This window comes from Haemaphysalis longicornis, unplaced genomic scaffold, assembly GCF_048455015.1.
Source record: "Haemaphysalis longicornis isolate Haplotype H1 unplaced genomic scaffold, Haemaphysalis longicornis Haplotype H1 scaffold_2, whole genome shotgun sequence".
Lineage (NCBI taxonomy): Eukaryota > Metazoa > Arthropoda > Arachnida > Ixodida > Ixodidae > Haemaphysalis > Haemaphysalis longicornis.
In genome coordinates this window covers 37,491,285-37,563,373 of record NW_027526295.1, presented here as the reverse complement: position 1 = coordinate 37,563,373, position 72,089 = coordinate 37,491,285, and the positions used below count along the sequence as shown (strand labels likewise).

The following is a 72,089-nucleotide window of genomic DNA, read 5'->3' as shown; positions in this document are numbered from 1 at the left end:
TTTCGTGTGACGTCGAGAGGAGCCGAGCTCGCAATTGGCTGCGCTATCTGCACGGCTCCCCGGCCTTCAGACAGAGTCAGTCGGCCCAGCGTTTCGTCCGCCGGACGCCGACGGGTCGTCGCAATTCGTTCGCTCAGTTGAAACGAAGCCAGGACACGTTTGTGAATGGAAGAATGCGCCTTTCTTTACTTCGTTAGTTTGTACTCTGTATCCAGCTCCAAGTTAAGGTCGCTTCACTCAAGCGCTGCACAAGCGCACATGCGACGCTTCGCTGACTGGTACGCCAGTAGAAAAATATAAGGCCTCTTGAAGGCGGGAGAAGAGTCAGCGAAGTCAATATAGGTACTAAGGAAATAAAATCCACTGATATTTTTACCGTACAGCGTACATGGGGTGCGGGAAGCACTTTTTTGCGCTGGGCGAACAAGCACAGCGGTCAGCAGCACGACTCCGCATCTGCGAACGCTTCTCCGTCTACGAAATGCAATTGCTAGTCGTGAGCTAGTGTGGAAACTCGGGGGACGCTTACTGCACGAGCACAATACAACAAATAGTCTCCTAAGCTGCTTGAAATGCCAAAACTAAATAAAAATGTAAACTTGTTGTACAATATATACCTTATATTACCAAGGTTCGCGTAGCCCCTCTCGTGGCCGAGTTGTCTAAGGCAGTAGGTATGTCGCCGCCGAGTGTTTTGCAAGTCACGAGTTCGAGTCCCCGCGGGTACGTGCTTTTTTTTTTGTAAGTTAACTTTTTTGTTTTCTGCCGATGTTTTCTACATTGAGTTCACCTTTGTTTGGGCGGCAACGTTCATGGCTCCACGAACTAGTTCACAGAACGCGCGCAGGCTGGCACTGGCGCGCTAGCGAGTTCTCGTTGGCATGCCGTCCATAAGCACCGACTGCTTGCGGGCAGTGGGCACAGGCCAGAATGCACAGACCCTTGGCCTGGTGCGAACACGCATTTTACGGTACAGGCATGAGTGAGGCAAGCTCCAAATAGGGGGGGGGAAAGCGCATGACATTTGTGCGTCTGCGGGTACGCGGAGGGCGTCCATGCACTGCGTATGCCTCGGCTAGTGAATGCTACGATTCCAAGCCGTCCTGGGAGGCTTATCTTTATGCATTTTTACAGCTGACAACATGGCAGAAGCGCGGTACGATGATTACTGAGTTATTGAGAATGCCCATCCAACAACGCCACAGGTTGTCTTTTACAGAACCGAAAGCGAAACCGCAACTTGTTTGGTTGCTCACCTTGGGCATCGTCCAATCACGGTCCCGCTCCTCCCAACGTCACAGCTTTAGTTGGTGCGGCCGCCGCAAACCGCGCATGGTAGTTTTTCTTCTTTGGCGCTTTGTAAAATAATTATCGATTTGTCAACCGGATAAACGATGAAAAGTGGGCTAATTTGAGCCAGTCTACGCAGTGCAAGCAAAAACGGGAGCTTGACAAATTCACTTCAGTGTCCCTTTAAGGTTGTCGGTTGCAGGACAGGCTTTATATGGTCCCAGGCCATCGGTGACGTTCCTCCGGTTTGACTACACTACGGGGTGGCGCTCTTCACTTGAATGTCAGGCAGCGTATCCAGCAAAAAGGCAGTTCTTCCGTTCCTTGCTTGGACGTAACTCGTAATCAGCGGCAATATCTGCAAAATAACCCAGACATATTGAGGCGACATGGTCGCTCCAGCACTGCCGCTCCCACAGAGAGTTGTCGGCTGCAGGACAGGCTTTATTATGTCCCAGGCCATCGATGACGTTCCTCCGGTTGGACGACACCATGGGGTGGCACTTTTCATTTCAATATCAGGGGGCGTATCCTGCAAAAGGGCAGTTCTTCCGTTCCTTGCTGTGACGTAACTCGTAATCAGCTGCAATATCTATAATATATACAAGGCATATTTAGGCGAGACAGTCGCTCCAGCGCCGCCACTCTGACTGAAGGTTGAAGTTTGCAACACAGGCTTTATATGGTCCCAGGTCGTCGGGGACGTTCCTCCGGTTGAACGAAACCTCGGGGTGGCGCTCTTCACTTGAATATCACGCTTCGTATCCAGCAAAAAGGCAGTTCTTCTGTAGCTTGGTGTGACGTAACTGGTAATCAGCGGCAATATCTGTAAAATAACCCAGACATAATCAAGCGACATCGTCGCTCCAGCGCTGCTGCTCCCACTAAAGGTTGTCGGTTGTAGGACAGGCTTTATATGGTCCCAGGCTGTCGGTGACATCCTTTCGGTTGGACGACACCCCTTGTATGCGTTGTTCAATTGAATGTCAGGTGGCGTATCTAGCAAAAAGGCGGTTCTTCCGTTGCTTGCTGTAACATTACTGGTAATCAGCGGCAATATCGGTAAAATAACCCCTCCATATTTAGGGGACACGGTCGCCGCTGCGCTGCCGCTCCCACAGAAGATTGTCGGTTGCAGGACAGGCTTTTTATGGTCCCAGGCCGTCGGAGACGTATTCCGGTTGGACGACACCACTGGGTGGCGCTCTTCACTTGAATGTCAGGCTGCTAATCCAGCAAAAAGGCAGCTCTTCTGATGCCTGCTGTGACATAACTCGTAATCAGTGGCAATATCTGTAGAATAACCAAGGCATATTTAGGCGACATCGTCGCTCCAGCTCTGCCGCTCCCACGAAAGGTTGTCGGTAGTAGGACAGGATTTATATGGTCCCAGGCCGTCGGCGACATCCCTCCGGTTGGACGACACCACTTGGTGACAGTTTTCACTTGAATGTCAGGCGGCTAATCCAGAAAATAGGCAGCTGTTCCGTTGCTTGCTGTGACCTAACTCGTAATCAGCGACAATATATCTAAAATAACCCAGGCATAGTTATGCGACTCGGTCACTCCAACGCTGCTCAAGCGCTTGATGTGCGGTGGTAGATGGAAAGAATGAACCGGACTAAGTGTAAACTATTTGTTAGGGTGATGAAACCGGGGCCCCAACCAGAAGACGCGTATTCAGATTAGATATAACGTAAGTGAAATACAATTCTTTTTTGAGTGAAGGCTGTGCAAGGTTCAAGTTTTTTTTAGGTATTCAAGCATACGGTTCGATTGTGAAACTATGTACTCGATATGCCGTTTTTACGAAAGATTATTAGATGTATCTATACCAAGGTATTTCTATGAATCTGCGCAGTCAAGGGAATGTTAAGAAAATAGATTGGACAGGACGATCTCAGTATTGACGGTTTTGATGTAGTCGCCCTCACAAACACGGGAGCCGAATACTTATTAAGCGCCAAAAACTACAGGGACATAGAATGAGACAGGGACACGCGTAGCGCGTGTCCCTGTCTCATTCTATGTCCCTGTAGTTTTTGGCGCTTAAGAAGTAGTTATGGAACACCAACTAGCCCGAACGCAAGCCCTTCTTCGAATACTTAGTATTGAGCAGACCATTTGCGTCTAAGCTCAAGAACGTTATGACCAGATGGGACGCTCCACACTTACGCACAGCAGGAGGCCACCTCGTGACGCCAAGGAGAATGTGCACATCGCGCGTCACAAAACGACGGCTTAACGTACCCATTGGCGTTCGTCATTTTGCCTAAGTGCGCCTGCGACGTAATTATCGGAATGCACTTTATGACGGACGACGGTGCAATAACGTATCTACAGGCCAAGTCTATAACATTTTCCTTCGATCAATGCATGACACCTGAACCGAACCCCAAAAACCGTGCTTCTGTAGGATCGCTGACGATCATGTCACCCTGCCACCCCGCTCAAGCTGATGATCACCGTCTACTGTGAAGAGGCGGTTCCTGATGTCGACGCTATCGTAGAGAGTGACCAAAGGTTGTTTCTCGGACGCGGTGTGTTTCTGGCAAGAGGCATTGCGTGCTATAGACACCGCCAATCCCACGTTTTGGCCACTAATTTCACCGACGAGTACCAGCACTTAGACAAGTAGACAAGGGCGCTGCAATTGCGTTCTTCGAAGACACGCAAGGAGCAAGTGACGCGATCGCAGTTGCCGAATTCATACGCGCACCCTAAGACACCTTCAAGCTTCCGGATGAATTCGACGTGAATCCGGCGTTACCGCAAGAAGAACGGAACAAATTATTGAATTTCCTGATTCCCTACAGGGACTGTTTTTCGTCGACCTCAAAACAACGTTACACACAACTAGCGAAGCTCCGAATAATAGCCGATGAGGGTGCCCGACCTATCCGACAGTCACCGTTCCGCGCCTCTTCACACCTGCGGGAATTCATTGGGACTCAAATTGACGACATGGTCAGCGACGACAATATAGAGCCATCGAAAACCACTGGGCTGCGCCGGCGGTACTGGTGAAGAAAAAAGACGGCTCATAAAGGTTTTGGTTGACTATCAGAGACTGCACAAAATCGCTAAAAAGGATGTCTACCCCCTACCTCAAATCGACGATGCCCTCCATCACCTCTGCCATGCGAAGTACTTCTCACCGATGGATGTGAAGACCGGATGCCGGCACATTGAGGTGGAGGAGAGACACCGAGATAAGACCGCATTTATAACCCCGGACAGCGAACACGAGTTGGAGGTGCTGTGCACGGCACCAGCAACGTTTCAAAGAGTCATGGACACTATGCTACCTTGCCGGAAGTGGCACACATGCCTCGTATACCTCGACGGCGATGTGGTATTCGCCCGGAAATTTCACGAACACCTTGCAAGGTCGGAGTATGTACTTGAGGCCATTCGAACGTCGCGGTTAACGCTGAAGCCTAAAAAGTGCCGCTTCGCGCGCGTACGAGGAACTGAAGTTTTTGGGACACGCCGTCAACGCCAAGGGAGTCTTACCTGACCCAGCAAAAACTTCAGCCATTTCGAACTTCCCAAAGGCGAAAGACAAGTAGGGCGTGCAAAGATCTTTCGAACTGTGCGCATACTACGGGCGCTTCGTCGCAAACATCGCGCGCATCGCAGAGCACTCACACGTTTGACAAAAAATGGCTGTGAAAACGACCAAGAAAAAGCATTCTGCGCGCTGCAATAACGCCTGCAAAGCCCACCCGTGCTCGCTCATTTTGACGATGACGCGAATGCCAGTAATATAGGCTTGTGTGCCGTCCTCGTCCAAGAACAAAGCGGTCGCGAAAGAGTAATCGCCTCAGCCAGCCGTGGTCTGTCTACGGAGGGGAAAAACTACTCAGCGTCTGAAAAAGAGTGCCTAGCGTAATTGTGATTTCAAATTCTCGCCCATACGTTTATAGTATACCATTCAAGGTTTTGACCATCACCATGCGCTCTGTTGACTAGCCAATTTGAAGAACCCTTCAGGCCGTCTTGGGCCAATTGTCTATAAATCAGGAATGAAACACTCCGAAGCCAACTGCCTGTAACCCGCTCCCGTCGACCTACCAGCACAGGGGTGTGATTAAGACAGCGCGTAAGAGTGACCTAGCCTCCCAGCAGCGCGCCGACCCCAACTTAAGCGTCATGATCGACTAACTCGAAGTATACAACGTTTCCGTACCTAGGACCTTCAAACGCGCCCTACCAGCATTCCGACTAAAAACTCCGTTCTCGTGAAGAATTTCAGCCACAGAACGAGAATGAATTATCGTCTTGTCATCCCCGCAGACCTTCGCGACGAAATTTCGGAAGCGTGCAACGACGGCTTGAGTTCCGGACATCTCAGAATCGCCCGCTGAATTGGAGAAATTCGGTCGAAGTACTACTGGCCCCTCCTTACATCCGACGTCACCCACTAAGTGTGAAGCTGCCGCGACTGCCAGCGACGCAAGACGCCACCGACGAGACCCACCGGTCTTCTGCAACCGATCGCCGTCAAATCGAAACCCTTCTAACAACAGGATTTGGTTTGATTTGATTGTGGGGTTTAATGCGCCAACGCAACGCAGGTGATGAGGCGCGCCGTAGTGGAGGGCTCCGGATTAATTTTGACCACCTGGGGATCTTTACCATGCGCCGAAGTCTCGTACACACGGGCGTTTTTGCTTTTTGCCTCCATCAGAAAAGCGACCGCCATGGCCGGGAATCGAACCCGCGACCTTGTGTTCTAACAGAATGGAATGGACCTTCTAGGTCCGCTCCCTACATCCCGATCCAAAAAAGTGGCTTGTCGTAGCGACACACTACCTGACGCGCTATGCAGAGACCGCCACTCTTCCGAGAGGACTGCACAAGAAGTCGCAAAGTGCTTCATAAGCCAGGTTGTGCTGCGACCTAGAGCCCCGGAAGTCCTAACTACGGACCGCGGAACGGCCTTTACTGCGGAGCTGATGCAAGGAATGTTACGCTACAGCAACACGGATCACCGCAGAATGACGGCACACCACCCACAAAATAATAGAATAACCGAACGTCTGAACAAGACAATCGCAGATATGCTGTCAATATACGTCGACGTTGAACATAAGACTGGCGACGAAGTGCTCCCGTATGTCACGTTTGCGTACAACACGACAATCGAGGAAACTACGCCGATGACGCCGTTCGAGCTTGTCTACGTAACACGGCAGACTGCGATGCTTGACGCCATGCTTCCGCATGTAGAAGACGACAACCTGAACCCCGACGTCCAAGGATACCTTCAGCTTGCGCAGGCGGCCCGCCAGCTCGCTCGAGTTCGTACAACGGATCAGCAACTGGCTGATGCCGGGCGCTACAACCTCATATGCCGAGACGCCAAGTACCACCCAGGGGATCGTGTTTGAGTTTGGACTCCCATCCGAGGACGCGGACTGAGTGAGAAGCTTCTGCGACGGTATTTTTGACCCTACCAGAGTCTATGACGTCTCGGCCAACTTACCTACGAGGTGATCCCCCCTGATGATTCCGGAACATCCCGACGACGCACGCGGCCTGATGTCGTCCACGTGGTTTGCTTGAAACCTTACTATGCAAGATGACGTACTCTTTTTGTTTTTTGTTCGCATTGTCTTTTGTTTTAGCATCGGTTCGATGCACTATTAGAGGGGGGCTAATGCCGTAAACCGTGTATGGGTTTGCTTATATATTGTTTGTTTGTACTACCCGGCCACGCCCGGCTCTATTATCTGTGTCCCAAGTGTTATATGTGTCTTCCATTCTTTATTTTTATGCTGCACAGGCTCTCTCATTCGGATAAGGAGACTGTTTTGTCCTAAAGTCACTAGCCCAGAATAATCTTCTCATCTACAATGTTCAGGATTTAAATCGACGGTTCTAGAAACTCTCGCTCTGAAAGATAAAAGCCTCCAGAGCAGACGCCGCGGAATTCGAATCGTCGACGCTCGCCTTCGCAACGTCACGTTGTTGACTGCTGCTCACGGCCTGTATTCTTTCAGTTGTTGGAGGAGCACAAGTTCGCTTCAATATACTCGTTTTCCTTGAAGACAACTGCGTCGTCTTTGGCCACGTGACAGCATTGATGCCAGATAAAATTAATTGTGCAAGGCGTCACGTTTAAAAGAAAGGTAATAATTTGCTTTAGGATTACGGTCCAACTTTGGAATATGTACTGGTGCGCTCTGATATACTTCTCCTATTTTTCGATTCCAGTTTTCGAATGAGAGATATTACGAAATAATTTCCACCTGAGATTTCCTTTCTGATCTTTTACGTCTTACTAATAAAGTTTACTTTTACTTTTCCTGATGCTGCGTTGACGGTCCGAATTACCTAAAACGAATCGCACTGCCCTATTTTGCACATTTTGGAGTGTATCAACCAGCTCTTAAGTGTAGGGTTCCTAGAAAACACATGCGTACTCCAACAGTCAGTGCAGATGTGTGAAACACAGTTGTTCTTTTAGGTTAGATAGGGGTTGCTAAAATTGGGCTTCAGAAAGCCAAGAACACGTGCATCCGAAACTTTTATGATGTAAACGTGCCTAGGTCACCTCAACTACTCGGTAAATAAACTCCTAGTTATTTATATTCCCAAGCCGTTCGTAAAGCAGCGTGATTTACGCTATACTTATTCAATAAAGTCTGGTATAGTAGTTAAAACAGTTATTACAGGGTTATTATTATATAATTTCTTGTTATAGTGTTTGCATCGTAAATTAGTGTGCTAAACTGACCCGTACCTTGACTGCCTACATAATTTTTTGATATCTTCGCATTTATTGACAGGAGGTCCCTCCGACCGTTTTACTTTGTGACCTCTTTCTGTACTAATAACTATGTGCGATGTGTATGTACCGAAAAATATTTAATAAAATCTTTGAAATCCTTGAAATTGAAATGATGGTTTTCTTGCAAAGGTGAAGTTAACCAACTTTATTATTCAATGACGTCACTTTATTAGCACATCATGATGTATTAAATTCGAATCATGCTTCAGGTATTCGGAATCACGTTCATTTGCTATAGTCCTGTAAACTACAGGGTCATTCGAAATCATTTTGAATAATGATTTGAGGCCAATAGTAATATGTATATTATTATATACAACAAACAAGAGGGGGCCCGCAACTGAGCCCTCGGGAATTTCTGAGGTCACGGGAACATATCCGGAAGAACAACTATTGAGTGCGACAGATTGCTGTCTTAGAGAGAGATACTGGGCATTCCACAGAATAACAGATACATTCAGTTTATAGTCCGCAATGTACTAGCAAGAAGGATGTATGAAACACCGTGAAATGCTTTTTTGCAGTCAAAGAAAACACAGTCAACTACTTAAAGCTTATCTATTGCTGAAGCCAAATTGTGCATGAAATTAGCAAGCTGTGTTGAGCAAGAAAAACAAAGCATGCTAGGATGTTTGCGAATATATTTAACCAAATATCCGAAGTGTAGCTAAGCTCATCTTCAAACATCGCAACTAAATTAACATCCATGCTTCGTAATTGAGAAGTCTGTGTTGTTACTGCAAATTTAAATTAACACTTGTTCCTAATACACGTCATAAAATGCGATACAGTAACATAGTGCAGGACAGGAAGTTGAGACTACAAATGCACGAGCTTAGCCTCTTCTACGTTTATCACCAAAATAAAAAGTGCAGCATTGTTTTTAGCAGTATAATTTAAGAGTTTTAAGAAGAAGTTTATTGTAAAAGAGGAAGGTTACATGTGAAGATAAATCCAGACGAGAGTCCCATAGTTGATACTGCACTGGGACCCTCGATACATAATTACATAGAAAAATACAATGAAAGCCGCTAAAGACAATTTAAATAATCACAAGTTTCAGAGTTGCACTTACAGAGCCAAAATGACAAACGAGCAATGTAAACCAAGAACTGATGCAACATTACCAGACAGACTAAATTAAAAGAAAAAAAACGAGAAGAAAAGAAAAAAAAGGATGAAACGAAAAAAAACAAAAAGAAAGAAAAAGGGAAAGGAAAGGAAAAAAAAAGAAAAATCGGAAAAACTGGACACACTACCACTACACTGTATTGTATTTCAAATCACAATTTAAAGCAAAACAACAGTTCAGATTGTGCAGGAAAAACGAATAGACGAAACAGTGGTTTAAGCGAAATCTCTAAGGGATTTATGCCAAGAGAGGACTGAAACTAACGCAGTTCAAAGGGCGAGTATTGCGCACGTTTAAAAGAAAGTGGAAAAAAAATGAGCAAAGTGAATTGGAATGTAGCTGACACTGAAGAAAAAAAATTGTATCCTAGTAGCAATACAAAACCACAAACACATACATATTCAATAAAACCGCGAACAACCATGCAAAAACAACAAAAAAGATAAACACACGCAAAATTACACATTCGTACAACTACTGTGAACGAATCAAAACTGCAAAAGAAATTCTTTAAGTTGCTTTTTAAATAGCGATAAAGAAGAAAGTGACTTAATTGCATCCGGCAGACTATTCCAGCTTTAAATAGCGGAAAAATGCGAAGTCATTTTGCCATAATTTGTGGAAACTGAAGGAAGCAATTATTTGTAGTTTGCAGCGAATCTGGTTGGGTTGGTATTAGTCAGACAACTTAACTCAATAATGTTGAAAAGAAGTTGATTAGTCAGCAGTTTAAACAATAAAGTAATAATGTTATATTGGAATAGCTTGCGAACTGATAACACGTTATTTTGAGCAAGGAGTGTGCTAGCGCTTGAATAGAAGGAGCTTTTCGTGATTATGCGGATGTCTTGGTTCTGGATATGTTGGACGTATGTAATGTGACAATTATACATATTACCCCACGCAACAATTCCATATATCAAATGACTGTGAATAAATGCAAAATACAAAGATAGAAGCGCGTGACGTGGAAAAAACTGACGAGCCTTAGTGAGGGCTCTAATGCCATATGCAGGTTTTCGTCTTAAGTAATTGAAGTGATCGCGAAATTTGAGATGAGAATCAAGGTGAACGCCAAGAAAAACGACCTGGTCAGAGACATGAATAGTGTCGGTACCCAGATTTATCACCGGTTTAAAGGAGACGCGCGTCTGTTCCGATCTAAGTAACATAAATTTAGTTTTTGAGGGATTTATAATTAGGTGATTCTTGTTACACCAATCCATGGCTTTCGTTAAAACACCATTTATTAATGAAACAAGGGGCGGTAGAGATTTGTGGGCAAAGATAATGTGGTGTCGTCGGCGTAAAGAACAGAATGATCTGATTGAAGATGATCCACGATGTCATTAATATAAATTATAAATAATAAGGGGCCAATAATTGACCCTTGAAGGACCCCTTGATTTATAATTTTGGTATCAGAGGAATGTTCGCCATTGTAAACTTTGCCTTCCCTAATAAATAAATAGCTCCTCAAAAAAGAAAGTGCAGGGCCCCTTATGCCATACATATCAAGTTTATGAAATAAATTATTATGATTAATTGTGTCGAAAGCCTTCGTGAAAACTATAAACACTGAGCCTACTAGCAAGCCGGAGTCTATTGATTTTTTAATATAATCTGTTAGGGATAGGAGTGCGATATTAGTCGAGCTACCAGCGCGAAAACCAAATTGATTGGGCTTAAGGAGGTCAAATTTCGCGAGAAAGTCATTCAAACGCTTTACAAATAACCGCTCAATAATCTTACTGATACTTGATAGAATAGAAATTGGCCTGTAGTTGGAAATTAGTCACCTATCTCCCTTTTTGAACACAGGAATAATTTTGGCCTTTTTTAAAATTTGTGGGAAAATTCCACCTTCAAAAATGCGATTGATTATTATGCATAGCGTACTAGAAATAACATCAGCAACAGCTTTTAAATGACTTGCACGGATATTGTCTAGTCCTGCACTAGTATCTTTCAATCCCAGAATTGTTAAGTATACATCATCAGGTGACACATTAGAAATGTAAAATGTATGACCAGAACGGTATATATCGGAATATGACGAAGAAAGCTGTGGTTTCGGAAGCGAAAAAAAGTATTCACAAAATGCATTGGCAACGTCGCCAGATTTGTGAATGACGCCGTTGTAGTTTACTTCCGATACAGGCACATTGCATGCGGACCTGTTTAGAAATATATTTATTTATTTATTTATTCAAAATACCTTACAGGCCCGGGGGCATTGGGTAAGGGGGGCATAAACAGCAGATAGACAAAAAATAACAAGAGAAATTATACAAAAACTAGATATATAATACAGCAACACGTCAGTGATATATTGGATAACTTCCATTGTTTTTTAGGATTATTTTTATTTTTAATAAATTCACCTACGTAGTAACGTTCCTTAGTTGCCCTCGACAAATTATTCAAAACCTTGGAATAATTCTGGTAGTGCCTAGCAAGTGATGAATTAAAAGGTTTCTTTTTAGTTTTGTGGTATAAATTTTTTTTCTTGCGCATGCTTCGTAGTAGCCCCTGTGTAACCCAAGGGTTGCCAGGGTACTTGTACCTTTTTTTACATTTCACTCTGGAGGTGCTAGCGGTAATGGCATTATGGATAATGTTACAAAATTCTTCTATAGCTTTATCTCCATCCTGTAGGGTGTCGATACGGGACCATTCAGTGGAGGTAACGCTTTCTACAAATTTATCTCTGTTGAACACAGAAGTTGAAAACATGGGAGGCTTTTCGCCGCTGCAGCACTAAACGTAAGAAATATCGGATAATGGTCGGTGATGTCTACACTTACCACTCCAGATGCCGGTGCAGGTGAAATGTTTGATATGGCATGATCAAGTAGAGTTTCAGGACCAAGGAACGTACATCTAGTAGGATGTTGAAATAACGATTCATAGCCGAACCCACTGAAACAGGCAATGTAGTCTGCGGGTGTTTTAGAATCAATATCCAACAGGTTGATGTTAATATCTCCTACAAGAACAACGTTCTTGTTTTCCAATGACAGTTTATCAAATACTGCGTCAAGGCTAGCCAAAAATTCAGGAACGGATGACGACGGCGAACGATAGATGCATCCCAGAATAAAGTTTTTGTCCGCGCCCTCAATAAAAGATTTGTCAAGTTCGATAAATACAGATTCGCAATGAGTGACGTTTATTTCGATTGAGTGACGTTTATTTCGATATCAAGTCTGCGTGAATATGAGATTAGTTGTGAGATGAAGATAGCAGCACCCCCATGGCTACTAGATGAACGATGGCAAAATTTGGACTGATAATGTGGAAAGCCATATAAGAAACCATCGTCATTGCAAAGCCAAGTTTCCGACAGGCAAATAAAAGAAAAGGGATGTTCTAGCGATCTAAGAAATGTGCTGATATAATCATAGTTTTTGCGGATGATACGTGCGTTAAAGTGAATGAGGGATCTATTTTTGCGCTGGAGAGCTAGTTTAAATTGGACCGGTGAAAACAGAGCCATACCGGCGTTGAGCACGTGATGTGCTGTGAACTGCATAAGGGGGGACCATAAAGCGAAGATTTTCAGGTCGGACTCTGTTGCTATGCGGAAGACCTTGCTTTCTTCGTTCCAGCGCGCCTTCATCTGACAGTTTTCTGTCCACAAGAACTGCCACTTCTTCTCTTTCTTAAGAGCAAGCGCCTTGGCGAAAAGTTTATTGTTGGCCATCGTCAAGTGGTCGTTTAAATACACTGGGCTGTCGCATTCCTCAGAGAAGCCAATCTGGTTAGCACGCAATCGGTCTTTGCGGGCCCTTCGGATGAATTCATTTTTCTTATCCCGGGAGCAGAAGCGAGCTATAATGTTCTTTTCTTCAGAAAAGGCGGGAACGCGGTGAATAGTGTCAATGTCTGACGCTTCAATGGGGCACTCGAGTGCTTCAGCCACAGATTTCAAAATGGCTCCACAGTCTTCACCTTTCGTTACCGGCACACCTTTAATTTCGATGTTATTTAGGCGAGAATATTGTTCAAGGTCAGCCATTCTCTCCTCGAGAGCTTTGTTGCGGGCTGTTAATACCTTATTAGATTCGACGACTTCCGCATACTTCGCCTTCAATGAGTCGTAATCATCGCTAACAAACTCAACATATTTTGCCAGCTGCAAGGAATCAGTTGATCCTAAGTCGTCCATTTTCTCTTTAAGCTTAGCGGCAGCTTCCTCGACAAGTGCATCTAGGCTACTTTTTAGCTTTGACTCAATTGCATCAATTCTTTTGGCGAGCTCAGCACACGAAACCATTGCACGGACCGAAAACAATCAGAAACAATAACAAACGATTGAGCAACAGTTGCGGCAGGAAATGGCCAAAAGAAGCGCAAAAGACACCAGACCAACCTGCGTGAATTAGTGCAGTCTTTAGTGGTCGAGCATTCCGCCGCAACCGCTGCTCCAAAGTGCCTTCACGGTGCTTGGGGAGTCCTTTTATACTTCGACGAAAGCAGCGATTCGTGGGCGCAGTCGCAGGATGATCTTCAGAGGTGGTCAGCTGAGAGAGGGGCCAGTGCACGCAGGCGCGAGATACACCCGCACGTGCCGTCAGCTCCGGGATCGCTGATATAGGCTGGAAACTGCGCCGGTCGTACCGCTGCCAAAGCAACCTGCCTGAATTAGTGCAGTCTTTAGTGGTCGAGCATTCCGTCGCAACCGCTGCTCCAATTGGCAGAAGAATAGCCGAAAACTTGCGCTTTTGCCCGCTTATGCCTTTCTTTGGCAGGGAGCCCTTGACATGGTGCCAGTTGAGCTCCTGCGTGGGGGTTCCTTGCTCGCCGCCTTTTAAGGCCAGTTATTTTCCATGAACCACCGCCATTAGGGGTAGGACATCTCTGCCGCGTTGATATTTCCAATGCTATCATTTCTCGAGGGGGCAAATATCCTTGAGCTGATGCGTCGACGAAGCCGGCGGGCGAGTCGGGGTAACCGCAATGTCTGGCGAGGCTTAGCATACCCGTCGGTGTCGCAGTCTCCTTGTGGCAATAAATGGCATTCTGATGACCTAAAAGGTTACCTGGTAATGTCCATTGAGTCCTTGCAACTTGCGTTTCACCTAAAACCACTCATTACAGCTTCACAAACGACGTTCGTTCATTTTAAAAGCAGAAACACCGAGTGGATTAAAAACACGTCTGCATCGTTCGGCTCCTTAAGAGCTTCTGCTTCACCCAGGGAAAACCCGTCATATACCAGCCACTGTTGATCCTGCCAACCAATAGTGCATGATATCCGACGTCCAGATGAATGCCGTTATTTGTTTGTACGCCGCTTACCGAAAGAATGAAGTATAATCTGAGAGCTTACATCGGCTGCTCTCCTCCTGAACACCGGTTGCTAAATATTTTGCGGCCGTTCACTTGCCGTAATTCGGCCAAAAACCGTGAACCGAATGAAAAACGTACACTCTGGTGCGGTGCGTCGGCCGGTTTTTTTTATAACACCGGTTGCCACATATTCTGCCGCAGGGCACCCAGTTTACCGTTGAAAGAGTGAATGCGGGGCAGCCGCACTCCAGCTGGTCTTCTTTCGAACACCAGCTGCCACAAGAGTACGAATATTCTGTGGCTGGTCGCATGCCGTGCATCGGCTGAACACCGCTTCCCAAAGAAAAACGGGTGGCTTAAGGCCGTACTTTGGCCGCTCTTTATCTGAACATAAGCAGCCGAGAGTTAATCGAAGTCTGGCAGCCGGGAACTTACCGTTGTATGTCTGAACACCGGCGGCCGGAGGAATACCGCAGCGCTGGTTGCCGAATGTTGTGTGTTCAACGTATGATCAATGGCTGCCAGAACCTGGATGCTGGCCGGACGTGCCAGATAGCGGCCATAAACGGGCATCTCTTTGGAAACACTTTCTGATGATGATGATGCTTAGAGGCTTCCCCTTTGTAACGGGGTGGCGTTGAGTGAGTACAGCTGGAGATACCTTCAAAATGCTGGCCGAGGGCGTTCGCCTGATCCCCTAGTGTGTCACCTGTTGTGCCAATAAGTAAGGGAGTGTTCGTATTCTGACCCTGAATTGTTCCTATTCTTTTCCATACCATGTGGGTGTTAGTGAATCAATTTATAGAGGTCAGGTAAATTTTCTGGCTCTCCTTTTTCCCAGAACGTCGACGCCGTCTCCTATAGCTTTTCCTCGTTTGAATTCTTTGATGTTTTCAACTGTTGAATATCTCCTGAAGGTTTCCCATTCTTTTTTGTTCTTTGTGTGCAGTCTCATACTCATCGTTCCACCCTAGCCTTGGCCTTTTTTTTGTGCTTATTCAGGCTGGGTGAATGTCTGTAGCTTGGTGGATGTCACACTGTGGCTTGGTGAATGTCTAGATGTTGTATGGATGTGTAAAACAACTCACATAATTCTTTGAACTTCTTCCAGTTTGCTACCTGTTCTTTAAACCTTGTTGGGATGGTTGAAATTGCAAGGTTGTGAGGCCACATAAGTACGGCAGGAGAGGGATCACTGCCGTAAAGATTTGGAGCAACACTCTATTCCACTAGAACAAGTAAATTGGCGGAAGCCAGCGCTAGGTCAATAGAAAATGTATTGTGTGTTGCGGCTAATAAAGTTGCTTGTTTCTTACTAGGCAGAGAAGTGGAAGAGAACAGGAAAAATTTTTTCAGAAGTCGCCCTTGAGTATCAGCCTGTGCTGAAATCCAGAGCAGGGGGTGAGTTTGTAAATCACCTACTAATACCAACGGGGCCGGAAAATTATCTAATAACGTTTCGAACTCCGTTGTTGTTAGGTGATAGTCGCGGGCCATGCACATTGAGTATTTAGTTGATAGCCCACCAAAAATAATGGCGGTCATCGGTACAGCTTCTAGGTTACTTTGGAGGTTGTTTTTAGCAGGCCACTAACTTTTTCGCAGGCAAAGCTACACCACCAGAAGAATGCGTGCAGCCGCTTCTGTCTTTGGGAAAGATAGCGTGTTGTCTAAGAAACTTTGTTTCTTGACAGTTGACACTTTTTTTGGAAAAATAGCGTGTTGTCTAAGAATTTTTCTTTCTTGACAGTTGACATTTGTTTCTTGACGACATAATATGGCTCGCTGGTACTCTGTAAGGATTTCATATAGGTCATAATAACTACGTGCAATGTGTATGTACCAAAAAATGTTTAATAAAATCCTTAAATCCTTACAATCCTTTTCAAGATTTTAATTAGGCCCCAAAAATGTTGGTTATTTAAGTTTTCTTTCGTGGTTTATTTATAACAAGAGGACGTTTAGTGTGTTGTGTTTCTGGAGTATCCTTTGTTTTTGGTTGCTAGAACTTTGGACGTGGCTTTTTCTGGTGCTCAAGAGACTAACGCATTTTTTGTACGTTTACGAAGCCGGTGAGGCTCGCGTTACCTTTATCTAGTCATCTGGTAGCAAAGGAGTAGGTGAATGGTCAGGCTGCTTCATCCGGGCACCCCAAAACTGCTGGCGACTCTCAGCGACTGTGGGATGTACTGACCCTGAAGCATGGCGGGCAAACATGTGGGAGTAGCTGGCGAGCCAGCGACTCCCTCATTTTTGCCCACCATTCTTCATGGGTCAGTGCAGCAGGACTGGGGAGTGCAGACTCTCTCAAAGCAGTGGTGCTGGACACAGCTACCACCGGTTGTTCCTTAACCGGTGCAGCAGTGTTTTGGGCCGCTTTGGACATGATCATTGTGTGACTTGAGACAAGGAAATAATTTCGAGGTAGTTCCGCTCTTTATTTGTTTTCGGTGCATGTGGAATCATTTACATGCCAGTGCCCCTCACTTCAATTGAGACAGCAAATGAACTTCTTATTTAAACATAGACTAATGACACGTTATCATTTTTGAGGTTTTCATGAAAAAACAGCTCAACCAAGTTAGCTTCACCATGTCCACAAAACCAAACTTGGAAGAAACTTTCTATTTATTTTGTACAACTGACCAGCACAGAATGCGACTGTAGTTGCCGCTCTTCTACGCTGGGGAAGGTTTATAGGCTCAAAAATTGGGAAGGCAGTTTGTATTCGCAAAAAAAACGGAATTATAGTGGCTGCCATGCATTCGCTCTCCCTACGGTGAACCGAGCGTCCGGCGCCAGAATATTAGTTTTCTTCGGGCAACTGGCGTACTAAAGGAGAGCATCCTACGTACGGCCCCAGAATGCACGTTTTTTATTTGGTTAGCGGTCTTCGGCCGGATCACGGCAGGCGAACGGCCGCAGATAATTTGGCAACTGTTGCTCAGCTGGCGATCAGCTGAGTATTAGGTTATCTTTTAGGTTAAAGTATTAGGTTATCTTTCCTTACTTTGGCAATCGATGTACAGCCGAACAACAGCCCTCATTGACAAGGGTGAAGAGAAAGGGAAGCCCTCAGAGGCAAAGTGTGTATTAGCGTTTTTCTGTCGATTCTAAAATAACCCCTGAAGAAGAAAGATTCTTCTTTCGAAACTGTTGGGAACAATAAAACCCTTGTTCAGTGTTTTCCAAGTGTTTGCACCCAAGTTTTGACCTATTGCTACGGTAGTCCGGAACTTCTTACCTGCTATATACCTCACGACTACTGCCCGCACCACGACGGAGAACCTGACCTGGAGATATCCTAAAACACCTACCAAGACCGTCGTCATCGGCGACTCCCGAGTCAAGCATTTTTTCACAAATTTTCACCCCCTCCTGCACGAAACACCGTCGTTTGTTTGCAAACTTGATGCAACCGTCGGCGACATTGGGCCCCTCATGGACTTCGTTCCCCGGACAGCAAAGACGTGGGTACTACAAGTCGGGGCAAACGACATATGAAGCGACACCAATCGGCAGCGAGCACGTTTGACTCGTACCGGGACGTACTGGAGTTTATTCGCCGTGAACGCCCGGACATTTAGAAGACTTTTATCACCCTGCTCCTGCCACAGACCCCAAACCGCCGCCGTGGAGGCGCCAAAAGAAGAGCCGTGCAACGCTACAAAAACGAGGCCTGCCGGCTCAACGAGTTGCTTCAGGAGTACTGCTGTCACACCCGGAACGTCCACTTCATCGACCATGGGATGGAGTGGCTGCCATCGTGTGTTTGCGTGTTCGTGTGTTCGCGGCGGACGGAGTCCATCCGAGCTACGAGGGAGTGGCCGTAATGACCAGCCACCTGAATCAACTTCTCCTAATGAAAGCAGCCCGCTTCACACGGGAGTGGGCGCACCACTTCTCGGATTGGGCAGCTACCCCGGCCGTCACCGGACTTTTGGACTTTCCTGTGCTCCCGCAGAGGCCCCCCAGCCCCAAAAGGACGAATTGAGCTTCCAAATCGTGGGCGGTGCTCGCCGAAATACCCCGCGACGCCCCAGGCAGGGTGCTGCGGCAGCTGAGGGGCCTGCAGCGCTGCCGGCCGGTCGACTCAGCTACGCCCAGGTGGCTCGCGCGGAGCCATCGGAGGGACAAATTGACAGTGCGACGGCTCAGGTGACCTCCGCTCTGGCGTGAAGTGGTCCAAATCATTACTATCATTACGTAAAACTGTAGAAAAAAAGTACGATTTACATCACATGCCTCCTCTCTAAATTCTACGTCAAGAGTAATTCGGCACCCAAGGGTCTCCAGCTTCGGTTGTCACCTTCAATGTCTACGTTTAGTGACACCGAGAGAAAGGAGTGGGAGAGATCTTAAATGAAGCGTCCGTGAGCCTGACGAATTTTGTTATGAAGCACAGCAGTCGGAAGGCCGAGGAGCTCAGATCAGCCTAACTGGTAAAACGTCTGGAAGCAATTCTTTCTCATCCGGAACAATCTGAATTGGAAAGATACGAAGATAAAAAACAGAAAATTGCGGAAAACAAAAAGGCAAAAAAATGCAAACGGGACATTTCAATTCGCGGGGAGGATGGCGCTCTGATGGTGGTTGCTGGGGTGGAGGCCAGGGGAGGACAAGAGACTCTACGCGACTTAAAAAACAGCCTTAGATGCTCTAACGTTTTGAACCTCCCAAATAAACAGCTCTCTCCCGCTGAGCACTAGCACTCGCATTCTAATGCTGTGAACATCTCAAGTAGGGAGCTCTCTCCAGCGGAAACAAAATTACTGTCAAAGGGCCTAAACTTTTGTCCTTCATCTGGAAATGTTATTGAATTCGAACTTTATCAGGACCTGGACAACTTTGCGAGAAACCTGCGCTTTCGGGAATACTTTCATGGGCGTCCAACTGAAAGCAAAAAACTACTTCCTGCCCCTTCAGACAAAATGTGGACACCAAATGAGCAACGGGATAAGCACTTCTATACATTTCGGCCGTGCAAAAAGATATAATCAGAGTTCGAAAAACGGTTGCCCATCCGCAGCAACCTCGCTAGGGACGAGCGTGAAGCACTGAAGCGCCTGAGTGTGGACACTTCCATTGTAATAAAACCTGCAGACAAAGGGGGGCTGTGGTAATTATGAACAAGACTGACTATTTAAACGAGGGACAGTGACAGCTAGTTGATAAGACATTCTACCGCAAGCTCACAGACGACCCTACATTGCGATTTGAAGCTGAAATTGTGGATGCACTAAAGTGCTTGCTGCGTGATGGGAAAATAACCGATCCGATGTATGAAGCGATGCTACCCCAAACTCCTAAGCCAGGACGTTTCTATCTTCTACCTAAAATACACAAAGAAAACAATCCTGGTCGCCCAATTTTATCCAGCAATGTAACAGCAACGGAAAAATATCCAATTTCATTGACCACCTAATTAAAGACATCTCGCAGATTTTTCTCTCATACGTAAAGGATACAGGTCACTTTCCCCGCGAGGTTTCAGGCCGTGAGGTCCCAACCGGCAGTTTTCTCGTCACCATGGATGTTACGTCACTGTACACTAACATTCCTCACTCTGATGGCATCCTTGCCACAGTCTCATGCTAAGGTGACTTATTTCGTTTTGGACTTAACCCCTAGAACACTGAAAACCCTCCTTCACCTCGTCCTTGAGTACAATCACTTTGAATTTGACAATAGCCACTACCTCAAAATTAACGGCACAGCCACGGGTACCAAAATGGCACCTACATACGCCGATATCTTTATGGCGTCATTAGAAACAGTGTTCATTGCAAAATGCTGTCCAAAACCTATCATTTATCAACGATTCCTCGATGACATCTTCTTCATTAGGAAAAATGATGAGGCAAGCCTCAGGGAGTGTATCTCAGAAATCAGCTCTCTGCATCCATCAATCAAACTTACCTATCAGATATCAACTGAAACCATGAATGTTTTGGATGTCACGCTCATATTGGACCAAGGGAGAGTCTCAACACCATTGTATAGGAAACCCACTGACCGCCAACGATATCTTCACTTCTACAGCAGCCATCCCCGCCATTGTAAAAGACGCATACCCTACTTACAAGCACACCGGTACCGCAGGATATGCTCCGGACGGGACGATTTCGAAAATCATGCTGAGGAACTAAAGACCGCCCTGATGGGTCAAAAATATCCAGAAGAAATTATTGACGATGCGATTAGCCGAGCACGCAATTTAGAAAGAGAAGGCATTCTGACTGAAACCCTAATATAAACCCACCATGAGACTAACTTAGTCCTTACGTACTCGTCCAAAACTTCCCTAGTAAACAACATCCTGAGACGACATTTTAATATCATAAGGCAGAGTGAGCGCTTGTCGGCTTTTTCTTAGCGGCTCCCCCGTGCTGTGTACATACGTGCCAGAAACTTGAAGAACCTTTTGGTGAGGGCAAAAATAGAAGTACCTGAGCGCACTCTGGGCTCCGGCCATGCGGCCAACCGCGTTGTAAACTTTTTCCCTACATGGAGACCACTAACGTTGCCCAGTCTACCAGGTCAACCTTTAAATATGAAATCAAAGACTACCTAAGCTGTGACACCCCTAAAGTAATCTACAAACTCCGCTGCCTCGTCTGTGAGGAGGAATATATCGGCCAAACAAAAACATTTTTCCGCAAAAGGTTTATTAATCACAAGGCACACGTGAAGGGCCTCCCATACCTTCCGCTGTCCAGGCATCTCCGAGTCCCGGGTCAGTCGTTTGCAAAAGTACAGGCCGTCTTAATTCAGTCCGGCTTCCGCAGCACATACGAGCGGGAACAAAGAGCATCCTTCTTTATACATAAATGTCGCACGTTTCCCGAAGGAATAAATGAGACCAAAGGGAGATTGAGTTGCTTTCAAAACTGACGTAACCACCCTGAGATGTTTTGAGGGAGAGAGAAACGAATAATCATCCCATAGTTTTTTCTTTTTTTCTTTTTTTTTCTTTTTTTTTCTTTTTTTCCCCTTTTTTGTCTCTAAGTTCGTTGAGCACTAACTTCGCCCCTGAGGGCAACCGCATTGGGCCGGCATCTGTGAGACGAGGGGGTCGGCAGGGCATGAGAAGGGGGTGGGGGCTAGAGGAGGGCGGATGGCGGTGCTGGACGGTTGGCGTGGCGACTGCCCCTCCCGCGGTGGTGAGGTGATAAAGCCTTCTCCGCCTGTGGTTCTTTCCAAGGCGTAAATCGTTTTCTACGCGCAAACTTTCCGGACCATTTCACTCGAACTGAACCCTACGAGCCTCCTCACATTGGGGACTTACTGATCCTTTTTTTCAAGGCTGTCCACGAATGTTTCGTTTCTCGATCAGCTTCCTTCGGGTACCTGCGGCCATGTGGTTCTTGTCTCTGTCTAAGGACGGTCTCACACCGCCATTAACAAATGCCTCTTTTTCGTTCATTTTACCATTCATCACCAGTACGCAGAGGTTGGCATGCTTCTGTGCCATCCACAGACATTTCGTTCATGCTTTGGAGCTTCGACTCTTCAAATTTTATGTATCTATCTCCCTCTTTCCGCGCGCAGACGCAGCACGCCGTTTTCTCTGTAGACACACATTGCTTGAACTTTATGCGTCTGTTTTCTGTCTATCAAAGCCGCAACTGTGCCTCCTTCCTATTTACAACTTTCCTCTTTCCCCTCCTTTTCTTGCTTTTTCCCACCTTCTGTAGTATAGTTACGACATGTTATTCTTACTCTCCCCCTCTTTTACTCTCCCCGAGAGCTATCATTGACGAGGGTGAGGAGAAAGAGAAACCCTCAGAGGCAAAGTGTGTACGAGCGTTTTGCTGTCTTTTCTAAAATAACCCCTGAAGAAGAAAGGTTCTTCTTTCGAAATTGTTGGTAACAATAAAACCCTTGTTCAGTGCTTGCTAAGAGTCTGCACCCAAGTTTGACCTATATATATATATATATATATATATATATATATATATATATATATATATATATATATATATATATACATATATATATATATATATATATATATATATATATATATATATATATATATATATATATATATATATATATATATATATATTTCATTTATTTATTTCAACCTTAATTTATTTATGTTTAAGTACTGCGTCCACACCACGGGTACTAGTTTTGCGCATCAGTGAGATAGATTGAAAAAAGCTGGCTTCTCAGATCATACCCTTGTGTTTGCTGCAAAAAAGGTGTTAACAACGTTAAGGCATCACGGAAGAAATGTTTTTGAAAAAGAATCGCACAAGCGGTGTGCCGTTATACTCTATCTTCATGCAATTTCGCATAGAATGAAAAAGATAGCATGCAGAAATTGATGTTGACGTGGTATTCTCGGCGAAAAATAAATTGGCGAAGCTTATACCCAGAATCGACAATGAGCTATCGAGGAAAGGTGTTTCCCAAAGGAAAGGGTGTGGTGTTAAGCACAAGGCTCAGTTTGTTGAGTGCCGATGCAAGGTCGCCTACTGCATTCCTTTGAAATGCAAAATGAAGTACATCGGGCAAACGGGGCGATCTCTCAATGAGCGCTTGCGCGAACATCGAAACACCCTCAAGCGCACACCTACGTCACAATTATCATCTCACTGCAAAAGTTACGGCTGCTATCCGTTGCTTAAATAAACTAGTGTTGTTGTCTCACAAGGATAGGAGAACAAGGGAGATAGCGGAAGCGTTTTATATGAAAAATATTTCAGAAGATTGTGTTAGTTGCCCGTCCATATCGCTACTGGGCTGCGAAGTAGACTATCTGGACAGATGTTGTATGACTGGTTGATCTGTGCACTTGTGAGATATGTCAAGATTGTTATGGTCACACACGTTCTTATATATTTCCCTTGTGTAAAAAACACTTCAGTTGTTAGTCAGCGCTCGTGTGGTTGTCCTCTTCTTTTTGTCGTGTTTTTTTGCGCGCTGTTTCACCGCTATGTATATATATATATATATATATATATATATATATGTATCTGTGTATATATATATATATATATATATATATACATATATATATATATATATATATATATATATATAAGAGAAGAAAAACTTCGAACAAGGTAAAAGCACGATTGTGGCCTACGTTTCAGCAAAGAGAACTTGCTTTCCTCAGGGCAATCTCTCGCCTGGCAGGCAGGGTTTATATAGGGGTAGGACCCCAGGTGAAAGGAGAGGGAAAGATGGAAGGGAAATTGAGCAAGCTGATTGGTTTCGGAGTGTGTCGGGGGAGAGATTGAGGGGCCAAGAAGGTTGTCTAGTTTAAGCCGCGAAGTAGGTCACACGGAAGTCAGCTGGTGGTTGATATTCGTGGAATTTTCGGACAGAAAGGATGAGAGGGTGCTTATTGACACGCCGCGGGGTATAGGAAAAGGATCTCAGAACCGCCGGAAGCAGACCAGGCGGTGAGGGTGGGGTCCTTATCAGAAACTATCTGCAAGCCTCAGGTCAAAAGAAAAGATAGACACGGGGGAAAACTAACGAGGTCAAGAAAAAAATAAAAAAGGAGAAAAAACAGGGAGGGAAACCACATAAACCCACACACAAAAGAAAAAGCAATGGCCCGGCAGCTGAAATGGCACGTGTCACCAACGGCAACATTCCTGGTTCAGGCATGTCCTGAAACTCAAAATGGAAAAGATAAAGTTAGAGTAATGTACGGGGCACAAGACCACGCGGAGTAACAAAAAAAGAGAAATTAAATAAATAAAATTGAATTCCAAAAGCAAAGGTTGGAGGCATGAGGGCGAGTATTAAGCTAGACACTAAGAAATGAAAAAAAAAGAAAAAGAAATTAGGTGACCAGGTACAGAGCAGAAAGAACGGTCATAGTCTTTGGATGAGGAATATGCATGAAAATGCCTAATGCTGTATTCCCGGTGAATATCGCAAGGATTCCAAGATGCCCTTAGACGCATTAATTCCAGCAGGTTCCATGGAGTTGAATTTGTGAATTAAGTAGGATTCTCGGTATTTCCTGTCCCTAGGGGACTTAAAATTTGACTGAAGTATATATACCTTAAGGTCATCAAAATTGTGGCCTGGTTGGTTGAAATGCTGCGCTACAGCTATGGAGGATTTGCTAAGAGTATCTGCCCGGTGACCATTAAGTCGTAGGCTCATAGGTTGGCTCGTTTCGCCTATATACTGTTTGTGGCACATTGAGCATTCCAACATATACACAATGTTGGATGAAGTGCACGTAAAACTTGAATTAATCTTGTGGCTGTGCTTGTGGCTTGTTACTGGCTTGTTACTGGCTGTGCTTGTTACTGGCTGTGTTGGTTTGTGTTGGGCTGTGTTGGTTTGTGTTACTGGCTGTGCTTGTTACTGGCTTGTTACTGGCTGTGCTTTTCACAACGCAGTCTGTTTGCAGGTCCCTACAAGTCTTGCATCTGGGGCGGGAGCAGCTGGCTATGACTGGTTGCTTTGAAGGCCCTGTTTTAGCATGGACTAAAATATCTTTTAGATTCCTGTTTCTCCGGTAGGTAACCCTTGGTGCTTCCGGGAAAGTCTTTTTAAGTCGGTCATTACTGGCTAAAATGGGGTAGTACTTCCGCAGTATATTGTTTACGTTTAGGAGGGCGTTTGAAAATTTAGTTATTAGGGCAGGTGGCCTGGCGCTTTCGTTTTGCCGCTGTTTCTTGAGAACGTCATCCCTTTTGAGATTAGACACACGTTGGTACGCCTGATCGAGCGAGCTTTCGGGGTGGTTCCTGTTCATAAGGGTGGCCTTTAGTTCGTCTAAGTGCACCTAGACGAACTAAAGGCCACCCTTATGAACAGGAACCACCCCAAAAGCTCGCTCGATCAGGCGTACCAACGTGTGTCTAATCTCAAAAGGGATGACGTTCTCAAGAAACAGCGGCAAAACGAAAGCGCCAGGCCACCTGCCCTAATAACTAAATTTTCAAACGCCCTCCCAAACGTAAACAATATACTGCGGAAGTACTACCCCATTTTAGCCAGTAATAACCGACTTAAAAAGACTTTCCCGGAAGCACCAAGGGTTACCTACCGGAGAAACAGGAATCTAAAAGATATTTTAGTCCATGCTAAAACAGGGCCTTCAAAGCAACCAGTCATAGCCAGCTGCTCCCGCCCCAGATGCAAGACTTGTAGGCACCTGCAAACAGACTGCGTTGTGAAAAGCACAGCCAGTAATTATGTCCACAAGATTAATTCAAGTTTTACGTGCACTTCATCCAACATTGTGTATATGTTGGAATGCTCAATGTGCAACAAACAGTATATAGGCGAAACGAGCCAACCTATGAGCCTACGACTTAATGGTCACCGGGCAGATACTCTTAGCAAATCCTCCATAGCTGTAGCGCAGCATTTCAACCAACCAGGCCACAATTTTGATGACCTTAATGTATATATACTTCAGTCAAATTTTAAGTCCCCTAGGGACAGGAAATACCGAGAATCCTACTTAATTCACAAATTCAACTCCATGGAACCTGCTGGAATTAATGCGTCTAAGGGCAACTTGGAATCCTTGCGATATTCACCGGGAATACAGCATTAGGCATTTTCGTGCATATTCCTCATCCAAAGACTATGACTGTTACTCTGCTCTGTACCTGGTCACCTAATTTCTTTTTCTTTTTTTTCATTTCTTAGTGTCTAGCTTAATACTCGCCCTCATGCCTCCAACCTTTGCTTTTGGAATTCAATTTTATTTATTTAATTTCTCTTTTTTTTTACTCCGCGTGGTCTTGTGCCCCGTACGTGACTCTAACTTTATCTTTTCGTTTTTGAGTTTCAGGACAGGCCTGAACCAGGAATGTTGCCGTTGGTGACACGTGCCATTTCAGCTGCCGGGCCATTGCTTTTTCTTTTGTGTGTGGGTTTATGTGGTTTCCCTCCCTGTTTTTTCTCCTTTTTTATTTTTTTCTTGACCTAGTTAGTTTTCCCCCGTGTCTATCTTTTCTTTTGACCTGAGGCTTGCAGATAGTGTCTGATAAGGACCCCACCCTCACCGCCTGGTCTGCTTCCGGCGGTTCTGAGATCCTTTTCCTATACCCCGCGGCGTGTCAATAGGCACCCTCTCATCCTTTCTGTCCGAAAATTCCACGAATATCAACCACCAGCTGACTTCCGTGTGACCTACTTCGCGGCTTAAACTAGACAACCTTCTTGGCCCTTCAATCTCTCCCCCGACACACTCCGAAACCAATCAGCTTGCTCAATTTCCCTTCCATCTTTCCCTCTCCTTTCACCTGGGGTCCTACCCCTATATAAACCCTGCCTGCCAGGCGAGAGATTGCCCTGAGGAAAGCAAGTTCTCTTTGCTGAAACGTAGGCCACAATCGTGCTTTTACCTTGTTCGAAGTTTTTCTTCTCTTGTGTTCTCTACCATCTTCAAAGTTCTACTACTCCCTATATATATATATATATATATGTATAGTATAAGTAAAGAGTCGGAAACACAGCAAGAACAATAACAAACAATGTTTACTTACGTAGCGGCAACGGGACTTGCCTTCATCAGAGTAAAGTTACATGATTTTGCTGTCGCAAACATTTTGAACACATTTCTTATATAGGTTTGCATAAAACTGTGAGAAAGAACGGAAAATGTTTCGGAAATGGGGAGTGTGCATACAGTCAGGCTACGCCTATGTTACAACATCAACAAACAAACAAGAAAAATAAAAAATAAAAAAAGGGGGGGGAGCGAGAGAGAGAAAAAGGGGTCGTGTTAACAATGCAGCGTTCAAGGTTGCACCATGACGGGTCAACGTATGCCGCGCGGGCTGCAAGTGCAGACAATGGGGGAAACTGGACAACTGCGGTTTGAAAAGAAAGGGAAGAGTATACACTGAGGTATTCAGTGACTGCTGAGACTGGTTCGCAACGATTTTAGAATCCGCCTTCAAAACGCATCACGACCGCGAGGTTCGGGAATCTTATCTCATTTATAAGTTTGGGTCAGCCACGCTTGGAATTAATGAAAGTTACGGAAAACTAACGTGCTTATCCCTCGATTAAAATTAGCGGCTTCATAATTTTTATCACTATGTTCATTATTCCTACCCTCGAGATTGCCATCAGAATTCGCAGAAACTCTCCTAATACAGCAGCTTTATTATTCCTACCCTCGAGTTTGCCATCAGAATTCGCAGAAACTCTCCTAATACAGCAGCTTTATTAGCCTAATGCGGCTCAACAATGCCATTTGTCCTGGTGAGGGAGGCCTCGTTCCCACCATCACTTAAGAATGTTTAACTCTTTGTGATCTATTCATGTTTAACCTTTTGTGACCCTACCTATTTCCTGTTAAATTGCTAGCTTCTGTGAAATGCTCTTTTGTGCCCCCTATCTATTCTCTTGACCCGCGGGGGGCACACCCATCTTCGCTTCCCCCCGAACCAGTCTCAGCAGTCACTGAATACCTCAGTGTATACTCTTCCCTTTATTTTCAAACAGCGGTTGTCTAGTTTTCCCCCATTCTCTGAACTTGCAGCCCGCGCGGCACACGTTGACCCGTCATGGTGCAACCTTGAACGCTGCTTTGTTAACACGACCCCTTTTTTTCTCTCTCGCTCCCCCCCCTTTTATTTTTCTTGTTTATTTGTTGATGTTGTAACATAGGCGTAGCCTGACTGTATGCACACTCCCCATTTCCGAAACATTTTCCGCTCTTTCTCACAGTTTTATGCAAACCTATATAAGAAATGTGTTCAAAATGTTTGTGATCTATTCATGTTTGTGATCTCTTTGTGATCTATTCATGTTTAATCTTTTGATACCCTACCTATTTCCTGTTAAATTGCTAGCTTCTGTGAAATGCTCTTTTGAGCCCCCTATCTATTCACTTGACCAGCGGGGGGCACACCCATCTTCGCTTCCCCCCGAACCAGTCTCAGCAGTCACTGAATACCTCAGTGTATACTCTTCCCTTTCTTTTCAAACCGCAGTTGTCCAGTTTCCCCCATTGTCTGAACTTGCAGCCCGCGCGGCATACGTTGACCCGTCATGGTGCAACCTTGAACGCTGCATTGTTAACACGACCCCTTTTTCTCTCTCTCGCTCCCCCCCCTTTTTTTATTTTTTATTTTTCTTGTTTGTTTGTTGATGTTGTAACATAGGCGTAGCCTGACTGTATGCACACTCCCCATTTCCGAAACATTTTCCGCTCTTTCTCACAGTTTTATGCAAACCTATATAAGAAATGTGTTCAAAATGTTTGCGACAGCAAAATCATGTAACTTTACTCTGATGAAGGCAAGTCCCGTTGCCGCTACGTAAGTAAACATTGTTTGTTATTGTTCTTGCTGTGTTTCCGACTCTTTACTTGTACTATTTCTGTTATATATATATATTTTTTTTTTCACAAAGATAGGTCGCAGTCTACAACGCCAAAGGAGGCATAGGCTGTGGCTAGGGTCTTTTTTTACAATGGTTATAAACTTTATAAACTATACGGAAGAAAGGAAGAAAAACACGCGCCCAGAGCGGGGATCGAACCTACGCCTTTCGATTAGATCTCGAATGCCCTACCAATTCGGCTATCTGGGCAACTGTGTTCACCTTCACTTTCTGGGCTATTGATATTTACTAGAAGTGTATCTCACGGTTGAGGGTGGTAGCCAGCGCTACTCTGACTACACGGGGAGAAGTGGACCTTCTTTTCAACCCCCGGGGCATGACTCGAACATCTTCAGCCTGCCATGAGCGGGTAACTGGCAGGAAGCCCTCTTATGCTCCTTAGGAATCAAGGCTGCTAGAGCCGAAACCCTCGCTAGGCTTTCGCAGAATAATATCGTAAGGAAATGAGGGGAGCTCGTTGACAAAATACAGAAAGATAGGTCGGCAGTCTACAACGCCAAAGGAGGCATAGGGGTGTGGTTAGGTTCTTTTTTTACTGCGGTTAATGAAGTTGGTATAGCCCAGAAATTGTTGGAATAGTCCAGAAAGTGAAGGAGAACACAGTCGCACAGATTTTTTATTTTTATTTACTCATACTGTTGGCCGGTGAGGCCGATACAGGGTGGGGTTACAAAATTCTTCTAATAACACATAAGCGTCCGTAAGAACGCACAAAAGCAAACACTTAATCGTGCATGCCTATATTATTGCACAAACAATGCAAACAAATAATGCCAAACAAACGCAATAAAATACAGACAAGCTAATGAGTACAATAAAGAAATCTATACATACACGCATACATATTCATATACATATACATATACATACACACACACGTGTGTGCAAACATTCATTCAGCACTGCTAACAAAGTCGGTTAGGTACATTTGTACTAGGGCTCGCAAGAAGGCGGTTCTCAAATTCTGAAGCAGTCCGAGATAGAACGACCGATTCTGGTAATGCGTTCCAGTGACGTATTGCGCGTGGAAAAAAAGCATATGCGTAAGTATTGATGCGGAGTTGCGGTACCGTGAAAGCGCGGCTATTTGTGTTTCGCATGTCTCTACCTCGTCTCGGAATTAGGTATTGGGTTGTTTCTATTTTAAATGCATTCTGGGTAAGTAGAAAGAAAAACTTGAGGCGCGCATGAGTGCGGCGATCTGCTACTGTTGGCAAGTTAAGAATTTCAAGCATATCTGAGACAGAGCCAGTGCGTGAATAACGTGATAATACGAACCGAGCCGCCTTTTTTTTGCACTTTTTCAAGCTTACCAATCAAACCTTTATGATACGGATCCCAGATGATGCTACCGTATTCTAATGTTGGCCTGACAATTGTTAGATAGGCAGATAGCTTCATCCATGGGGGTGCCAGTTCTAGTTTTCTACGCAGAAACCAGAGCTTTTTTCCGGCAGCTGAACAAACATTAGTAATATGAGAAGCCCAACTTAGGTCATTGTTAATAGTCACACCCAAATATTTTACTGCGTTGACTGTGCTTATCTCGCCAGTTTCTAGTGCATATGGGAAACGATGGACATTTGTGGTTTTGTTAGTAACACGTAAAGCAACCCTTTTTTAATTTTTTAGTTTCATTTTCCAACGTTCACACCACTTTTCAATCGATGCAAGACCTTTGCTTAGTAGCGCGTGGTCGTTGCTGTCATTAATTTCCCAGTATATTATACAGTCGTCTGCAAAAATACATACAGTAATTGTCTCATCTATGTCAGAAGCAATATCATTTATGTACGTTAGAAAAAGGATGGGGCCCAGAACAGACCCCTGCGGGACCCCAGAGGTAACATCTAGCTCGCGAGATTTGATGCCATATACCTCTACAAATTGAGTCCTTCCTGAAAGATAAGGGGTTATCCACTTTACTACAGTGCAGTTAATTCCTAATCGTATTAATTTGCGGATTAGGAGATCGTGTGGTACCCTGTCAAATGCTTTTGACATATCTGAAAATATTGCATCATTTGCTTTTTATTATTTAGGCCAAGAGAAAAGTCATTTATTACCTCAAGTTGTGTGATCGTCGAAACCTTTTGGCGGAAGCCATGTTGATGTTGGAAAAAGCACCAGCGTTTTCGAGGTACGTAGCAATGGATTTTGATATTATATGTTCAAAAAGCTTACAACACACACAGGTTAGTGAAATGGGCCTATAGTTTTCAATTTTGTGGCGGTCACCTGACTTATGCACCGGGACAACTTTCGCCACCAGCCAATTTTTCGTCACCGAAGATTGGGAAAGCGATGCGGAAAAAATGATTTCGAGATACCGAGCAACCCACTGTGCATATCTCTGCAAAAATGCACTTGGTATGCCATCCGGCCCGACAGACTTTTTATTATTAATGTTTAGGAGAAGCGATACGATACCTTCGTAGCTTATCTCGACCTCAGGCATGTCTGACATACATGAAAAGCTTAATGTTGATGCGCAGCCGTTGAGCATCGATTCTTCTGAGAACACAGATTGGAAGTGTTTGTTGTAACAAGACGCCGTTGTCGCATAGTCAGATATGAACTCGTTGTTAACAACAATATTTTTCTGTGCTTTGTCAGACTGTGATAGATGACGCCAAAACTGTTGAGGACAAGATTTCATAAAATTTGCTAGCGTGTCTTCATAATATTTTTGTTTAGCTTATTTAAGCTGGGTTTTTAGTAAAGAAGAAAGCTCAGTTATCTTTTGACGATTCCTTAGTGGTTTCCTTCTTAAACACCTTATTTTACGCTTAAGGTGTATGAGCTGACGAGTAATCCATGGGTTTTGTTTGTTTGTTTCTTACTTTCTTCCGTACAGGCGCAAACGCCCTGACGCAGTGCAACGCAATATTTTTGAACCTTGACCATAAAGTGTCGACGTCATCCTCCGAGAAACAACTATCCAAGTGAAAGGCTAGGTAGTCAATAATACTCGTGTCATCTGCATTTTGAAAGTCCGGAACATACGCGATACTTTTTTTAACTTTTGGTTGTTGTACATCAGTCTTCAGTAGAACAGAGACAAGTTTATGGTCAGACATTCCGTTTTTTAATACAACATCATAATCCGCGAATCGGCCATCAAGAAATACTAAATCTAGTACAGATTGCGCAACTTCTGCTACGCGCGTGTTGTCTTTTACGACTTGCGTTAGGTCATGGCAGAAAGCCAAATCGAGAAGAAGTTCGCTATCTGCCCGTTGATAAGAATCAAAGCTAAGTATGTCCCAATTTATTTGTGGTAAGTTAAAATCTCCAGCCAGTATCAGTCGCTGGCTGCGCGTTTTAGCGCTATCCAAATACTGCTGAAGTTCCACGAGGTACTCGACTGGAGAGTTAGGCGGTCTGTATATTGCACCTAGTAAAATAAGCATGTTTCCAAAGTTAATTTGACACCAAGCGCTTTCGTGGTTTGGGATGCCGGGTAGCTGGATGAATTCGATATCTTCTTTAAGTATTATCGCCACTCCACCTGCTTTAGATCCACGATCCGTACGTATTACGTTATAACCCGGTGGTACAAACTCGCTGTCGAGAATTTCCAGCCGTAACCACGTTTCAGTAACCACAACTATGTGCGGATCATGACTGAGTAGTACATGCTCAATTTCTGTACTTTTGTTTACCACACGTCTAGCCTTAAAATTGACAAGCCTCAGATCCGTCGATTGGGGGAGGGGATCGGGTCAATCTTCGCCTGATACAGGAACATCTTTCTTGACACGGCGAATTTTCACTCGAGTGTCCTTAGAAAAGTCCCAGCAGTACAGATCATTTTCGATGAGTAGCTTATCACGCTCTAGGCGCACTTTCTTTCCCTCCTCTTTTTCTTCCAATGCCGATTTTCAGAGAAGCTTGCGCTTGCGCAAAGTATCCTTAGAATAGTCATCAGCAACAAACAAACCCGTATCTTTTAATTTTTTACAGTTCGAAAATATTTTATGCTTTTCGTTGTAATCATAAACCTGTAGAATGACTGGTTGTGGTCGTACGTCATCGCCAGGAGCTGATTTCCTGATTGTTTTCCCAATCCGGTGGATTCGTTCAAGTTATGTTATAGTGACACCAAGTTTTTGCTCAAACATTTCAGTTATAACCTTACGGTTGAGGTCACCTGAGGTTTCTTTTTCGCTCTCTGGAATACCGAAGACTATCAGGTTATTCCGCCTACATCTATCGTCTAAATTATACAGTCTTTCTTCTTGTTTTTCGAAAGCTTTGTTCATATCGCTAACTGTCTTTTGCAGCTTAGTTATACTATTTGCTTTGTTTCTGCAAAGATCCATGACTTTTAACTTCTGAAGTCTGTCATTTAGTTTCCCAAGGTCTGATTGTATGATTTTCTGCCCTTCACAAAGTTCTTTCAGCAACACCTTTGTATCAGGCTTGTCAAACGCTGATAATAGCTCACGCATGTCCTTCGTGTATGTAACATCTTTTTTCAGGAACGTTACTACAGGATCCCCTTGCGCCGCCTTTCCCCATTCAAGAACTGACAACACCGCAGTGAGTTCGGTAGCAGTGCAATCAAATAGGACCAGTGGGGCAGATAACTTGATACTAAATTACACACCTGCAACATGTACAAGCGTAGGTTAGGCTGGCGTTCCTTGTGCACTGCCGCCAAACTGAGGGGTGCATCAGTCTCACTGCCTTTTATGTTGCAGCAGGCCTAGGGGCGCAGTCGTCGCCGTCACGTGTTGAAGCGCACGTCGTAGATTCCGGTGAAAGGTGACAACTGAAGTAGCCAACACCGACGCTGAACCCGAGATTGCGACGATTCGCGTCTCAGATAGCCAAATTGGTAAGGCATTTCAGATCTAATCGAAAGGCGTCGGTTCGGTACCCACCCTGGGCGCGTGTTTTCGTTTCTTTCTTTCGTATATTTAAAAAAATGTCAACTTATTTAACGGTAGTAAAAAAAAGGAGCCTAACCACACCCCTATGCCTCATTTGGTGTTGTAGTCTACCGAACTACCTTTCTGTATTTCCTCAACGAGCCCCTCATTTTCTTACTATATTATTCTGCGAAAGCCTAGCGAGGCTCTTGGTTCTAGCAGCCTTCGTGCCTAGGTAGCATAAGAGGGCTTCCCGCCAGTTACCCGCTCATGACAGGCTGTAGACGTTCGAGTCACGCCCCGGGGGTTGAAAAGAAGGTTCCCTTTTCCCCGTGTAGTCAGAGTGGCGCTGGCTACCATCCTCAAGCGTCAGATACTCTTCTAGTAAATATAAATAGCCCGGAAAGTGAAGGAGAACACAGGCGCCCAGATAGCCGAATTGGTAAGGCATTGGAGATATAATCCAAAGGCGTGGGTTCGGTCCCCACTCTGGGTGCGTGTTTTTCTTCCTTTCTTCCGTATATTTGAAAATGTTAACTTCATTAGCCGGAGTAAAAAAAGAGCCTAACCACACCGCTATGCCTCCTTTGGCGTTGTAGACTGCCGAACTATCTTTCTGTATTTCCTCAACGAGCCCCTCATTTCCTTACTATATTGTTCTTCGAAAGCCTACCGAGGGTCTCGGTTCTGGCAGCCTTGATGCCTAGGTAGCATAAGAGGGCTTCCCGCCAGTTACCCGCTCATGACAGGCTGTAGACGTTCGAATCGTGCCCCGGGGGTTGAAAAGAAAGTCCCCTTCTCCCCGGGTAGTCAGAGTGGCGCTGGCTACCACCCTCAAGCGTCAGATACACTTCTAGTAAATATAAATAGCCCAGAAAATGAAGGAGAACACAGTCGCCCAGATAGCCGAATCGGTAAGGCATTCGAGATTTAATTGAAAGGCATGGGTTTAATCCCCACTCTGGGTGCATGTTTCCCTTCCTCCCTGTCTCGCTTGCTGCGGTGAACAAACCACACAATAATGTTTTGTGCATCGGAGTTCTTCGTGGGCACCCAGTGACACGTGTCGATGTCTGTGCTATCAACTTCGATGCCAACGCTCTTGCCTATATGCTGGATGATGGTGAGAGGGTCGTTGTCAGTTGGCACGCATTTCATCTCAAGATTATTAAGGTGTTGGTATCGTTCTAGGTCCTCGCACTTGTTCGCCAGCCTGTCATTGTCAGATTTTAGGTCCCGGTTTTGCTTGACAATCTCATTCAGTTCTTGTCTCAGTTTTTTATTTCGTTGGTTGCTGTCTTTACGCCATTGCAGACGTCAGTGCCGAACGAAATAGGCTTTTTCAGTTCATCAAATTCCGTCCTTAGATCACGTGTGAACTTGTCAAACGCTGATAATAGCTCACGCGTGTCCTTCGTGTCTGTAACATATTTTTTCAGGAACCTTACTACTGGCTCCCCTTGCGCCGCCTTTCCACATTCAAGAACTGACAACACCGCAGTGAGTTCGGCAGCAGTGCAATCAAATACGACCAGTGGGGCAGATAACTTGATACTAAATTACACACCTGCAAAATGTGCAAGCGTAGGTAAGGCTGGCGTTCCTTGTTCACTGCCGCCGAACTGAGGGGTGCGTCAGTCTCACTGCCTTTTATGTTGCAGCAGGCCTAGGGGCGCAGTCGCCGCCGTCAAGTGTTGAAGCGCACGTCGTAGATTCCGGTGAAAGGTGACAACTGAAGTAGCCAACGCCGACGCTGAACCCGAGATTGTGACGATCCGCGTCTCTTCTCCTCCCCAGTCAGGATGCCCAGGAAACCAATGCTGCAAAAGGTGGCAAGCGTAGTTTAGCCTGGCGTTCCTTTCGCACTGCCACCGAACTGAGGGGTGCGTCCTTTTCGCTACATATTATGCTGTAGTAGGCCTAGGAGCGCAGTCGTCACCATCACGTGTTGAACCGCACGTCGTAGATTCCGGTGAAACGTGAAGACCGAAGTAGCCACCACTGACGCTGAATCCGTGATTGGGACGATCCGAGTCCCTTCTCCTGCCCAGTCAGGATGCGCAGGAAACCAATGCTGCAAAAGGTGGCAAGCGTAGTTTAGGCTGGCGTTCCATGTGCACTGCCGGCTGCCGGTGCTGCTGCCGGTGCACTGCCGGTGCACTGCAGGCTCGTATTCCTTGCACCCAATTTGGCTTTTCGTCTCTCACCTCGTACATATAGGACATCAGCCATTAGCAGTCTTTATGTTGAAACCAATGAACCACCACTTACATACAAAAGAACCATGCTGGCATGCTCATACATCCAAATGATCCGTTCACTACCGAAGCATTTGGGCTATCCCATAGTTACGAAGTGCCTGTCTAGGACACAATTTAATAACAGACCCCAAGCTATTAGACCACTGCTCCTTCACATTGAAGAGAAATGCCAAGAAGTTAGTATGCTGGACCCATTGTGTGGGACTGCCCAAAGAACAAAACAACTACCACTTGGTATACGTTCCCTGCTGTGTGCGATTTTACGCTGACACACTTTAAAAAAACACCACGTGAACACATATTACAGTGGTATTTGAAACTGAACGGGAAATACGAAGGCTACACTTCATCTTACACAGAGGGTTCCAAAACATCATGCTATACTGGGAGTGCAATAATACAAGGTAAATGGGAGCAGGTGATCATTCTATTTCAGTGCGCATCGGTTTTCACAGCGCAGTCTTATGCAACTGCTGTCCCTGTAGAAAGAATAAGGAAGGAAGCATTCTGAAAAGTGTTATCTTCACAGACGCGCTCAGCGCGGTCACAGCCCTACATTACAAAAATGCAGATAAACCGATATAGCAGACATAATACAGAATTTAGTGACAGCAAAAACACAGGGACAGAAAATTAAGTCGTGCAGGTTTCCTAGCTATGTGGGGATCAATGTTAATGAGAGAGCCGATAAATGTACTGCACAGGCTGGTAGCAAAACTTTAAAACAAGTAGATATTCCTCATAGCGACTGTATGAAATTTATACAGGATAATCTCAGAGAAACATGGCAGTCCTCATGGGATAACAAAACAAACAACAAATTTCACGTAGTTAAACTCACTAAAGCAGAGTGGGAATCAAGGAAGCACGAAGAACGTGTGACAGAAGTTATGTTTGCTGTCCCGCATTGGACATACACATATGACGCATAACTTCCTTCTAATGAAAGAAAATAAACCGAGATGTTAGGAATGCGACCAAGAGCTAACCGTAAACCACATGTTCCTCTGATGTACAAAATTCAAGGTCCGGAGAAAAAAGCATTTCAGCCGGTTCTACGTCGAACACATTCCATATCACCCCAGTTTATTTTTTAGGAGAAAACGCTCTTTTTACAATTTCCTCCGTTTTTATTTTTATAAAAGAAGCAAGACATGTAAACAGGCTGTAACGCTGTAAGTGCTGTAACAATCAGTTATCCACAAAATGCACAAAACGTTCTGTTTGGCGCATGATAGCCTAAGTTGCTTATGTGCCATGAAACAGCACACAACGCACAAAACACATACAGCTTCCTCAAAAGCTTCGTATTTGAAGAAAAATTTGTCCTGGACCAGGATTCGAACCCGAGACCACCACCTAATTGCAGCAGTCGCTGTACCAACTAAAGCTAACCACGATTTGTTTTATTATCTTTTGCACACACATAGTACAAGTCACGGATAAACTACAAACTGCCTGGCAAACTTTGGCTGAAGGAAGGACCTAACATCAAATCTACACAGCTCTTCCAAAACAAGAAGCCATTCAAATTGGGAGTCCTGTAACTTGTACACTTCTTACAACAGCCGGACATTTTGAGCAAAATACTTGCTTACAGTGAAAGCATTCGGGTCCGCATGTCGCAGAGCCAATCTGGACCTCCAAATGGCATGTAACGCTAGCGCCATGATCATATCTTATGGGACTTCAGCTTCGCGTTCAACCGGAAGTTGCCGAATGCCATGCGCTGAAATCGGCAGGTCTTTCTTTAACGTTCTCTGTAAGACATCCCTAAAATGCTGGCGCTGCCATTTTATCACACGCAATAACACACCCTGCCCAGGGCCAGAACTCAACATTTCACGATTACGTAGTGCGGGGAACAGCATCTCCATCAAATTATATTAAGGGTGTTTCTCGAAACAGTGGGAAACTCTGCTGAAAATCTCACAGCAAGAAACCGAAGCGACTCAACCACTTCCTTCATATAGCCTTTCACGCCACCACATGTATCCCTTACAGAAGAAATAGTATACATAGTCAACGCATTTACTACTGTAATCTGCATTAAAGTGCATGTGAGCTAACGACGAGGCTTGTCGTTTGTAGCGCGAGAGCGAATTGCTCACGAACTCGAAGTGAAGGACAGGTGTTAATCGACCAGATTTGGGGGAAATCCCCGAGGTGGAGTAATTTTCTGCGGAAAAAAGTTTGACATCCCCCTCAATGCAGCCGTACGACTACAAAGGAACGCTATACAGCTTCCTCAGAAGCTTCGCAGTTACAGAAAACTTCGTCCTGATCAAGAATTCGAACCCGGGACCACCGCTTAACCGAAGCAGTCGCTCTACCAACTGAGCTAACCAGGATTTTTTTATTGCCTGTAACTATAATGAACCAAACACACACACCAACACACAAGACACCTCACCAACTCATTTCTTATATACTGTGCCTAGAATGTCCTTAAACATGCCAGAATATCAAGCACGCTTGCCCATTCCCGCGGGTCATGCTGGGCATGATACACATCGAGTATGTAGCACACAGTTTCAATAAAATGTTTCCTTGCCGAGCGGGCATGGGAGTCTCATTGGCGACAACTGAGCTAGCCAGGAGCTGGTAGTTTGTAGCACGAGAGCGAATTTAACAAGAACTCGATGTGAAAGACAGCTGTTAGTTTATCAGATTTGGGGAAAATCCCCCAGCCGGAATAAGTTTGTGGAAAGGAAAGTTTGACGTCCACCTCATTGCAGCGGTATGGCTACAAAGTAAAGCTAAACAGCTTCTTCAAAATTTTCGCAGTTGAAAAAAATTCGTTCTGGTCAGGGATTCGAACCCGGGACCACCGCTTAACCCGAGCGGTGGCTTTACCAACTCAGCTAACCAGGAGTTTTTTTCTTTGTGCATGGGAACTTTAGAAACCTTTAGAAGGCTATATACTTAACATACAATAAAAACACACTAACAGACAGCAAAGCTCAAGGGCGTCAGTCGAGCAAAGATCAAAACTCAGGCAAGCAAACACACGCATCCAAAAGAGTCAGACTAGTTGTTTGTAGTCCGAGACCGCATTGATGAACAACTCGAATTGAAGGACAGGTGTTAATTGACCAGATTTAGGTTAAATTCCAAAGTTGGTGTAAGTTTCTGCAAAGGAACGTTTGACATCCACCTCAATGCAGCCGTGCGGCTACAAAGGAAAGCCCGCAGCTTCATAAGAAGCTTTGCTGTTGAAGAAAATTTTGTTCTGGTCCAGGATTCGAACCCGGGACCACCGCTTAACCGGAGCAGTCGCTCTACCAACTGAGTTAACCAGGGTTTTTTTCTTTATAGACTGTAACTATACAGAACAAAACACACACACGAACACACGACACCTCACCAACTCATTTGTTATCTACTGTGAGTACAATTTCTTTAAACGTGCCAGAATATCAAGCACGCTTGTCCACTCCAGCGGGTCATGCTGGGCTTGATACACATTGTGTATGCAGCACACAGTTTCAATGAAATTTCCTCTTACCGGGCGGGCAGGGGAGTCTCAATTGTTGACAACTGAGCTAACCCAGAGGCTAGTCGTTCGTACCGTGAGAGCGAATTGATCAACAACTCGAAGTGTGGTACAGGATTTAATCGACCAGATTAAGGGGAAATCCCGGAGGTGGAATCAGTTTCCGGAAATGGACGTTTGACATCCATCTCAATGCAGCCGTACGGCTGCAAAGTAAAGATAAACAGCTTCCTCAGAAGCTTCGCAGTTGAAAAAAATTCGTCCTTGTCCAGGACTGCAACCCCAGACACCGGTTAACTGGTATTGCACGCGACTACAACGGAAACCTCCGGGCAAAAGGTGCAATCCCAGCAGAAATAGGTCATTATATTTTAGGGCGGTTTTTATCTGGCCCACATCCGAAGCTTTCATAGTGCTAAAGCGACTTCACTATAACATTTAAAGATGCGGCAGGCACATCCATTTGTGTGGCAGCAGTAGAGGGAAAGGGACCGTTCATACGGCCTAAAAATCTTCTTCATAATTGAAGGGAAAGTTGTTGGAGGTGGACCTTTTCAGCGTATGTTCACCTTTGATGGGAAATGTCTTCAGCCGAGTACCCATTCTTCAGGAATTGCATTCCAAAATATACACAGCAGAAACAGCGGCCCCGACCCTAACTCTATAGGTGGGTTAGGCAGCTGTGCCCCGCCGCAATGCACTTACCGCTTCGTGTTGGTCATGCAGGAATTCCCGGCAATGGTCCTGCACATACTGCTTCCCACTCTGGCGAATTCTTTGTTGAGATTTGCTTGGAACGGGACGCTCCCCCCTTGTGAAAGCGAGGCAGGTAGCGACCAAGAAGCTATCGCGGGGCTGCACCACTGCTGGCAACAACGCAACCGGACCACCCAACCGTCACTTCTACCTGGACAGCACCATCGCAGCCAACATCGTCGCTCCCCCCAGCTAAAAACGAACAACGCCCGTCGGCAGCAGTTCTTAGGCTACGGAGCTGTGCCACGTCGCAGCGCCCTTACCACTTCGCCTTGGTCTATGAGGCTGTCATGTGCACGTTACCGAAAAAAGTAACACTGTTACAGTTACAATTATCTAACCCAGAAAAGTAACTGTGTTACAGTTACAGTTAAAAATTTTCCAAAAGCAACTAGTTACATTTACAGTTACTACAAAAAAGTAACGTCGTTACTTTTCCGTTACTGTATAAAACTAGGTATTAGCAGAGTCCTTCAATTTTTTTACTAGTCACGAAACTTCGGCGCTCGTTTCATATCGGGCCCGCGGGCGCCACTACTGGCGCCACCGTCGCACGAAGGTCATCCAGCCACCGCGCGTGCGGCATATTTGCCGGCTCTTGGCATGAAAACGCTCATTGTTTTTGGTCTCTGCGCGCTGAGTTTTTTTTTTCTCGTACTTTTTAGCGATGAATCGCCCAATTATTGTGCATACCACCTGCCTCAAATGAGGCTTTATTTTTCCGAATAAATCACCGCAGACCTCGGCCGCGAACGGCAACTGCTTTCGCGTCTTCGGGCGCAAGCGCTGTGCCGTCGTGTTTACGGAATTTAAAGCACCTTTAGTTTGTTTCCTTAAAGAAAACTTTGCAACACGCTGTTCAATCATTGCAGAAAAGGAAGCGCAAAATTTTATCACATGCTACAAAAAAATTTCAATATTACGAAGGGAGACAAAAGAGCGTGGTCCAGCGTACAAAAATTTATTCTTTGCGCTGTGATGTGTAGCACACGGAGGAAACAGAATATTGCCACGCAGCCAAGACAAACGCGAAGTTCTTCTGAATGAAGTTTATGAAAGCGAACTAATGCTCTGCAAAAGATTAGAATGAAACACAAACGTCGAAGAAGCCGTACGCAGCGTGACCTGCACAGATGACGTCGATAAAGTCTGAGTCACGCGTCGTTTGCCATGCATGAATTACTCTAGTGCCGTTATGAATTTTAGATCCGTGGAAATAGGGTTGAGAATATTGTCGAACAAAAAAGAAATCAAGTTAGTGGCAAGGTGACAACCTTTCCATATCAAACAATATTGCCCGACGCGACGTATGACAAAAAGATCAAACTGGCGCTTGGGTTGGAACACCAGATAAAAAACCGGAAGCGGCCACGCGCGGTTACAAAACACAAAAAACGAATCCTAAGCGATAGTTCATGGAAATTATAAAAGTGCAAGCACAAAGACACCAGAAAGTTCTTTATTTTTGCATGCGAGCCTGAGCGCAAGGTTATACAAATCTGAAAACAAGTAAAGAAACACAGCTGCTATTTCATTGATAAAACAAAAATCCGCCTTTAAGTGAGCCTTGTACAATTATAGGTCCAGGAGGCTCGCAAAAGGGTGCATTGCTTTTACACTCCTCCTTCACTTTGGCTTTCTCCCTCCACCAGCTGGGCATGTTGCTCGCTTTGTCACACGTGATTGCTTATTTTTTTCGCGTGTGAAAAAATGCAGGCGGCACCGAAGGAAAAAGTCGGTGGGGCAGCCGACAGTAGCTGAAGCTGTACGATTGTCCAGCAAAACCTGCTAAACAATGTCCATGTACACACCAGCACACGCAGTTTGCTTTACCGTAGCTTGTTCTACATGTTCTTCAGCAATTTGAAGGAGGTTAGCAGTTTGGTGGAGGGGACCTGAAGGTAACCTCTCGACTTCACAAGAATGAGGTTACTTGGTGACCGTTGCAAGCCTTTCAAAAACTCCAGGCAGACTGTGCAGCACATGCTAGAAAATGTTTGGGTAACATATCCAGCCAGGTAGTCTAAAATGCACTCCTTTGGAGACAAGTCCGTAAGGGCCTCTTCCTCGCTCGCAGTTGGCGCCAAAAGAACGTCATCCACGAGAATGGCCAGGGAGTGAACCTGAAATGAGAATTTTCTTTTGCTTGCATGCACGTTCGTGGAAAAATATCACGCACACGTAAATGATGAACTTTGTGCATATTCTGAGTGAACATCTGTTGAGCAGCTCTCCGACGGAAAATATATTCGAGTTGGAGAAACTATCAATAGCTGTTTTGTTTTCAATATGGCATCATACATGATTGACAGGAGCAGCTTCCTTGTTAAAGAGGTCCTGCAGCCTGAACAGCAACTGTGGCCCGTCACCATCAACTGATGCCCGCTTCGGTGGGCGGACAAGGTTGTTGACCGAAAGCATTCGGTATATGAAGAGGAACTGTTGAACCGTTGGCTGCCCTCTGTCACCAGCAACGTGTCTCGCAATGCCAAAAAACCTCTGAAAGTGAGACAACAGATTAGTCAATGCAGAAATAAAAAAGCTTACATGTTTACCTCAAGAGGATTCTGTCTGAAATTTCCCACCAGCACATATCGAAAACCTGAGGCCAGAAGGTTCTCCACAAGTGCGATAGTACTGAGTAGGGTTACTCGCAGCACTTCAGACGTGGGTTTGGTGAGGAAGCAGGCTTGTCTTTGCTTCGGCAAACTCTCAATGTAATCACAACACTTGTTCAGCCATGTCACGTTCTCTTTTAGTGTCTATAAAATAATCATGTTACGTGTGTAACAATAAATAAAAGCATGATAGCTACAATAAAATATAAAGTCTCGAGTGGTATTTCTCACTACAATGTGCTCCGCTTCATTATACTGCACGTGTTGTGGCCTGCGAGAATTCAAGCAGTCAAACAGGCCGTTCATTCGTCTGGTGAATGCCGCGGTCGCCTTTGAATCATGCAGCTCCTTGCACATATCTTGCCTGCTGTAAAACTCCAGTGCAGAAGCTGTAGATTCACTAAAGAACTGAAAATAAAAAAAAAATCAGTAAGCTCTGGCTAAAGGAGTAGAATTCCCAAACATACTCCCTGCTGCACGGCAAAAGTCATAATATTACTTACCTGAACCGTAAGTCTCACACTCATTTTCTGGGAGGCATTGGGCATTATGTGGGCTTTTGTCAGTTTATGCACAGCCCGGAGGCCCGCTTGGTCTTCCTCATACCCCAAAAGGAACTTGAAATGATCGTGGTAAACGCCACCCTCTGGCAGCTTGAAAAAAAATTTCAATTATTGTTGCAAATAGTTTGTACAGCACGGTATAGCTTAACCACGCCTCGTTTTTCTTACCAGAAACTTCCCAACCTTTTGAAGGTTGTTTCTTATGCACTTGAAAATGTGCGGTGGGTCGATGACAGTGTAAATCTCTCTTGATAGGTCAAAGGGGTGTTGAAATGAGGTTTGTGGGTTTTTTCTGTCCCCATTTATACCTAGAAGGAATACATTTGAGCATATAACCATACATTACAGCAGTACTGTAGGATTGTTACAGGAAGAAGTTGTTACCCGACGACCTCAAGGCTGACCGGTTGCTTGTAGAATTGTCGCATGTCACAGCTTGGACAACAGCGCCAGAATTTTCCAAGTGCACAATGCACTGCAGCAGCAATTTGGCCACAACAGAACCAGGAGCAGTTTGCGACCAGCCCCCAAGAAAGGGGCGAAACAGGAACACCAACACATGATCAGCGTCTTTCTCGTTATCCCCTGGCCTGGTGTGTTCAGCAAAGAGTACTTTTCCAAGCAGGGCCATATCAGATTCTCTGACATGCATGCTTTTGCGTACACTCATCTCATCAAACATGAGTACTCCTGTAAAAAAGAAATGGCTTAGGAACAATGTCAAAAGCCACAGGGGCTGATTTTAATTTCAAATATAGTTATTGCTCCAAACCTCGTCGTTCTCTCTCTGGGACCGCTGCAAGCTTTTCGTTCAGAACAGCAAACAAATTTGCATCAAACCCAAAGTCCGCTTTCAGGTTCTTCATGTAAGTGTACAGTCTGTGGGAGTTAAGGAGAGGAAGAAATGCGTTCTCATGAAGGAACGTGTACACAGACGTCGTCAGAAGGAGACAGTCATATAGCCATTCTTTCCTGTACCTAAAGAGAAAAGTATGAAACTGTTCTCACATTTTGAAGCATGCTACATAGTGGGCCTGCAGGATAAAAAACGTGCGTGCAGTGCATTTGGAATTACATGCATGTACATGACACAGACAAGATGTTTTATATGCTTGCATAACGTGCGTGCACCAGACACCAAAAATAGTAGAGTGGGCTCATCCTACTCAAACACATGCATTAAATAATAAAGTTGTTTCACAATGCATTTCACATGTATTTACAGTAGCGAATATGCTAAAAAGATGCAAGCACATTATACCAGGTTCATGCATAGGTGCTTCAATGATACTCCATGTCATGACATGCTGTGTGCTGCTTTCGAACTGCATGCGCTTAAAGCCCAATAAACAGTGGCACAGAGAAACCATGTTCAGGATCAATTCATGCAATGTGGTGTTTCTTTGGCATATCGTTTGTTATGCAACCCTAGCATTTGACACGTTGCAAACATGTGCGGCGCATTCCGCAACCTTGCTGTATGGGCAATAAGAACATGTATAAGAAGTCATTCATGTGTATTTGTATTCAATCTCAATAAGCAGCAGACACTGCAAAGTGAGACTGTTAGCACATTAACGGATAAAAGGAATGCTCTGGAGAGCAAAGACAATTTTTATTTGAAACTGCTGGAATACAGTCAAACCCGTTTATAGCGAACTGCAATTTGCACCGAGATGAGTTCGATATAGCCGAACCCACCTATAACGAGCTCATTGTTACTAGTTCGCAATCCGCGGGAGCCCCCCGGCTCCTACCCAACTCCGCCATCCACGTATGCAGAAACAACACAGTACAGTAGCCATTACCAGACCAAAATAACCCATTTATTGCAATTATCAAAGCTACTTTCCGCCTTAACTGCCCACGTTTAAAAAAAAAAGAAACAACGGTGATTTTTGTTTTCCCTTTCGTTTTGGCGGCTTCAACTAGCATAGCCTTATCTCAAAAATCAACGAAGCACTGGCGGAGCACATCAACTGCCGAAAGCGCTTCATTATAAGCGTCGGATGAATTTCACTGGAGACATCCTTGGGAACGTTGGTGAGCTCTTCCCACAGTTCACCGATGCTGTTGTCTTGGTCCGCACTCACTGACTGGGCGGGTTCCGTCGCGAATCCCGCGCATCGGAAACAGTTCCGGAAAGTATCGGGCGTCACGTCGCTCCGTGCGAGGCGCAATGTCAGTCGCGGCTCTTGCTCCGTGGTCGGGACCAATCCCCATCTCAATCGCCGCTCCGAGATGATGCATTTCGGCGGCCATTCTAGGTGCCCAGAGTTCGATATATCGGATGTGAACTTCGTTATAAGGAATATGTTTCCCGTGTATTTCCGTAACTGAAGTATTTTTGTTCGATATATAGCATAATTCGCTCTATCCGGATTCGTTATAGCTGGGTTTGACTGTAATAACAAATAGGTGGTGCTGCATCATAATCGATGTGGTGACACGCATATGGCCTGTGGAATCAATATTCTCAACATGCCCTAGGAATATTAACATTAAAGTGTATTTTCAGCGAAGAAGGATGGTGGGGTAACCTACAGAACCAAATTTGACATCAAAATACACCAACACTGCTCCCAAACATCATACACGCGCTGGCCTATTTTCTAAACTTACCTCGCAGCTTTCGCAGACTTGGTGTTCGCCTTCATCACGCACTGATCAAAAATCAACTTCATGCGGGCCGACATTTTTTGATGGCTTTCCTCAAGCTTTTTGTGCTTGCTCGCTTGCACTCTCATCTTTGCCAATTTTGTTTGACACAAGGTGAGGTGCTGTTTAGTTGCTCGAAGTTGACACTTCAGCAGTATAACCTCGGCGAGAGGGCTGGTAAATTGAACTGTTTGGCACGCCGAGTCCGAAGTGCGCGTTGACCCCTCGCCGACAAGATCTGTGGGCAGCGCAATATCTGCAAAAAGATTTGAAAAATCGTTTCAAATAGCGCATTTTCAGCTCACACACTGCTTCGAAAGTTTACCGATATAATCACTGCATGGGCAAGAAACTTAAAACAACATTGGACGTAAACTCACCTTCATCACACGACGTGGCATCCGACGTGCCTGGTTTGGCGTGAACGTCTTGTGTACGGGCACATGAGGACGATTCACGACGTCGCTTCGCTGGAGGCCTTCTTGTCAGGGTCCGTGACCGCTGCTTCGGCTTAGTCAAATACGCTGGCAAGCCGTCAAACCTCCTTGGAATGGCACCAGCCTTCAGAAGCAGCTTGTCGCGCGGAAGGGACACTTTTTCACCATTTACAACAAATTCATCTGCACGGACAATGTCACTGTCATCGAAATGCTTCTCGCACACTCTCACATACTTAGAATCGAAGCAAAAGTCTCCCGTTTGTTGCGTTGGAATGGTGCGCTTCCATTTGTCACGCAGAACGCCGTCGCTGAGTAAACAGAACAAGAAAACTTTTTCTGTTTTGCCCTTGCACCCCGAACGACATCCCGGGACACAACACACGTTCGGCATCGTCGCTGCACTAACGCCGCATCACCACAGTACGATATGCACGTTTCCCACCAAAGCAAACACAACTCGCAGCGTCGATCGAGCCAGCGCAACGCCGCCCGACCAGCCCGACGAGTGACCTCAGTGAGATGATGGCGCCACCGCGCGGCACCCAAGCGCATCATATGAAGCTCTCCCATTGAGTTACGGAGCAGCTTCGGGACCAGTAAAAAATTGAAGGACTCTGGTATTAGCTAAAAAGATTTCGCTTATTTAATAGAAATGTACGAAGCCATGCAGGTAGTAAAAATTACAACTAGTAAAGCCTCCACGAGCGGATCCTAAAATGATGCACCCTCATGCCCAAACAAACAATCCTTGTGTACGCCTCATTTTTTTATTACGGAAGTATTGCTATTCATCATAAGGAACTTTATTTTTTGGTTGCTGTACTCTTACTGCAAGAAATTTATTTGCAAACATCACTGTAGCATACGATTAGTTACTTTTCAAAGTTGGAATCAGAAAGGCCGAACTTATACTATACCGAGTTGGAGGACAACACAGCCGAAACATTCTTTCAATGTCAACTTAATTTATTTTCGCCTACAATGCCGTAGCTTGACCACCTTGCGTAGTGATAAAGAATGGGAAAAATGGGGCGGAGGTGGCGGATTCACGGAAGGCCCCTCGAGGAAAAGGAAAACGGACATGGGAGTTCATCGGTTGTCTAGGTTTTTTTGAAAGATACTCAAAAAAGCGCTTCGTTAACTTTTTATTTCGTACTTGTGGTTGGAGACGGCGACCAATTTGAGCCTTCGACGAAGCGATGTTTGCCCGTGGGCCCTCGGAGTCGTTCTCCCGCCCCAAAACCCAGCCACCCCCATCCCCAGAAAGAGACAAGATATTTCCAAAGGTAATAGAAGCTGAAATGAACACTTTACAGTCCCCCCCCCCTTCCTCCTCGGTCCTTCCTTCCCCCCCGTCCTCACCAAGGCGGATTTTGCCGTCTCGACCGAAAACAACTGCTTTTAGAATCCGAGCCTCCCACAGCAATCACATCGCCCATCCCAGGAACCAACCCCTCCCTTCATTTGCTTTGAGGCGTAGGCCGAACGAAGCACGCCCATGTATTCCTTGCACTCAACATTCAAAAGCAGATGTAGCTACTGTTTTCGTTTCGCCTACAGCCCTCGAAACGAAGTCGCGGGGCTTTCAAAGAACATTTCTTCGTGCAGTGGCAGCGTGGTCAGATGTCTGCCGGCCAAGGTGCTGGCTGGTGTGAGGGCACTCGGGGGCCACCATCGTTGGGGTCGTCATATGTTTGGAGGGGCATGAAATTTATTACATCCTCGACCTCGTTCGAGCGCTCGGTACAGCTCGATGAAGCCTCTAGACAAGGGGTGCCAAACGCGTGGTCCCAAATACGGCCAGGAGTCTCTGAAGCGGACAATGGTCGCAAGCAACTGCGACTTGTGAATCGAGAACTCTAAAGCGCGCACAGGGCTGGACGAGCGCGAGGCCGCCGAGAGACTCCCCGCGGCGTTTTCTGATCCTGCAAATGGGGCTGCACGTCGCTAATGAGAAAGCGACGCCCTGACAGGAGTTTTCGAGACTTCCGCGAAAGTGAAAATGTTTCAGTGCGTTGTTCGGCGAAAATGGTGCAGCCGCGCGTCGAACTAATAGGTTAGGGCGCATCAACATGCATCCCCGTGTTCTTAGGCGCGTGTCGGGGCGTGGCCTGGGTGACGGCGATGTCGCGCATCAACATACATCCCCGTGCGCTTAGGCGCGTGTCGCGGCGTTGCCTGGGTGAGAGCAATGTCGCGCTGCTGAGGAAAATACTGCAGCTTAGACTTAAAAAATTTGAGCCCTTAGTAGACCGCGTGGCACACCACGCACACGTGCACGCCTAAACATTTCTAGTCCAGGTGTTTTAAAGCAAAGCTTTTTACCTCTACCCCCCAAGGGCTCTTTTGCGACCATTGGTGTCACCAGATAACTCCAGCGAACAAATAAAAGAAGGCACTGGCACCGCCGGGAATCGAACCCGAAACAAATGGACTAACAAAGCGAGAGCCCGTTGTCTTACCGATTTAGCTACAAGGCCACGCGAAAACGAGGAAGACAGGTGGTGTACTCACCAAGCACATATACGGGTGTACCCCCTGCGTTCTCGCTGAATGCCACGTGAAAGCGTCACGCGACCACTCACGCCCATCTAGCGGCCCAGTGCACACCTTGCTCATGTGCTAAGAGTTACAAAAAGTAAAGGAAGCTCACACCAATGCATGGCATCGCTCTTCTAGTACGCCAATGGGCTAAAGCCTGTGGCCTCCAGTGTTCACGTAAAAAATCACAGCTCCTTGTCGTCCGCCCTCACCCCAAATCAAGGAATACATTCAAATACTCCTTCAGGGCCAGGCCATCACTCCATGCCCCAGCCCCAAGATCCTGGGCCTACATCTCGAGGCTAACACCAAGAGTGTCGTCTCCTTGCAGCGGCTCAAAAACAGCATTAATCAAATCAAACACATGATCAGGCGAGTTGCCACCAAGAAATGTGGCCTAAAGGAATCCGGTACCGTTCGAATAATTGAAGGTTTTGTCCTCTCGAGAGTCACTTACGTCAACCTCATGTCTTCTTCTGAAGAAGGAAGACATAGAGATGCTTTATATATTGCTTAGAAAGGCGGTCAAGCAGGCCATTGGTCTTCTCATGAGTGCGTACACACACAGGCTGCTTAGCACGGGGCTCCACAACACGGTGGAAGAACTCATAGAAGGCCATCTTTGTAACCAAAAGGCCCCACTCAGAAGTGCGGTGGGTAACCGCATGGTTCACCAGATTGTCTGGGCAGCCCAGAATGTAACTCCTTTTGATGTACTCCCAGAGTTTTGGCGACTAAAACTGAAGATGCTCCCTTTGCTTAAAAATATGAACCCCTCACATGACGAAGGTCACCGAAAAGCGCAGGCTCAAGCGGTAAAAACCACCCTCGGTGGGGATCATGCAGTTATCTACACAGACGCCTCCAAACATCGAGGGCAGCAATACGCCATCATCGTGGCTACCTCCAGAACCAACCTCCTTGCGTGTACCTTGCTTAGGGCCCAAGAAATGACGGCAGCCGAAGAGGCAGCCATCACCCTGGCTCTCACTCTACCAGGGGTTCGGAGGGTAGTCACCGATTCCCCGCAAGCCTACTGGAATTACCAGTCGGGTTGGGTGTCCTTACCTGCACCGCGCGTGCTAAAAAACCCCTCCCTAAACGGTTCCATTCAGCCCATCTGGACACCCCCTCACGCTTCAATGGAGGGCAACAAATACGTCCACCCAACAAGCCTGCGCTTTTACCTCTGGTGCTATGGAGCTGCACGAGGACAGTCACCCGCTTGCCACATTCAGGGAGATAACCCAGTATTATCGCCTTCTGAAACAGACCGTACTTTCGCCTTACCCTGACCTTTCCAGAGGACAAAAAACTACCCTACTGCTCATACAATCCGGGCTCCTTCCCACAGCCTACTGGTCTTCAAATATTGCATCCGAATCACTACGACGCTGAATGTAAATTTACTCAGAAGTAGGAACACTCCGCCCCTTAATCGGGGTGAGCTACTTTCGCCCTGAGCACCCTCCTCTCTTTCCGTCAACTACCCAACAAGAGCAATAAGAGATGCTGCTGTTCAGACCCTCTCTACCTACCCAGCTTCAGCGGGTGGACAGAACACAGGCTGCGCGGACTGCATATGGGCCCCACAGCACAAGAAATCACTACCCAGGGCAGCTCTCTGGGCCGTTCAGAAATCTGAACAGTATTTGTTCCTTCTTATCCTACTCCTTGTCTGCCGCAAATCTCGTCACTCCGTCCGCGGTGCAGAGACGTAGAATTCGGATCGTGTAACACCTGGTTGGAGCTTTAATTTTATAAAAAACGTTTGCACTTTTGTGCTACAGCAATACAACTCAACCAAACACCGTTCATGCGTTATGCAGTGATTTAATCTTACCAAGAATATCTCTTTGAAGTAATAAATGGTGTGGATAACTGCATTTCACTTTTCTCTGGTTTTACTATTTGTAGAGCGATGTGAGTGAATTTAAGTGACGTCGCATGGGTAATTGTTATGGGTGCCGTTTACAGCTTTGCTTTGCAACCACATTCAGGGGATGGATTGGCACGATTTTTTTATCCTCTCTTTGATCCATATTGTGCTGTTTCATGCCATTGGATAGTTATTACATACCGTTAACACAAATGGAACAAATAAGCATGCAACACATGCTCCTGATAACGCAAGGTGACAGTTCAAGTTGACGTCCTTGTACGCCACTTGGTCCTACAATAAGTACATTGTTTAGCAGACGTTATTACGCCACTAGATCGGGGTTTACCCAAGGTACATCAATTGCGTTTTTATATTTATAAGGAATGTACTTAATTATGGATGCTTTTAATAAAATATGCCGCTGCTTCATGATGATGACTCGATACTGTTTTAACGCTACCTAGAAATGCTTTTAATAAACAAAATATACAAAGCACAATTTATTTCATCGCCGCTGTAGCTCAAGAATTTACCATGGCTGCGGTCACTGCTTTGCGGCTGTAAACAAAACGCAGTACTCGCATTGAATCAACTACTCAATGCATAAATAAATCAATATAATTTTATTGAAGAGTATGCTGGCAGTATTTCCGTGAATTTGCGAACCTCCGGGATAGCTTTTTTGCGGTGGCTTTCGGCTAAGTGGTTACGTTACGATGTGTTTGTGGCTACAATAAATAAACAGAAAACTATGAAATTATTATGCACAATTCCCCTATCATTGAGAAAGTAGTTGCAAAGCAAATTGTAATGAACGGGCCAAGGATTGGCGTGAAAGTCACGAGTCAGTGGCCAGTGCGTGCGCAAGTAACGTTGCTTTATGCATGACACGAAAGAAGCAGAAGTTACGGCACGAAAGCAACTACGCGAGACGAAAGATATCAGCGTTAAAAAAGGCAAGAGGCTAACGGAAATGTCCGCAATAAAGAAAGCAGACGTCCTACGGGGTTTTGTCGCAGCACCTCGAGGTGTTGAAGTCCCGATGCGTGCGGAGTTGACGAGGACGTCACGGCGAGGCTGGCTCGATGATCGGTTCTAGGCCCCGTCGTAACCAGGCGCGGGACGTCGGGAAGGCATCGTCGACCTTTCCGATGAGTCACGGCTTGAGGACGTAGGAGCGGGTGTGAGCGGAGGGTTCCACCTCCAGGTGAATCCGGACCCGCGCTCTCTCGCCCAGCGCGTCACCAGCTCCAGGCACGGCCAGCCCACGGGTTGTCGGGATCAGCGGCGGACGGCTCTCGGGAACAGCAGTGGTTGCGCTCCGGGTCTTCCCCGTAACGATCATAGGGCCGCGCTCTCAAGCCCAGCTCGTCACAGGCGTCCCCTTATCACCGGCCTGGTTCGGTTTTTCTGCACGCACTCGTTGCAGCTGCGCGCTCGGTCTCCTCTTCCTCTTCGTCCACGCGCACTTCATCACACAAATGTTGCTGAAGCATAGGGAGGTATTTTTTCGAGCTCAAGGTGCTCTTGTTGGGTTACTTTCAGATCCTAGTCATGGTGAGTGGCTGCTTGCGGTACCCTGAAATCCCAAACGCATACAGCGCGCTGCCGCGGAGACAAGTTTGTTACTCAAGAGAAAAATTGAATAGAAATCAGAATATTTAAACAACTTTCAAAATAAATTATTCCTAGGAAAACAATCAGGACTAAAATTTCTTCCCAAATGTAGTTCCCGAACAGCGTTGTAGAGCAATCAAACACCCTCCCTCCGTTACATTCTGGAACTGTAACAGGATATCAATCTCGTGCGTTTGGTTTTATGTAAGTCTTTAATACCAACCTAAATTACTGTTTGTTGTTAAACAACATAGTGTTACATAATGCCTTATAATTTTTATTATTGATTTCCGTAAAATCTACCAAAGATTGATTTGAAGACGACATAAATCATGTCTTTCAGTATGTTGCATACATGTTCGTTATTTGGCCTACTTGTGTTCTAGCATATTTGATAATTTGCTTGCTTGTGACACTTGTTCTGCTTCAGCCACATTTCTTCAGCTGCAGTGTTATTCTATAAATGATTAAGAATCGAGTGTGCCCCATGTCAAGCTGAATATTGCCAAAGACTAAACCGTTCGTCGTTATAGGATTCCTAATGAGGTATCATAAGGTTGAAATTCAGATGACCCACATGGTCTCCTTTCAAAAACTACCTCTTTAACCTGCTTGAAACCGTGAAAAACAGGGCACCGCGATTCATTTCACGAGTTTACAATCGCCTCTTGACTACCCCACGAATAAAACACAATCATTCATTGCAGTATCTCCAAACACAGTGCACAGTAGCCCTCCTGTCTTCCCTCTATATGTTGACTTGGACATCCAGGCCACCACCCTTCCCACTTACAGAAACGTTGCGCATATCTAACGACTACACCATCAATGAAGCATCGCATCCATCTCCTGTAAAACAAAGTCAGTCACTTCACCGGGGCTGCTACGCGCCAGTGCACTCACGAATAATCTTGTGATTTTATTGTCAGTTTATGTGTTCATGAACGTTTCCACGAAAAACCATTAAACATCTGTCTTGATAGCATTGCCTATAGCCCTACAATTCTGTTTCTGACTCACGCTCGTTTCTCTTTCCCTGTTTGAGAATTCTTGTTCTTGTTTATTACTCGTCTTTTGCATACATGCAATCGTTGTAATACTTCCAGTGTTTTGTTTCGTGCATTTGGATTGCTTTATCTGGTATGAATACCCCATTGCGTTGGTATCTCTATGTATTTGTATGTGTATCTGTCTTGATAATATTCTAAAAAGTCCTTCCACTTTGTTTCTGAGTTATGCTGGTGTATTTTTCTTGTTTTAAAATTTCTGTGCTTCATAAGCTCTTCCGCATTCATGCAATATTTGTTAATAGATCTGCATTTGTATCTGCGTCGGTATCTGCCTTGATAGCACTCATTGTAGCACTTTAATTGTGTTTCCCATTTGTGCAAGTTTCTCTTTGCGCCTTTTTAAAATACTTGTTGTTTACGACCGCTCTTTCGCATTTGGCCAATGTTTGTTAATTAGTGTTGTGTATTTTTCTGTAGTTGGAAACTACGACTATTCCATTCCTTATGTATTCCCCATTACTCAATGCTCGGTAATAGAACCTGTAAGGTATTTTAATTAAATAAAAACAGTTAAAACCAAATACGTAAGGCTGAGAATTCAAAGTAGCACCCGAAAATAATCAGCCAAAGCAGGTAAGTTTCTTTCCCAGACGAAGGCGTAAATTCAAACCCTGACACTCTTTCGAATTTGAAAGGGAAGCCACAGAAGTAGGCCTGTAGAGGGTAGAAAACGGGTTCGGAATTGCGGAGCCGCCCCTGAAAAACCTATATTTGCTGCACATCCTAACTTGTGTTTTGGTACGCTGTTTTATACCGCTGCCGTGGGTAAGGGCTGGTGAGACATGGCCGGCAATATAAGGATGGCAAAACAAGATAGTACAGCGACAATATGAAAACAGCAACGCTGTTTAAAACAAGAAAAAACAAGTGCGTCATATTTAATGTAAAAAATGGAATATTATCTGCGAATGGAAAGAAACATTATAGGAAAAAAGAAAACAAGACAATAGACTCGAAAACTGAAGGAATGCACACAGACGTCGCATCAGAACGTGCGAGAACTTGAACCTACACCATAAACTTCATTCAACAATATAAATAGCATTTATATTACTTAAACAAACTTTTTTTATGCTGCTATGACAGATAATGGAGGGTCTTTAAACAGTTTAGGAATGTACGCTGAACGCCATTTTTCTCCGTCTCTCGTTGTTGAACGAGGCACAACAAAACTCATTTGACAACCAGGAATGATTGAAGGTTTATGCTCCAATTTCAATTTTGAGCTCCAAAACTTCCTCGACAGCACTGATCAACACAACCTTAACAAAAACACTACTAATAATAAAGAACAAGGAAAACTAATGACGATAAATATACAATTTTTTTAATAGTTTAGTCGCAACACACATACAGAACATGCAGAAACACTGGTGCGCCTAAACAATTAAGTGCTTGCGTGCATTACCTGGCTGTGTGAGCAAAACTAAACTGCACAATAAAGTGCAAACAGGAAAAAAAGATACATGATGAAGGAGAAAGAGCAAATGTGGAAAGAGCGAAAGAACAAACACCATTGAAAATGATCAAATGCGGTAAACATGTCAAATAGTTCTGAAAATATAGAAGGTCGCTGGTTCCGCGCTTTTCTTCATTGGCCCTTTGAACAAGTTCCAAACAGCCAGTTTGAGCAGACCGCTTAATTTCACAGCTAAGGTATACGTTGCTGGATATCACCAAAGTGCGTCAATCGACCGAGTCACGTGCCATTAGACTTTTCTCTGTATGGCTAGCGTAAAACGCTTTGTAGCTCTCAATCTAAAGCAGGTGTCTTTGAAAAGATGGTGGTGGTCATTAGTACGCATCCGAGGCACAGGAACCTAAATTTCGTAATGAACTGATTCGATTTTTGAACCGCTTACAAACAGATCCCATAAGCAATCACAAAGAAATTTTTCCGCAAGGTGTGCCACTCCAGAGTTACATGCGAGGCCAGGCTGTAGTTTATTTTTTTTGTGGCTGGAAAAGACAGCGAATTACCGACTTGATGCTTGATCGGTCGCTGAAAACAAGAAAGAACGCTAACATACTGTGTGCTATGCGGAAAGAAGTCGTGAATGAGACTAGAAGAAAGTGGGGTGATTTCCCAGCGAGAGCCGAAATTGTATCTCTTTCTGTACCTCAGACATCAAACTTGTGCGTTTTAAGTGCGAATGCACTTCTTAAGCGAGCCTGAATCGTCCGCTGCCGTAGTCCGCATAGCAACAGCTGCGGGTGCGCGCGCTCCTCTTCTTCCCTAGCAACGGGGGGAGATGGGCGCGCGCTGCCTGGCCGCGTCCCCATGGCTCATTCTTGTTGTTGTTTCTGCTGACATGGCACATACCCACGTGGGGGATTGGCCAGGAATCGGGCGTGAGAAGGGCTAATGCACCCGCTTAAAGGAGTACTGACACGAAATTTCAAAGCTGAGATCCGCTCTAGCAATCAAGTACAACGACAACACAAATAGGTGTCTGTGAATAAATGCATCTTTATTTCTTTGTAGTTGTGTGTGTGTGTGTGTGTGTGATCTCTCTTTCGCGAACATTACCGAACCGTGCAAATTCAACTCGTGCATTCGCACTTTCACATTCTTCCCCTCGGGGAAATGCGGGGAATTTTTTTTTGCCAGCTCTCGCAAGCTGCGAAGCTCGGCGGCCCACTCCAGCAGTCGGCGCGCTCTGCTCCTTTGCAGTGCTGTCTGGGACACTTGTGCAGTGCTTCGCATTTCTGGCACATCTCGGCGTTCGCGCTTCTTGGAACGCGGCGGCCGCGTGCTTGCCCGTACCCTATAACAGCAGACGGCCCTGAGCTAAATACACACTTTTGTAATTTACTCGCCTTACATATATTATTTTTCGAGCCTCCGGGCCGGGCATAGTAGCACATTCTTCTAGAATTTATGATTCTCTTCATTATATTTCAATAAATATTCTTCTGTGTTCTGATTTAGGCATTCATGTGTTTTTCCCCTACTTCTAGGCTTTTTTTTCTACTCACCTCGTCCTTTTGCTATTTTTTTTGTAGCAAAGCTCTCTGCAATGTATTAGATAACACATTCTGTACTGTTTTTTTTTGTAGAATTTGTGGCAATTTTTTTTCCAAACTTTGCACTTTTTCTAGTTGTTTTACTTTTTCACTTACTGGATTTTCTTACTGTTCATTTTCAGACGTTGATATATTGTAGGGCCGCCTTTTACCCCTCGTATTGCGCCCTACCAGGGCTTCGGCAGTTTCACTGCGCTTTATTGCTGATGAATTGATTCATTTATTTTGATTAATTATTCAATCTACGTGCTGAAACTAATCTGGTTGTGAGCGTGCGGTAATGGAGGGCTACTAACGCATGGTCGTTGTCGATTTTCGCCTCCATCATGCAAGTGGCCTCCAATGCGGTAAATACAAGCCGCGTCTTTTGTCTGAGCGGCACCACGCCATTGCCCCTAAGACACCGGGGAAGATGATTTATTGAATTTATTGAAACGGCTAACCTGGTGTAGGCATGAACCCCTCTCACTAACAATACACGTAAACGGGAAGTCGTCCTTATGAGTATTCACCGTTAAAAAATTTTGCGTCGTCACCGTCAAAAAAGCAGAGAACAGGTGGCAAGGGAAATATGTAAGGCCTTTTTCATTCGAGAGCATGTTGACCAGTGTGTAAGTGTACCGTCCATTACTTTGTATGGAAATGAATATATATTTCTAAACCGTTATATCATGTGATAAAGGTGGTGACATGTGCGCGCATGTGCTCGTGTGGGCATATTAGCATGCTCTATTTTTTAATAAACTAGTTGTGAGTCTGCGCCCCTCCAGTGTCTTCTTTTCCTTGTCCCGTCTGAATGCGCAATTTTCAGTATGAATATGAACCAGTTAGCCCAACAACATGCTTTGCTGAGCTTTATTTCTTCTGCAGTGGGCCCACTCCAGGTTCTTGGGATATTGCGTCCGGAACCACTTGACAACCCCTGAAGTGACAGACCTTTTTGGACTTCTGCGTCCGTCTGCGGGACATGCAAGGCGCGTCGGCAAGATTCTTAGGTAGGAGTTGTGGCGACAGGAGAGGCTTCTCTACGACTGACTACGCGTCACGACGTTAAGGCCAGGATGCTGACCTGGTTGGGCGGATGAGGCTCCGTTCCTTTCGATGTCTCAGGGCCCAGGCAAAAGAGTTTTTGTGGCAAACCCTTGTCATTCAGCTGCCTAAATCTAAAGGTGCCAAGGCTCAAGAGAACACGGGGCTAGTCGTTTTAGGGGACGCCAAACTTCCAGCTCATGTCGAAGACATTCTGCAGAAGGGCCCCAAGTTCACCCTTCAACCGAGGATTCCGGTGCATGAACCGTTGACGCTAAACAGACGCGTTGCGAAAAAGGCAGAAGAAGAGGACCGAGAAAGTCGCCAGCAAGAGGGTGCGGACTGCTTGCTGAAGACGTCGAAAAACAGGTCTTCAACGTCCGCGGAGACTACCCAAGACATTGTGAGGTACTTCAAGGACAATGATCTTGTGTTGCTGCAAGCAGAAAGAGAAGGAGGATTCGTTGTCTTTCCGCCAGGGACTTACGGCGAAAACGCCTGTCAGGCTGTTCAAAAAAACTTTTCACCCAGGAAGGTTGTGGATTCAAAGGAAGAAGCAATTGCGTCTGCCTTGTGTAAAGTACTGTCCCTTGACAAGCTGGCAAAGTCAATTAGTGAGTCTAAGCTCAGCAGCCTTGAGATGTTTTCACGGTGAAGGCTTATAAGGACGACTTACCGTTTAGGTGTATTGTTACTGAAAGGAGTTCATGGCAACACCAGGTTAGCCGTTTTCTGCAGAAGCACCTGAGCACGCTAAAATTCCTGGATCCCTATCCAACGAAAAATTCTGACTATGTGGTTTCCTGTTTGAAAGAGGGCATGCCCATTAGTTACGCGTTTTCACTTGATGTCACTTATTTGTATTATTCCCTTCCGCACCAAGATCTGTTTGGGGCTGTTCGAGAGTGCATTGAAGAGCACAATGTTGGTTTATTTCAGAATTCCTGTGGCGTTACAGTAGATAATTTTATGATTTTGCTTGAACATTATCTGCAATCCACGTTTGTTGCGTATAAGGAATAGATGCTTGTGCAACGCGAGGGTTTGTGCATTGGTTCATCCGTGGCGCTGGTTCCTTGGAAACTCTTTACCCAGTATTGATGGAAATTTAGAGCGTGACCTGGACGGAGGCACGGCCGTTAAAGTGTTTAGATATGTTGTTGATTTTTAAATTTTTCAAGGTTTTACGTGTTTTAACTTAACCTGCCGCTGTTAACCAGATTTTAAACAAGTTCCGACGTTAGGGGAAAGACCGGTTTTTCACTCACGAGTTACCTAATCACGGCTGTTTGCAGTTTTTAGACATTAACATCACACTTTTATCAGACCTTTTTTGTTGGGTTTATAAACCGAAGGTACCCAAAGGGTTGTTGCCTTAGCTGTGTGCGCACTGGAACACAGCAAAAAAGGGCAGTTGCTTCTTCTTGCTTTCAGGGTGCACTAACAAAACCTTGCCATCACAAGATTCAGGAAAGTTTGGATGCTCAGGTTACCCGATTGATTGCTGCTGGGTTTCCCCTAATGGTTGTGACAGCGGTGGCCGAGTCCTTGCTTCAGAAGTTGAAAGGGAACACACCTCAAAGTACAGACGGCCTTAGGCGCAAGAAACCGGTGGTGGTTCTATATATCCATCGAGTTGCACACAGCATCAAAGATGTGGCTAACAGGCAAAAAGTGCCGATCGTTTATCCTGAGTCAACCAAGTTGGCTTGCCTGTGCCCCAAGATCCTGAAAAGAATGGAACAGACACCAGGTTGCCTAAAGCGACATGCGACGCCAAACGTGAAGTGCGCAATCGGCGTGGTGTACAAGATCGCGCTCAGATGCGGCCGGGTATACATTCGAAAATGGGCAGCTGTCTTAACGACCGTTTAAGGGAACACCAGCTGAATATGCCTAATGAAACTGGATCCCACCTTCAGCACCTTTGCATGAATTGTGAAAACAAGCCATGCGAGCCAGTTTTGAACAACACAAAGGTGCTGAGCAAAAGCACAGAACAGGTGGCAAGGAAATTATTCCAGGTCTTTTTTTTTGTAAAGCATGGTGACCAGTGTGTAATTGTACCATCCATATCTTTGTATGAAAATGAGTATGATTTTTTAAACCTTTATATCATGTGATAAAGGTGGTGACGTGTGCGCATGTGCTGGTGGGGTATATTAGCATGCTCCATTTTTCAATAAACTAGTTGTGAATCTGTGCCCGTCCTGTCTCTTCTTTTCCTTGTCCCGTTCGAACGCGCAGTTTTAAGTATGGATATCGACTACTTGGCTGCGGTCAAAAGACGGAGCCAGATCAATCAAGGCTTTATAGAGTGCCCTATCTGGACCACCTGGTGAAAGTGAAATCCAGTCAATACACGGTACATAAAAGTCACCCGCAAAATGGTTTGAAATTTGCCAAGCTAGTTTTTAAAAAGTACTTGGTAATACCAAAAAACGGTGATCTGCGTCGGAAGGTCGGTACTGTTCTCTACTAGTGTTAAAGTATTACCAACGCTGATTTTTGACCGTAGCGATTGTGTCTCGGGGAGTTGAGGTATAGGAAGAACCAAAAATTGTTCTTTAAGGAGAGGGCGACACCACCTCCGGAGCTGTGCACTATGTATTTTTGTAGGTCGTAATTGTCGCTTTCAGCCTTTTCTCAGTCACGCAAATATAACAATGGGACGTAGGCCCTGATAATACGGGTCGAAATATAGATTCCTATTTTGAAGACGGCGGCCATTAACGTTGCGTAGCACTAATTTCAGCGGTGGGACGGAAAGTCATTCATTGCATTTATGAACGGGAGTGCTAGAAGATTCAGCAATTACTTTAATGATGTCGCCATAAAGGTAGCGACCACTGACAATAATGAACACGTACTATAGGGGTTATTTTTAGGCTACTTTCCTCAAATCATCGAATGTCGCCATACTGTTTTGCGGGTTTGTCGTACACTGAAATAAAAATTTTTATTATAAAGACATCCGTACCATTCATTTTGCGAGCCTTACTTAAAATGTCGCCAATGATTCAAAAATCAAGTAGCTTATTAAAAACTGGTCTTGTTTTTTTTGTTCGGCTTGTTCCCAGGCGAAGACACCATTTGGCGTTGTCAAATTGAACTTTTTTGTGTTGTTGATGTAGGGTTCATGACCGAAAAAAGTTGTTCCTCGGTTATCTGCTCACGTGGTTACAGTAATCGATGTATTACGAGGTTATTACGTCGTGATCTATTTCCCTGGTAGATACTGTGTGCTGCTTTGCTGTAGAATGTTCTTTTTAATCTCGCAATTCTAAAAGCATTTATTCAGTTTTGGATTGGGGGCTGAGTCTCGTCTGAACGTTACTAGAAGAAATAACAGAAAGCTGAAGGAGAGTTGTACACTAAAGATGATAGTCAACACCCAGGCGCTTTTAGGGTAAATAACGAGTGTTCCGATTTTTCTATTTGATGGAGGCAGGGCAAATGGCGATTGATGCCGGGTGTTTCCGATGGATTTCAAAGGGTTAAAACTACCACCAGGAGATAAAAGCTTCGAAAGCAAGCAAGCCCCGATATCGCTCTAGCGTGCTGCTCTCCTTCTTGTTTGCTTCTATGCCACCTATGTTTATTTATTTTTCTGGAACACCAGGTAAATCCAATAAATATTGGACGCTGCAACAAGCCTATGTAGTTTTTGGGTGTTTGCATGATGTACCTAGCTATCGCTGGTTCTGATATTGTGGCTTTTTATCTATACAGGAGAGTACCGTTCCCTCTATTAGAAAAGTTGGTGTATTGTTCAGATCAAAATGTATGAGCACATGAATACGCCCCAGAACGCAATTCCCCGTTTTGAACAAGCAAAAATGGCGGTTTGTTGATGCGAAAAATTACTCATGAAAGAATCAATAATAAAAAAGCAGTGCGCTGCGAATATGTTGGTTATTATTCTGCTCACAGTAGCCTTTTCTGACCCTAAATGCGGGAATAAACAATACTAAAATTTTAAGGGGGAACATGAAAATTTTCTTGACAGAAACTGTTGTTTAAAATTTGTATCGATTTGAGTGCACAAGTGAAGAGTTATTTATATAGACATACCTCTAGTAATTTCCCCAATATTCAGCGACGGTATTTGCATTAGCATAAACCTTCATTAGCCCATCCCTTGATTACTTTTAATCAGCGCCACGTGACCATATATGCTCAAAACATTTGGGTGTAAAAATTGGAAACTTCATGCTTTGAGAAACGTTGGGAACGTCTACTGGTGGTGGCGAAACAAAATACACAATTTTGTAGGCGAAATAAAACTTGCAACTCTGTAGAGGTGGATACCCGTCGTTGTTTTAGGTAGTGGGTAAGCACAAGTGAGCTATCAGAAATTGGTAATATATTGTTACGAGGAAGGCGTAACGAAGAATAGTCTATTGACAGCTTCTTACAGTGGGTGAAGTCCAATCAGGGTAGTCTCGAGTAAGGCAAGGTGGCCACGGTACGAGCGAGAGAGATTCCTCATCTTTTTCATCGTTTGCCGTTATGCTAAGAGCATAGCCGGCATGGTGCAAGCACATACCCCAATGGTCTTTCATGCGTGAAGCATGTGAGTACACTGCATAATCATCTTGACTTGCCTCCAAGCGCCTCGGAACAGAACCACCGGAAGGAAACCACTTCTTGGGTGCTTTCGAACGGTGGTTTCGACAGCTCGAACAAACCGCACCTGAACGCGTTGTTCTGCCTCTTTGCGCAGATTGCCTTCCTCATCTCAACAACGCACCGGGAAAAATCAGCACCAGCACGTGCGGTTACGTTGCGAGAAGAAGAGGAGCGGACACCGGGAGGTGCCACTGTCAGCACAGCCCGCAATCTGCGTCATCGGCAGCATCGCATCCGAAGATAGGCCAGCTATAAAAGTATACTTCCACTGCAACAGGCTTCACTTGGCGGTGGCGACAGCTCAAACGAACCGCGCGTGAGCGCGTTGTTCTGCCTCTTTGCGCAGGTTAGTGAAAACTTTCTGGTGCCTTTGTTCCATAATTGTGCTGTCGCCGCTGCCACGATTTGCTTTACTTTGCTTGTTCTCCTGTGCCTGTCACTTGAGCCGTGTCAAAACCTGTCGCAAAACTGAAAGAAGAACTGCGAAGCGAATGCATAACAATCAAAAAAGAACTTCAACAGGAGATAAAAAATTCACGAGAAGCAATAGAACAGGCACTGCGAAGTGAAATCCGAGATATGCGTAACGAACCGTTTAAATAATAAAAAGAATTGAGCATGCGCATGGAACCGTCGACGACCTGAAGGAAAAACTAGACACGTCAATCGCGAAAAACGAAGCAATGATAAGAGAAAATGAGGCACTTCCAGTTGGAAATACCTGTGTCGAACGCCCAACCCCAGGAGTGGACAAACGGATTGTTCAGCAAGAACAATACTCGCGCAACTCGAACCTCAAAATTCAAGACGTCGAGTACTGGGGCGGTGAAAAGGTTGAGAGCATTGTGTCAGAAATCGGCTATCTAATTGAAAAGCATATTCCAAATTCTCACCCCGAGACTTGCCATCGCGTACCCCACCCGTAAGCCTGACAACACATTGTTGTACAGTTCAAATCTTGCTCCAAACGGGACATTGTTCTCGAGAAGGCTAAGGAACGCAGGCTCACAAACAACGACATCGGACTTGGAGTGTAAGCGCCCATATACCTTAAAGAACACCGTTGCCCGGCCCTCAAAAAACTTATTAGAATGGCGGTGCGGAGGAAACGGGACCATGACTTGAAGTTTGTGTGGTCTCTAAATGGAAAAATCCTGGCGAAAACGAGATGATAGCCCATTAGCTTTGAGAAGGACCACGCAAATAGTTGCTAGGCATTTCTAAATCTCTACGAGCCCCAGTCATGGCCCAAAACAATTATCATAATTGTATATTGCCTAACTCTTTATTGACTGCCTGTCGGTCTTGCGTGTTACGCTCGCTCTGTTTCCAACAGAGGTGTCGCAATTATTGATTTCTTGAGTGAATTTCATAAGTTTAAAATTATGCTTCTAACACATACTTGGTATCGTGATTATGGTCACATGGTTGAGCGTTATTTAATTATTCAAAACACCTTACAGGATCAGCAGGGCATTGAGTAAGGGGGGAAAAAGAGCAGATAATTAAAAAAAGAACAAGAGAAGTTATAGAAAAACTAGATATATAATACAGCAACAAGTAAGTGAAACAAGAGAAAAAGAATATGATGGGTATAAAATAGATGGTTAGAGCTTGATGGTTATAAAATATTTTTTTAACCGCAAGGATCACCGTGGAGGCGGAGTTGCTATTTATGTAACTCATCCTTTAGTTCCAGATAGTCTCAGAATTTTTGAAATTACAAACTACTTTAAAATATTAACAATTAAGCTGTATCCAGATATTCTGTCCGTTGTCTACAGGGCCCCAGCGCTAACGTCACACTGGTTTTTCCCATTTTACGAAACATCCCTAGACAACGTCAGCATAAGCAATTTAGGGCTCATCTGTGCGGGTGATTTTAACATTAATTTCTCCGCAGGTTCAACGCTTAAAAACACACTATATAGCAGCATTCAGTCCTATGGTTTTCTTAACACAATCACAACGCCAACTCGTGTCACAATGTTTTCTTCATTCATCCTCCACCTGATCATTACGAATCTTGACAAAGTTGTTTCAGATACCGGGACAACTAAACTGACATAGGCGATCATTGCGCAGTTTTTATATTGTATTGCTCGAAATACAGACGGATATCACGTGGTGATTAACCAATCTGTGTACAATACATAAGCGAGAAAGGTTTAGAACTTTTAAAATCAAGAATCAGTCTACATGTCTGGTCCTGCGTTATAAAAGGAAGGAATGTTACCATTGCATACCGCAAGATTGTTCAGTCTTTTGTTTATATATATGCGTCACATTTTCTTTTAAAGTCGTTCCAGCGTACTAAAAAGATAAAGAAGCCATGGGTCACCAAAACACATCTAGCTTTGATAAAAACAAATTGTTTGTATTGTCGGTTTCTTAATTCAAGATTGCAAGATACGTTTTCACAATTTAACAGAACAAGAAATGCTCAGAGTTCGCTAATCAGACGTGCAAAGCAATATTATTATCAACAGCTGTTAACCAAGGTGACATAACCCAGGACAACCGGATGTGACTTGGAAATTTATAAATAGTCTTTTAGGTCGAGAAAATAAAAAGCGGAGTCCTGACAGCACAACACACAATAATGTTGAACATACTGGCGAGGCCTTGGCTCACCAGTTCAATGAGTATGTCGTAAAATTTTTTCCTCCAGTTAATAATGCTATAGCTATAAATATTCCCATGATTGATTCCTCTGAATGCTTCTTTCTTACGCGTTCAGATCAACAAGAAATATATGCAACATTTACGAGCCTTTCTAACTCCAAAGCCATAGACACTGATAATCTACAGATCAAACCCATAAAATATGTCATAGAAATTATCACCCTAGTACTCGCCCATATTTACAATTTATCATTTGAAAGTAGCCCATTAACTGATGATATAAAGACAAGTGGGGTCTCTGTGTTATACAAAAATGGCGATAGGAATAATTCATCAAATTATCGACTAATATCAGTTATCTTGGCTTTCTCTAAACAAATAAAAAAATTACTGCTTTCAAAAATAAGAAGCTTCTTCGACAATGTAAACATCTTATCCGACGCACAGTTCGGCTTACGGAAAAAAACAATTCCACGGAGAAAGCTTTATTGACAATTAAGAAAACCATATTACAAAATATTCAAAACAAGTGTTCCAGTCTAGGCCATTTTGTAGATTTTACCAAAGCTTTTGATTGCCTCAATCATGTCATTTTTTTACATAAACGCATGCCTAATAGTACTTGCTGGAATCCGTTGTCGTTACTACGACCCTATTTGACGAATAGACAACACTGTGTATTATCGATGGTCATAGTTCATCCTTTTTACACATAAGAAGCGGTCTGCTACAGGTTAGTGTATTGGGGCCGCTGCTTTAATGCATTTATTAACGACATAACACATACTGCTAACGACATACGACATGACATACTGCTGTTTGGTGAATGCGTACACATTTTAGTTTTAAAATGTACCAGCATTCTTCAGAAGTTGAATTATTGGTGCAAGTGAAACATAATCAATCTAAACCCAGTCAAAACAAAGTTTTATGGCGAGCAAAACAAAAACCAGTTAAAATAAACTATGTAATTCAATATTTTAATTATACAAATAAAATTTTTAATCAAATTAAAATTCTTGGAGTTACCTTTCCAGAATGCCTAAGCTGGGATAGTCATATAAATACCATGTCCGTAAAACGTTCTTCAGCAACTGTAGCATTGGTCCCCACCCAAATGCATTGGTCTGCACCCCAGAAAAGTAAAAATAAAGCTATATAATGCATTGTTTGAGGCCCACCTCAACTACTGCAACTTAGTCTGGGCAACCACAACAAAAACAAACATACCAAAATTCAAACACTCCAGAAAAAATGTACGCGTTTAGTTCCAGGTACACATTATTTATGCCCAACCAGAGACATATTCAACTCATTTAACGTCATATATTTTGAGCATATGTACAATTTTTGCATCTGAAGTTCGTTTGATTTTTCTTCCACTGCGTCAAAAAAAATTTACTATCCACAGCGCACCTAGAACCTTCGAATCACCAGCAACACTGATATTTGGCGTATCCCTCATTTTCGTACTAAGTACACATTTCAATCTTTGCGGAACAATCTTACTGTTAATTTAAATGAATATCAACAGCTACAAAATTGTTCATTGAAAAAATGCCGAAATTATTTTTTTCGGTTAGTACTTTCCATTGGTACTTGAATGATGTATTTGTTCAGTTTTATTATTCTTAGTGTCTCCGTTTTTTGTAGTTTCATATTTTTTGGTGCTAAAAGTAAACTATTACCTGCTATGATTTGAAATTACGCTCCTGTATATCTACCTAGTCCTCTGTTGCTGGTTCATGTGTTAACTATTGTTTAAAATTGCGTTATAGAGTGTTTAAATTGCTGATATTTTTTATACTTTGTTACAGCACTGTCTGATGATATGTTGAAAATTATTGGACTTGCTTGTTTTCCTTCCATATTCTTTTATGAATTTACAGTTATAGCATGCATAGCTTTGAAGCTACGCACTTCTGGTACCATTGTACTTTTTTCCGCCTAGCATTGTATGTCACGTAATGTGTTGGTTCCTGGGCCTCAGTCAAGCTGTGACTTGCAGCTTTCTTCCCAAGTATACATCTAGATTTATCTGGAAAATAAAATGAATTGAAATTGAACTGAAGAGGAGGATGCGAGTGGTAGGGTTTAAGTCATGCGACATTACCTATATTTCGGAAACTTGGTAAACCCGTTGGTAGTACTGGTGAAATATCGTATGTCACAGCAATGAACTGGCGCAAAACATGGTACGGACCTTTGTAAGATCAAAAAAGTTTTCGAGACAGTTCCAGTGGATAAGGGGTCCAAATACAAAGAGAGTTCCAAGATATAGCCAACGCTGCGGTGGCAACGATTTACTGATCTTTAGCGGCGGTTGGGTCGCTAATAGACTTGCATGAGTGACTTTCCGTGCTAGGTAGGCCCGTCTTATTGCTTTGTTAGCGTATTCTGTTGCGGTTGTGCCGTAAGGAAGCAATGTTCGCATCGGTAATTTCAGCTCGCTTACATAAGCAGGATAAGAGGGGAGAATTAGTTGATGGACGTGAGGTAGGCGGCAACTTTTTGCATCATGACGTGCTCGCGTTCCAAGAGTCCTGGCCAGTGTGAACCAAACGACAGTATCCGATTAATGGTACCGGAGAAGTACACCCTAGGCCTTGTTATGCCACTCCTGGCCTCGCTTGGGGTCCTCTTTCCACCACAGCCTCTTGGATGTTGCTCGGGGAACCAGAGAATTTTGGTTGGACTCAAGGACCTTTCGCCTTAAGGAGTTGGGCTGCTTCCTGACATGTAGGTGTATTACAGATGTGTTGTGAAGTTGTGATGTTTATGTGAGTGCACTCCAGTTTCCCCGGGCTTTATTGAACCTGGTATGAAAGTGGAGCTGCTCGGATCTAGATATATGTATGCAGGTAGGAGAATGGATACTACCGAAAGCGTTCCTGCCCACTTCCCACTCAAGAAACAGGAAAACAACTGCAGGACCAGTCGCTATATTAAAGTGTCAAAAAGTGCTGTGCCCTATATAACGTCCTTAGGCTCTTTGGTATTAAAAAGCAGTGCTTCAGAGAGTGTCAAACGTTTTTAAATGAAATGACCATGGGCCTCTACAGTGAAAGAGTCCCAGAAAACGATTATGTGGATTGTGGTGGCCTATAAGATTTTATGGTTCAGCCAACAATTCTTCCCGCGCCTCGAAATCAGAGCCGCTTTGGTGTTAGATGGGAGGGATGTAGACGGATCTTACAGTTATTGCCCTGTAAATAGTTTTCTTTTAATTGCAGCAGCCTCAAGAACATTGTTTAAAATTCAAGATATTATATTGTAACAGTGAAAGTAACCGTTGGAATTTGTAGCAGTGGGAAAAGTACCTGATTCGGAGGGCGAATTTTTGCACGTGAGTCTGCTGTAACCGCTACCTACAGCATCCACAAAACCACTCTTTTGTCTTTCTGTTCGACTTCGCTCAGCTGCTCACTTCAAATACTTCACTTCCATTATGGGCGTGGACCGCTGGGGCCGTGGACAGTGGACCGCTGGCGATGATGATAATGTTCTGGCATTACTCTTCTTCCTAGAAAATGGCATTGGCCCGATGCCGGATGGTATACCGGTTCATATTCTAGCCTAACTATTCTCAAAAGCGTAGTAGCTGAAAAACACAGTATGAGTGCAAATACATAAATGTAACCAAATACGTTCAGTCAGGCTGGGCTTGAACTAAGTGGGAAATAATAGGTATTCATGCGTGACACATCTACCATCTCTGGGGTAGGCTGCCGTCTTGATGAGCATGCTGCAGTGGTCTCAGGTATGTTATATTAGACGCGGCAAAGGATTTTGTAGGGGCCGAAGTATCGGGTGAGAAGCTTTTCCAAAAGCTCACCGCGACGGACGGTTGTCCACACCGAAACAAGTTCTCCAGCTACATATTCAGCATTGCTCTATTACTGGTTTTATCTTTGGGAGTCGACTCTTTGTTGCCTTAAAATGTGGAGTCGGGCAAGCTGACGAGCTTCTTCAGTGGGCTGAGGGAAATATTCCACGGCATTGTCGGCAACGTCCATGTGATCTACGGGAAGACCGGGCGTCCGTAAACAAGATAAAACGGCGTGAGTCGAGTTGTTTCATGCGTAGCCGTATTATAAGCGAAAGTTGCGTAAGATAGAATTTCGTCCCAACTCCTGTGCCCAAAGCCACGTGCACGGAAAACATATCGGGGATGGTACTGTTGAGGCGCGCTGTAAGCACGTTAGTTCGAGGGTCGTATGCCGTGCTTTTACGATGCTCTCAGATAGCGCTAGGTCATTTTCCGTGTAGGAAGCAGTGAATTCGGTGCCCCAATCTGTAATCAAAGGGGTAGGTGCGCCGTGTCGCCGAACGATGTTCTCTACGATGAAGTTGGTGACCACTGCGGCGGTGCTTTGAAAAAGAGCCTTCGTTTCGGCATATCGTGTTGGGTTGTTACTGGCTACAATATTTCGTTTGGTTCCCGGGGATGATGTTGGGAATGACGCAACAAGGTCCATTCCAACCTACCTGAATGGCACACACAAGGAATCAAGCGGTTGAAGTATTCCTGGTGGTTTTACGGGAGGTGTCTTCCTGCGCCGGCAATCAGGACATGTCCTTACGTAATGTATCACCTATTCACGAAGGTTTCTGCCAAAAGTATCTCTGGTGGATCCGCGCAGTTCTGGGAATCACTCCGAGATGGCCGGCTGAAGGCTCACCGTGACCGATTTACAGGATTACCGCCCGTAGCACAGTTGGCACGACAAGGTTAATGTTCTCCTTGCTGACATAACTCCATTTATGCAGCGCATTGTCCCGCAGGCAGTACGCGACTAAATGTCTAAGAAAAAGACGCGGCACGCTGCACAATGATGTTCCTGCCGCGCAGGTGGTTGGTGAGTGGCTTTAGCTCGGCGTCCTGCAGCTGGTAGTCAGCCATGTCAGTGGTTTGGAGCGCTCCCAGAAACGGAATGTCCTCTTCAGATTCGCGTTTGTCGGATAAAACCGGCACCCGCGATAAACTGTCTGCCTCGGTATCTCTCCATCCCGACTTGTATACAACAGTAATGTCGTACTCTTAGAACCGTAGGCTCCACTGCTGAAGTTGTAAAGATGGGTCTCTCAGGTTGCTAGCCAATATAAAGTGTCGTCATCGCTTACCGCCTTCAAAGGGCGGCCGTATATGTAGGGGCGGTGTTTGGTTACGACCCAGATCACCGCTGGGCATTCCTTTGCCGTCGCTGAGTAATTTGTTTCGGCTTTTGAGAGCGTGCTACTGGTGTATGTCATAACGTTTTGTGTCTCCTGCTGCCATTGCCCCAGGATCGCGCCAATTTTAACATTTCCTACATAATTTGGGATTTCTGTCTGATTAGAGTCGTCGAAGTGGGCCCAAATGGGTGCGTTCGGAAGGTGAATACGTAGCTCATCGAATTCCAGTTGCTGCTACCCGGTCGAAATGAATACCACGTCATTTCTTGCAAGGCGCGTTAATGATTCGGCTGTTTAAAGAACCCTCCCACGTAACGCGTGTAATACGCGCTGAAGCTTAAGAAGCTCCGTACCGCCTTCTCGTCAGTGCGCAGTGGAAAGCAGCGCACAGCAGCCTTTTTGTCGGGATCGGGTCCGACGCTTTGAGCGCTAACAACGTGTCCTCAAGAAAGTTTAGTTCTTGGGACCCGCGATGGCACTTTTCAGTCTTCATACTTAGATCTGCAGAGCAAAGAGCTTCCAGAACGCATCGCAGTCGCCGAAGGTGTTCCTCAACTGAACTGAAGAAAAATACGACCATGTCGTCGCAGTATACCAGACACGTCGGCCATTTAAGTCCCCCGAGTACAGTGTCCAAAATCTGTTGGAAGGTTGCAGGGGAGGAACACAAGCAAAACGCTAGGACTTTAAAATCGTCGAGGCCGTCGTGTGTTTCGAACGCCGCTTTTCGGGATCTCGCTCATCAACCTCTGTTTGCCCGTATCCAGGTTTTCAATTTAATGACGAGAGGCATTCAGCATCACGAAGGCGGTCTATCGGGTCGTTAATTGGTGAAAGCGGGTAGACCTCTCGTTTTGTCACGCTGTTCCATTTGTGGTAGTCAACGCAAAACCGAAGCGTGTTGTCTTTTTTCTTTACTACAACTACGGGAGAGACCCACGCCCTTTTAAACGATTGAATAACATCATCACCGAGCCTCTGCTTCACCTGACTCTTGATGACTTCTCTTACCCTTGGCGCCACACGGTAAAGTTGCTGGCGCACTGGCCTGAACACATTCATCCGTGAAGATCCGTTGCTTTGCTATAGGTGTCCTACCCCTTTAGATAACGGGTCAAAGCAGTCGCAAAATTCTTGCACGACTGACTTTAAAACCTCCTTTATATCGGTCGTAAGTTCGGGGTTGATCTCAACGGGTATGCTGAGAGTCGCTGCCAGTGGATCAGATCGCGTCGTTTCCAAAGCGCTCTCGTGCGTTAGGTCAGTGAACTCTTTAATGAACCCAATAGCTGTGCCTTTTGCGAGTTGCCGACATTCGTTGGCAAAATTAGAGAGCAAGAGAGGCGTACAGCCGTGTTGTAGCCTTGCTGCTGCTATTGCTATGAATTGATTGATAGAATAAACTTTATTTAGGCAGGAAGAACGATGTTTTACGCCTCGGGACGCGGGTCTCGGCGCCGTAGTGGTGTCTACTCATGCAAGACGTGAGACCGCCGTTGCTGATGCACTTTGCTCATGCCTTGCGAACGCCTGTAGGACCTTCAGGGCTTCTTGCGGCTTCTGCAAGCCACGGCGGGGCGGTTCTTCCTGGCCCTTGCATTGGGTTCGTGACACAGTCCCATACGATGTGCTCCTGGTCTGCAGTCTCCCTGCGGCAGGGCTGGCATTTGTCAGTCGGTTATGCTTCCGGATACAATCGGTACATCAGAGTCCGGGTGGGTAGGGACGCGGCGTAAAGCTGCCTAGTAGCAGGCACAACCCCGGGTCCGGTGTTGGCAAGGTCCTACAAGCCACGCGGCATGCTTTGGTGATTTCGCTGTAGTCTGTAATTCGGTCCTTAGCACCAAACCACATTAGACGGTTTGTTGCGGGGGTTGGTTGGTGAGTTCTGGTGCCTCCGCGCGTGCCGTCTCGTCGTGGTTTTCATTCTTACTCGATGCCTCCTTGCCCA

At 45.0% G+C, this 72,089-nt stretch overlaps 1 protein-coding gene, 1 non-coding gene and 1 pseudogene across 2 annotated transcripts; 1 reads left to right on the top strand and 2 right to left on the bottom strand.

Annotated features, from left to right (window-relative positions):
* Positions 1–34,172: 34,172 nt before the first annotated feature.
* Trnai-uau (transfer RNA isoleucine (anticodon UAU)) lies at positions 34,173–34,244 on the top strand. Its single transcript has one exon. It is a non-coding gene; the product is annotated as a tRNA-Ile (tRNA).
* A 7,861-nt stretch (positions 34,245–42,105) lies between these two features.
* Positions 42,106–43,406, bottom strand: LOC144167061 (uncharacterized). Its single transcript, XM_077696453.1, has 5 exons — positions 43,383–43,406; positions 43,111–43,287; positions 42,817–43,023; positions 42,563–42,760; positions 42,106–42,384 (listed from the first exon to the last, which is right to left on the bottom strand). Exons 1-5 carry the CDS (start codon positions 43,404–43,406, stop codon positions 42,106–42,108), a joined length of 885 nt encoding a protein of 294 aa, XP_077552579.1.
* Positions 43,407–46,226: 2,820 nt separating this feature from the next.
* Positions 46,227–46,931, bottom strand: LOC144167910 (uncharacterized; annotated as a pseudogene).
* Positions 46,932–72,089: the final 25,158 nt, after the last annotated feature.

Bases quoted from the DNA above. Each gene is read 5' to 3' on its own strand.
- LOC144167061 (XM_077696453.1), bottom strand. From the start codon at position 43,406: ATGAGTGTGAGACTTACGGTTCAG. The intron at 43,288-43,382 runs GTAAGTAATATT...TTTTATTTTCAG, and splicing joins GTGTGAGACTTACGGTTCAG to TTCTTTAGTGAATCTACAGC. The intron at 42,761-42,816 runs GTAAACATGTAA...TCTCACTTTCAG, and splicing joins TCAGACAGAATCCTCTTGAG to AGGTTTTTTGGCATTGCGAG.